The 72,089-nt window shown below is 32.7% G+C and overlaps 6 protein-coding genes across 8 annotated transcripts; all 6 read right to left on the reverse strand.

Annotated features, from left to right (window-relative positions):
- Nucleotides 1-2,523: 2,523 nt before the first annotated feature.
- On the reverse strand, nt 2,524-5,335 carry LOC127264838 (uncharacterized). The gene is made up of 2 exons (XM_051294382.1): nt 5,299-5,335; nt 2,524-2,804 (listed from the first exon to the last, which is right to left on the reverse strand). The coding sequence occupies exons 1-2, from the start codon at nt 5,333-5,335 to the stop codon at nt 2,524-2,526; spliced, it is 318 nt and encodes a 105-aa protein (XP_051150339.1).
- A 4,889-nt stretch (nt 5,336-10,224) lies between these two features.
- On the reverse strand, nt 10,225-12,073 carry LOC127265008 (uncharacterized). The gene is made up of 3 exons (XM_051294645.1): nt 11,195-12,073; nt 10,995-11,120; nt 10,225-10,915 (listed from the first exon to the last, which is right to left on the reverse strand). Exons 1-3 carry the CDS (start codon nt 11,480-11,482, stop codon nt 10,289-10,291), a joined length of 1,041 nt encoding a protein of 346 aa, XP_051150602.1. The 5' UTR covers nt 11,483-12,073; the 3' UTR covers nt 10,225-10,288.
- Nucleotides 12,074-17,939: 5,866 nt separating this feature from the next.
- LOC127265078 (uncharacterized) lies at nt 17,940-20,291 on the reverse strand. Its single transcript, XM_051294756.1, has 4 exons — nt 19,509-20,291; nt 19,304-19,418; nt 19,095-19,209; nt 17,940-18,998 (listed from the first exon to the last, which is right to left on the reverse strand). Exons 1-4 carry the CDS (start codon nt 19,607-19,609, stop codon nt 18,178-18,180), a joined length of 1,152 nt encoding a protein of 383 aa, XP_051150713.1. The 5' UTR covers nt 19,610-20,291; the 3' UTR covers nt 17,940-18,177.
- Nucleotides 20,292-27,506: 7,215 nt separating this feature from the next.
- Nucleotides 27,507-39,539, reverse strand: LOC127264881 (uncharacterized). Of its 2 annotated transcripts, none has more exons than XM_051294447.1 (15): nt 39,363-39,539; nt 38,965-39,138; nt 38,118-38,169; nt 37,915-38,022; nt 34,749-34,833; nt 33,879-33,933; nt 33,368-33,763; nt 32,208-32,267; nt 31,075-31,173; nt 30,857-30,967; nt 30,214-30,285; nt 30,012-30,128; nt 29,772-29,921; nt 28,428-28,528; nt 27,507-28,107 (listed from the first exon to the last, which is right to left on the reverse strand). In XM_051294447.1, exons 1-15 carry the CDS (start codon nt 39,423-39,425, stop codon nt 27,777-27,779), a joined length of 1,974 nt encoding a protein of 657 aa, XP_051150404.1. In that variant the 5' UTR covers nt 39,426-39,539; the 3' UTR covers nt 27,507-27,776. The 2 variants fall into 2 exon arrangements, with proteins under 2 accessions (XP_051150404.1, XP_051150405.1); XM_051294448.1 differs by lacking the exon at nt 39,363-39,539 and adding an exon at nt 39,223-39,351.
- Nucleotides 39,540-41,529: 1,990 nt separating this feature from the next.
- Nucleotides 41,530-46,664, reverse strand: LOC127265100 (uncharacterized). Of its 2 annotated transcripts, none has more exons than XM_051294786.1 (5): nt 46,507-46,664; nt 46,065-46,197; nt 43,795-43,888; nt 42,601-42,681; nt 41,530-41,864 (listed from the first exon to the last, which is right to left on the reverse strand). In XM_051294786.1, the coding sequence occupies exons 1-5, from the start codon at nt 46,538-46,540 to the stop codon at nt 41,730-41,732; spliced, it is 477 nt and encodes a 158-aa protein (XP_051150743.1). In that variant the 5' UTR covers nt 46,541-46,664; the 3' UTR covers nt 41,530-41,729. The 2 variants fall into 2 exon arrangements, with proteins under 2 accessions (XP_051150743.1, XP_051150742.1); XM_051294785.1 differs by having other exon boundaries at nt 41,530-41,867.
- A 2,402-nt stretch (nt 46,665-49,066) lies between these two features.
- LOC127264770 (alanine--tRNA ligase) lies at nt 49,067-59,740 on the reverse strand. The gene is made up of 23 exons (XM_051294290.1): nt 59,349-59,740; nt 58,666-58,904; nt 58,416-58,556; nt 57,873-58,019; nt 57,640-57,792; nt 56,924-57,053; nt 56,653-56,749; nt 56,314-56,434; nt 55,927-55,986; nt 55,332-55,382; nt 54,641-54,736; nt 54,344-54,445; nt 53,457-53,579; nt 52,001-52,144; nt 51,849-51,920; nt 51,694-51,769; nt 51,486-51,628; nt 51,270-51,378; nt 51,008-51,195; nt 50,578-50,667; nt 50,019-50,201; nt 49,750-49,929; nt 49,067-49,333 (listed from the first exon to the last, which is right to left on the reverse strand). Exons 1-23 carry the CDS (start codon nt 59,494-59,496, stop codon nt 49,262-49,264), a joined length of 2,865 nt encoding a protein of 954 aa, XP_051150247.1. The 5' UTR covers nt 59,497-59,740; the 3' UTR covers nt 49,067-49,261.
- Nucleotides 59,741-72,089: the final 12,349 nt, after the last annotated feature.

A 72,089-nucleotide genomic window follows, 5' to 3' on the forward strand; every position in this document is an offset into this window, starting at 1 on the left:
TGGCAGAAACTCAAACACTTTGTCCTATGTTACCAAACTGTCTGGCAACACCAAATACGAGTTACTTAGAAAAGAGTCCTCTGTCCAGACCCTGATCTGGTAACCTTATGCAATCTTCTAGTCTTAATGATGTGATTAGCTAGAGTATCTATTTCTATGTGGCACTGGCAGACAATTATAGAAGACGCTAGATCTTATATTTTTGTTCACCCAAACGTAACAAAACATACCATTAGAGAACAAAATCATAAGTTGCAGAACCATATATTTAAAAACCAAGCATAATAAACAACATCATGTGGTTTTCAAAGGTTTTCCATTGCTTGTTGTCCTGCATTCCCATCTATAAACTCCTAGTCATCTTCATTGTGCCCTCTTTTAGCTTATTAGGTAAATTAGGTTGCCATCTCTTATTGTTTTAATGGTTCATAAGTTATATACTAATTTGATGGTTGGAAGTTGCATATTCTTATAAGCCATTTCATCTTTTATGTATTGTTCATCTATTACATCTGTTATATATATATATATATGTACAGTGGTTCATTTAACTAACCCTATTTTTTAAACTAGATGTCTAGATATCCTTTCCTTAAGAATTCCATCTTTTATATTGGGATGAATGCCTTGCCTTATCTATAGATTTGATATTTCTTATTAAAACTTCCAAAAGTATGCTTTGGTGATTTCCTGTGTTTTATGTATTCAAGGCTCTTCCAAAAGTACTAGCTGAATTTTCCAACTTTTTGATGCACAATTGGTTTTGTTATGGTGCATCTTTGGACAACTAAATCTTCTTCTTCAGAAATTTCACCTTTTAAGATTCCCATTGCAACCTCATTCTCCTCCACCATCTGTTGTATCACCCGCTTTACGGGTCTGGCTCCAAAGTTAGGGTCGAAGCCCAATGTGGCCAGCAGTTCAATGGATTCCTCCGTGTAGTGAAAGTTTATGTTCTTCTGTTTCAGCCTGTCTTTTACTCAATGTAGCTGTATATATAATAAAATGATGGAAAAAAAATATCAGTGTAAAAGCATATTAACCAAATCACAAACAAACAATAAAGAAAAACAAAGGAGCATCAGAGTGTGACAGCTCTGGTTCCCCACATATAATGCCAAAACTCATACACATAACGACGTTCAAGTAGCTAGTCGTCACCTTGATTAATTACATTAAACGACTAACTAAGTAACGATCAAATGAGTTTTAATTAACCATGGCATATCCTAGTCCAAAAAATTCACATCTTCTGTAAAACTGAAAAACATACACGTAAAATAGTCATCCAAAAACCACCCACCCCAATTATACTATTGAATTAGCTTTTCCTAGGAAGTTTGTGAATACCTCTCCTTCTGTCCTTGACAAGAATGATATGCAACTTATCAAAAAAGTAATTGAATAGTAGGAATTAAGATTAAATGAAGTTTTATTTTTCTTACCTGAATTTCAACAATTTTCTTGATTTGTTTGGAGTCTAGAGGCTGGAAAACAATAGCAGTTTTCCTTCCCAATTATAACAGGGTTGTTCTTTGTCCTACGGGATAAAATTTGAATGCATCGCCTTATTTCAACATCACGTCCTATAACAGGGTCCAATTTTCCACGTCTGGCAAGTTCAGTTAAGTCACTCCTCATATTTTCCTTCAGGATCTATTCAGCCAATGCAAATCAATAACATAACATGCAAGCACCGCATAAACTAACCAAATTTATTAGCCATGTAACAGCACTGTATAACATCAATCACTTAATCTATCTAAGGTTGGAATGTTTTGTCTTGGTTGTGTTTTCAACAGAGACATACAAGTATATGTGAGTGACTATGGCAAAACTTCGAATAACAAACACAAGTAACTGGAACGACTCACTTTACTAATCAGTTCAGCATTTCAGCCTAACAACCCCAATGTGTAACACCCCGGAGTGTCACTGTCACGGCACACCGGAAGGCTCGTTCATCAATCAATGAGTCTTACGTTGTGGCGCTAAGGCTAAAATCAATTAATACAAACAACTAAATAGGAATTTAAAATTAAAGCGCACCAGCTTATCAATTAAATAAGTAAAGTTCGAGTAAAAAACATAAATTGAAAGTAGTTCAAAAGACATTAGTCTTTAAACAAGTCTAAAAAGTTTTTAAAACAAAAATCTACGTTTATTTACAATTCTTTGACACCGAAAGAGAAGCTAGTCGTTGTTGCTGGCGGGAGGAGTGACAGTAGGCAGGGAGGGGCCGGAAGAAGGCAGCAGATGCTGCACCAGCCTCTCCACCGTCTGCCTCATACTCTCCATCGTCTGCCTCATACTCTCCAACCCCCTCTCCATCGTCTGCCTCATACTCTCCATCGGCTGCCTCATCCTCTCCAACCCCCTCTCCATCGTCTGCACCATACTCTCCAACCCCCTCTCCATCACCAGCTCCATACTCTCCAACCCCCTCTCCATCACCAGCTCCAGACTCAGCGCATTGTTGTTGCCCGACAGCGGATCAGCGGGCGGCGGCGGAGCATTGCCCAGCTACTGATCACCGGGCGGCGGCGGAGCATTGCCCAGCTGCTGATCACCGGGCGGCGGCGGAGCATTGCCCAGCTGCGGATCACCGGGCGGCGGCGGAGCATTGCCCAGCTGCGGATCACCGGGCGGCGGCGGAGCATTGCCCAGCTGTGGATCACCGAGCGGCTGCAGATCATTGCGTGGCGGTGGCGGCGGCGGCAGCGCATGACAGTTGCTGTAGGTCCAGAGAATTCCCAGGACAGCCCAATAAAAAAGAATGTATATTGGCAAAAGCCATATACATCCTGCAATAACATATAGCAAAATCTGATACCAAGTGGATCTTAATATAGTTAAACTAAACAAGCAAATATAACTGCTCCAAATAGTACTTACACCTAAAAATTCTATCGTATCCGCCAAACTCTTTAATATTTCTATTTCTTGTCTTACTATTTCTCTAAGACAAAAAGTAATAAATAACAAAGTATTACCTAGAAACAAAGTAATCAACACAACGTCCTCTATCCAATCTAATTTCGTCGGTTGAGCCAATAAATATGAAAATATAGCTAGACTAAAAGAAATGGAAGAATTGAACGTTGATTGCCCAACGTTATATCTAACAAACACCGCAGCCACCTCGCGGGGCTTTGGCGGACAAGAAAGTCTATCGTCTTGGTTTTGATTCTCATTCATATTCATATTGCCGCCTGTGTAGAAAAGATACAAATAAAATTAAAAAAATCATAAAAATAATATAATGGAGCTGCCAAAGAAATATATATATATATATATTATTATTGAACTTACCTTTCAAAAATAAAAACAACTACCACTGGCCGAAGGATCGGGTTGAAGAAGAAGTAGATGGGGGAAGAATTTCGGCTGCTAGAATGTGGCTGCGAACCAACCTGGTGCCTTTTTTTTTCTTTTTCTTTAAACTCCGGCGGGCAGGGAGGGTGCGGTGGCGCGGTGGCGGTGGCGGGGAAGGTAGAAGAAGAAGACAGGGTGGCGCGGTAGCGGTGGCGGGGAAGGTAGAAGAAGAAGACAGGGTGCGGCGCGCGGCTGTGTGGGTGTAGTAGGGTAAACACCTAAAATATTCTATAATAGTAGTGTTACGTATGAAATTTAGAATTAGGTTAAAAAGCCCAAGCAGAAAGAAAAAAATGGGCCTGGCAATAGAGTTGATTGAACTGGCTGAAGGACACCGCGGGGAACTCAAGGAAAATAGGTTTATTTCTAAGGAAAACTCAGGTCGGGAGGTCTTCAAAACGGAAAGTCATCAGGACGGAAAGTCCGCAGGTCGGAAAGACCTCAGGTCGGGAGGTCCTCAGGTCGGGAAGTCCTCAGGTCGGGAGGTCCTCAGGTCGGGAGGTCCTCAAGACGGAAAGTCATCAGGACGGAAAGTCCGCAGGTCGGGAGGTCCTCAGGTTGGAAAGTCCGCAGGTCGGAAAGACCTCAGGTCGGCAGGTCCTCAGGTCGGGAAGTCCTCAGGTCGGGAGGTCCTCAGGTCGGGAGGTCCTCAAGACGGAAAGTCATCAGGACGGAAAGTCCGCAGGTCGGGAAGTCCGCAGGTCGGAAAGACCTCAGGTCGGGAGGTCCTCAGGTCGGGAGGTCCTCAAGACGGAAAGTCATCAGGACGGAAAGTCCGCAGGTCGGGAGGTCCTCAGGTTGGAAAGTCCGCAGGTCGAAAAGTCCTCAGGACGGAGAGTCCTCAGGTCGGACAGGTCGGGAGGTCCTCAGGTTGGGACAGGAAGGAAATTCAAAAAGCCATCAAGACAGGTCGGCTCAAGTACATCACTTTAGGTGTAGACCAGCAACCGTTTCCGAAAGTAACAACGGCAATGGTTGACATCCAACCAAGTTCGGAAACAGAAAAAAATTCGGCCAATAGTGGACAAACAGGGGAACGAACTCAGGCAAGCCCCGGAACAAAAAAAGGAAGTCAGCCAAACAGTGGCCGACCGGAAGAAAGACTCAAAGTTTGTGAAAAGCCAGTCGCTGAAAAATGGGACCATCCAGACGGTTCTTTTAATGTGGAGGTGAAAGAAAAGGTTTTAGTGCGTGACCACCCGACCAGAAAAACAGGGTCAGTCGGAAACAATTGGGCTCGAAATAAAAAGCCTTTACCAGTTGATATAGATCCTCGTTTCCCAGGTATGAATCGTACACAGATTCGTAATGCCAAACGCAGGTATGCTGCGAAGTATGGGAAACGAGTTCCTTCAGCAAAACAACTAACCGACGAACAAAAAGCAGCCGACCACTCGGCAGGAGATCAGTCCATTAGAGTCTTTTCAACAGAACAAACAACCAACGAGCAGGGAGCAGCCATTCAATCTCCAAAAAATCGGTCCATTCGGGTCTGTTCAAGAAAGCAACCGAACGACGGATTAGGCGTTTCGGAGTATACCAAAGGAAGTTCGTCGGGACAGGGGAAAGGTAAAGGAATATCAGATGAAATAATTAGAGGTTTTAGATGCCAACATTGTGAACGGATCAACATCAATCCATCTCCTGAAGAATTCCGTATAGAATCTTTGACGGTTCAATCTCGGAATAAGACAAAGGAAGAAGTTGTAACTACAGAGGAAAATTCGAGATCTGTTAAATCTCGTCTAGGGCCACGAATCCCTTGTCGAATGACAGAGATTAATCAGATAAGAGATGAACCGATGTGGGCAAGTCTGGTAGATGATCCTACGGACGAACCTTTATGGGCATTCTTGGCAGATGACGAATTGGAGGAAACAGAGTGGGCAAAGGCTTCAGATCCCGAGTCTCAGTCGGAGACACCTTCGATAGTGTTTCCTCCTATCCCAGAGGGTGCCATCTCCCATTTGAAACCTCTGTATGTTAATGCTCACGTTTGCGGGAAACCAATCACCTAAGGTTTTTGTGGATAATGGAGCAGTCTTTAATGTTATGCCATTGAAGACTCTCAAGAAGCTAGGGAAAGGAATTCATGATCTGTCTCCTGTGGAATTCGAAATGACAAGCTTTACAGGGCAGCCGACCAAGCCTGAAGGTATGATGGTTGCCACAATTGAAGTCGGACCAAAAAAGATCTCCACTGTTTTCTTTATTGTGGATGCAGATACTACATACTCTCTCTTGCTGGGAAGAGACTGGATTCATGCCTCTCAATGTGTGCCATCAACACTACATCAACAATTAATGTTCTGGGAAGGAAATCAGGTCTTCAAAATGGAAGCAAATGACAACCCATTCGATGTATCAGAACAAGTTGAAGAGTCAGTTTTTTATTCCAGTCATTTGGCTCCGATGTCTCAGTTATATATGGCCAGGGAATACCCAAACAAGGGTTATAAAGTCACTGGCCAGAACTCGATGTTCTATTAAAAGAACAACTTTATTGTATGGCTCATGATAAAGCCACACCTATTCTCGTATAATTTGTCTGTTATGGGTGATACAAGTTTAGAAGTATGTAGTTCTCTTATTAATAAGTTCTATTTAAAGCAGTTATTACATAAAGCAGAAAATAGTAAAGAGATTCTTGATGTTCACCTCCAAGAAGATGAACAATTTCGTTGGCCTGATTTATTAGAAAAAACAGAACCAACAGCTTCATCACAAGACCCATTATTGGAGTTTAATCTTGGAACCGAATTGGTTCCAAAAGTGATCAGGCTAAGTGGTTATTTGTCTAAAGAGCAACAGACAATGATGCTCGAAGTTATTAGAAACAACATTGATTGTTTAGCATGGGATTATTCAGAAATGCCTGGTTTGAAAAGAAGTCTGATAGAGCATCGATTGCCTATCAAGGAAGGTTGCAAACCTTATAAACAACCCCCAAGGCGAATGAGCCCGGATCTGATGCCTCAAATCAAGGAAGAAATCCAAAAACTTCTCAAAGTGGGTTTCATTCAGCCTTGCCGTTATGCGGAGTGGCTGGCTAACATTGTACCAGTGGTCAAGAAAAATGGTAAGATAAGGATATGCATCGATTTCAGGGATTTGAATCTAGCTACCCCTAAGGACGAATATGTGATGCCTATGGCCGACATGTTGATTGATGCAGCAGCAGGGCATAAAATCCTTAGTTTGATGGATGGTTATGCAGGTTATAACGAAATATTTCTGGCAGAAGAAGACATTCCTAAGACAGCATTCAGGTGCCCAGGGGCTTTAGGTATTTATGAATGGACAGTCATGCCATTCGGGTTAAAGAATGCAGGGGCAACTTACCAAAGAGCCATGAATTCAATCTTTCATGATTTAATTGGCAAATCTATGGAAGTTTATATTGATGATGTTATTGTTAAATCCTCCAGTTTTAACGAACATTTGAGAAATCTTGAAGAGGCATTCGGAAGAATGAAGAAGTACAAGTTGAAGATGAATCCAACCAAGTGTGCTTTTGGAATATCAGCTGGGAGCTTTTTAGGATTTTTAGTTCATGAGAGAGGAATTGAAATCGATGCTAATAAGGCTAAAGCCATTCTTGACAGTCGGCCACCCAAGACGGTTAAAGAAATCCAAAGTCTTTTGGGTAAGGTGAATTATTTGAGGCGTTTCATCTCTAATGCTGCTGGCAAGGTCAGACCAATTGCTAAATTGTTAAAAGCTGGAAAAAATGCTTTTGAATGGGGTCCAGATCAACAGACGGCTTTAGATGCTATCAAGCAGGCATTGGTTCACCCTCCAGTCTTAATGCCTCCTAAACAAGGTCGGCCGCTCAAACTTTATTTGGCAAATACACATGAAGTGGTTAGCTGTTTATTGGCACAGGATGGTGATGACGGGAAGGAAAGGGCAATTTACTATCTCAGTAAAACCCTTACAGGATCAGAACTGAATTACACTATGCCAGAAAAAATGTGTTATTCATTGGTCTTCGCTTGCACTAAACTCGAGCATTATTTGCTGCCCAGAAGAATTGAGGTCATATCAAAGGTGGATCTCATCAAATTGATTTTACAGAGACCTACTATGAAGGGCAGACTCATGAAGTGGGCCATCAAATTGGCTCCTTTTGATCTCCAACATTCCCCTTTGAAGGCAATCAAGGGACAAGCAGTAGCCGACTTCTTAGCAGAATTCTCACAAGTCGGATATTCCTTTTGTGATAGTGTCCGACCACTCAGTTGTCCATCATATCTGAATAATCTACAGGTCGGATGTGTGCCTTATATAAGTACCAGAACATGGTTGATGTTCTTTGATGGTTCCACCTCTGGAAACAAATCAGGAGCAGGGGTCTTTTTGCAAGGACCTGACGGTCAAAAGATCAACTTACAACTACGATTGGAAGCCATGACCCATAATTCGGCAGAATATGAAGCTTTAATTTTGGGTTTGGAGGCTTTAATAGCCAGGAAGGTCCAGTCTGTAATCATAAGAGGGGATTCTCAACTAGTAATCAACCAGGTAAACAATCAATATGTTTGCAATTACCCTCATCTTCGCAGATACAGGGACATTGTGGGTCGGTTACTGACAAAAATCTCAGAAGTAATAATTGAGTTCATTCCAAGGAAAGAAAACCAACGTGCTGATGAGTTGGCTCAAAGGGCCTGCAAAGGAATTCTGGAGGATATGTGTTCGGGGGTCAAGTCAGACATAGAAGGAAAGACAGACCAAATATGTGATCGAATGGTCGGACAAGAGACTGTCGGACAGGAGCCCGACGGCGTAGTTACAGTCGGACATAAAGATACCAGTGGAACAGCGACCGATTGGAGAACAGAACTTATCATGTATTTACAAAATCCAGGTGCGAATGTTTCAATTGCGATACGATTGAAGGCTTTACGTTTTCAATTGATAGATGGAATTTTGTATAAGAGATCATTTGAAGGTTTACTTTTAAAATGTTTGGGGTCTAAAGAAGCTCTAGAGGTAATGACAGAAGTACATAGTGGGATATGTGGAGCTCATCGGGCAGGTCTGAATATGAGATGGGCCATTCATCGTTTGGGTTTTTTCTGGCCAAAGATTTTTGAAGATTGCATACAATTTGCCAAAGGCTGCCAGGAATGTCAGAGACATGGAAATTTAAACCATTTGCCAGTAACCGAATTGCAATTTTTGGCAAAACCATGGTCTTTTAAATCATGGGCTATGGATATCATTGGTAAGATACATCCTGCTTCATCGAAACATCATTGTTTCATATTGGTCGCGACTGACTACTTTACCAAATGGGTAGAAGCAGTTGCTTTGAAAAATGTAGATCAGAAAGAAGTGATAGACTTCGTTTTGAACCAAATTATTTACAGATATGGTATTCCTCAGTCTATAACAACCGACCAGGGCCTGGTTTTCACAGGGGAAAAGTTCTCTAGTTTCTTGGCAGAATTTGGTGTCCGATTACACCATTCGTCACCTTATTATCCCCAAGCCAATGGACAAGCGGAAGCAGCAAATAAGATCATTATTGGGATTATAAAGAAGATGGTTGAAGGGAACCCAAGAAAGTGGCATTTGTTATTGTATCGGGCTTTATGGGCACACAGGAATACCAGAAATACGGCCACAGGGTTCTCACCGTACCAACTCACTTTTGGCCAAGATGCTGTTTTACCAGCCGAAATCCGAGTATCGTCTGGCCGAACAGAATTTACTGATGGTGATATTACAAAAGAATACCAACAGCTTATGTTGCAACAGTTGGAGGATTTGGATGTTAACCGACTCCATGCAATAGGTCAAAGTGTGAAACAGAGTGAAATCAGAGCAAGGAATTACGGAAAGAAAGTTTTTTGCAGGACATTCCAAAAGGGAGACCTAGTCTGGAAGACCATTCTTCCTACATATAAGAAAACTGACCAATTGGGAAAGTGGTCACCGAATTGGGAAGGACCATACATTATTCAGAAAAATATTGGAAATGGCGCTTTCATTATTGTAAATCATGAAGGTAAGAGAGTACATGATTGTATTAATGCTAAATATCTGAAGAGGTATTATCCTGCCTTTTCAGATAACAAAACTGCATGAAACAAAATGTTATTCAGAACCCATTTATGGGGTTCGAACCTATTTTAAGGTTCATTTCTGTTAGTCGTCATGTATTTGTGGGAGGTATTCTGCCTCTGGATCAGAATTTTCATCCCAATGATTGGATATTAGTTTTGGTTCTTCTTCGATAAGATCTTCCAAATCTGGTCGGTACCTCTCCCATTGGCTTTGCATTTCGTCTAAATCTTGATTGGTACGTGCTTGCATATCTGTTATGGCTTGATATTCACGGTCAACAATGGTACGCAATCTTGAAAAGACTTTTCGTTGATTGGAAAATATATTATCCCAACCAAGGTCTGGAAGTATGGTTGCTGCGTGATGTTCAATCAATTCCATGTAATGATGGAGGTCAGGGATGCGGCTAAGGATGTCACGAAGAGTGTCATACCCCTCAATGATTTTTTCCATTAGGCGGATGACGCGATGAATGGTTCTTCTACCTCGTTGGGAGAATCGGAATTTGAAGTCTAGTTGCTTGAGTATATGTAACAAGTCTTCTGCATGGCCTCCAACAGGGTGATTACCTACAAAGAAGGGTTGAAGAACACCTTCCCAGTTGCTTGATGGAACATGAGGTCGGTCGTTCGCCATGTTTGTTAACACTTCAAGTGTTTTGGTTTTCAAAATATGCCTTGGAATTTGGTGTGTTTCTTAATATGTGAGAAACATTGTTCTTTTAAGGGAGGAGTTTGTTTCGGTTCCTCAAAAGTTGGAAATTGGAAGGTGATCCTTATTTTGAGAGAAGAAGGAAAAATATATTACTAAGTCAAATTATGTTACAAAGGGGGAAGTATTACAAAAGTGCCCCTAGGGCAGTTTTTATATTTGTCCATTTGACCTCATCCCTGGATAGCCTTCTGGTATCAGCAGCCGTTTGATATTTTCTGATAAATTGAGATCGAGCTTGGGTTTTCAGCTCTTGATCCAATTCGGCCTCGTTCTTTGTATACCTCTCAAGCAGACGCTGCTCATTGGCAATTTGACTATCCAGGATGGACTGTTCTTTCCTTAGCTCCTGCAATTCTGCCTCCTTTTTCTGAATGGATTCATCAACTAGAGCCTTCGTGCTAAGGAGACCGCCCAACCTTCCAGTAGTTTGCTGAAGAGATTCTCGGGTCTTAGCCAAAGAATTCTCCAGTGTTGTTTGATCGAAGACAGGCTGGGGCGTTTCGGCTGACAGGAGTCCGATAACTAATACTTCAGTCTTGAGCTCAGTGAGTCTCTCCATCAGCCGATGCAGAATGGGGACGGCTGGCGATTCCGTCGGAGTGTAAAAAAGAAGGCCACCAACCGTCTGAATGAGTTTGTCCAAGAAGTCGGATCTTAATTCTGGAAGGGGACGGTTAATGGCTTCGGTGAATATAGTTTGGGCTTCCGCTGGAACCGGAACAGTCGATAGGATAGCTAAGTCCGAAGGCCCCTGCAAGTCTTACAGTTTCAATCAGTATTTCAAATGAGGTGTATATTATTTAGGAACGATTGAGTAAGATATATGTTACCTCTGGGCGAACTGCTGTAATTGAAGGAGGCAACAATGAGGTCGGTCGAGGGGGGCGGACAGCTGGTATAGCAGCAGCCGATTCGTCGGCTGCTGCGAATGGTTGTTGAGGTGCCGACCTGGGTCCCTATAGAAAGTCGTATATAAAACAGTTAGTGTTTTTAGAAAGAAATACTGTGGCACGAATTGGTTTAATCTTACCAAATTCACAGAAGTCTCCGAATCGGACGAAGAAAGTTCTTCTATTTCTGGAGGTTGAGCTGCCACAGGTGGTTCTTCTGCCTGCCACTCGATTGCTGGAAGTAGGGCCACTGCAGCCGGTACCTCAGGAGCAACTGGGACAGCCGCAGCTGAGGTATCTTCGGCTTCCAGCGCGGCCGCATCCGATTGGACTATTTCGGGATTAGCAGCAGTAGGGATGTTGTTTTGAGGGTCAGCTTCGGCAAGGGCAGCCGGTTCTTCTTTCGAAATGGATGAGTCTGATGCCATGTATGGCGGTCGGGTCCTCCGCCCGACTGCTCATTGGCAAAGCGAGAAGTGGAGTAGGGGTTTGGAGAGGAAGTGCCTGAGACTGAACCAAAGGGACAATTGATTGGTCGGCTGGGGCTGGCGTCGTTTGTGTGGTCGGCGCTACCAAGGTCGGTTCTGGTGAATGAAATGAGTGAAATCAAAGTTAAGATATAGTGAAATGGTTCACGGTTTTCAGAAAAATTACCTATTCGGGGTCGGGTCCTTGTTGACGTCCTAGTAGTTCCAGGGGCCGCCGGAGCTTGCTGGTCGGCCCCAGAGGTCGGAGGTGTTTGCAGCTGGGAAGCTTTCCTTTTCCGCATTGGGACGCTAGATCCGACTCCCGGGGCGGCTGTTTGTTGCTGAGTGCTGGTATGTCTAGCTGCCCCTAGAACCAATCCTTGGGGGGGAAGGAGTACGTTCAGCAACCGATCCTTATCAGGGGAAATCAGGGCCCATACAACCGACCACCATTCATTGAATGTATTTACAGTCTCAGGGTTGGAGCGGAAAGGAATATAAGAATTGGAAACTATATACGTGGTGAGCTGGGAGATATAAGAAGGGATTGAATTAGGCAGTACCCATCGGTCAGGACTTTGAAAAATTATATGAGGACAAGCGACGGGTCCAGGGATACCTTGGCGGCAGCCGAACTGGCGCGCCATGAATTGAGGTTCGTAATTAAAGGTGTAAAAAGTTTTTTGCCCTTTTTTATCAAGTTTTTTACTGCTAAAAAGAGACCTGGGTTTGAGGGCAACGTCCCAGGCAAAAGGATAAGTGGGATGAGGACAAGGCTCAGAAGTTGGAAGAGGATTTGGTGCCGGAAAGGGCCAAAAGTGGTCGGGAGCATAACCCGCATATTTTTTATACATATAAAATCGGGAGTTATTGCGGGTATCTGTCAAAATTGTGGTTATTATTGGGTCGGAGGATTGGAGTTTACTGCGTCCTAAGCAGAGTCGGTTGAGGGCTAATCCCAAATGTTTTTCGGATATTGGCATAGTGGGTGGAGATCCTAAGTTGAACGCGTCGGGGAAGTAAAGACGGAACCAAAGTTCTAAAAACCAAAAAGGACCCGACGCGGCGGTGTCTAATTTTCTATTATCATTATCTGTTAAACGAAGGCTAACTCTAGTGAGACCTTCAAAAAGATTGGCTAAAAACAGAGTGCCGAGGGAAAAGAACCGACCTGACGCGATATGAATGGCCAGGTCGAGGTGAGAAGAAAGGACGCATTTAGAGGGGGAAACAATGATGTACCTACAAAGCCAAAAGAGAATGAAGGCAGTATGCTCCCGGTCGGTTACGGGGGTCCCTGGAGCCCCTTGCTGGTCAGTCGCGAACTTTGTCCAGCCCCATTCCTTCACGCCTTGTAAAGACCACCCTAGATGGTCTTCTGGTGGCTCCTGCCCATCTAGGGCTCCCATCACAGGGTCTACACCCACGACTGGGAGATGAGCGATCATCGCCACATCCATGAGAGTCGGACCAAAGGGGCCCGACGGTAAGAGAAGAGTCCCATTTTCTGCATTCCAGAAGGCCGACATAGCTAGGAGCACCTTCTCGTGCAGATTGATCGGCATGGTGGACAATAGAATCGCTTGGTCGATTTTTTGAGATCGCCATTGGGTCTGGAAGTGTTCTGATACCCGTCGATACCAAGAGCGATAAGGATCTTTTGGGTCTGTGAGATGGGTTTTGATGCTGTCTCGAATGCGAACTGCTTGGTAAGTAGAGTTGTTGACGGCCAAGGAATTTCGGGATTCCAAAACTTCCCTCATCCGATTTGAGTCTTCGGGAGTAGTGCAGTATGGTTGGATGGTCGGAGTTAGTACTTTCGAGGCTGAAAACGGGCCCTCTGGGAGGGTTCCGTCGAAGGGAAGGGCAGGAATGTATCGATTCGCCATGTTTAGAGTGGTTGAGATTATGATTCACAAAGGCTCGTATTGAGGAAAGGAAGTTATTCAGGAGTGTTGCAGTAACTGGTGCAGTTGCTAAGGGAATTTTTCAAGAGGGTGGTGATTTATGAACTTCCAAACGTCGATTGATAAATGGCGTTTGAAAGTCCCTTGGCGGCGGGCAAGTTGTTACGTATGAAATTTAGAATTAGGTTAAAAAGCCTAAGGAGAAAGAAAAAATGGGCCTGGCAATAGAGTTGATTGAACTGGCTGAAGGACACCGTGGGGAACTCAAGGAAAATAGGTTTATTTCTATGGAAAATACAGGTCGGGAGGTCCTCAGGTCGGGAGGTCCTCAAGACGGAAAGTCATCAGGACGGAAAGTCCGCAGGTCGGAAAGACCTCAGGTCGGGAGGTCCTCAGGTCGGGAAGTCCTTAGGTCGGGAAGTCCTCAGGTCGGGAGGTCCTCAGGTCGAAAAGTCCTCAGGACGGAAAGTCCTCAGGTCGGGAGGTCCTCAGGTCGGGAGGTCCTCAAGACGGAAAGTCATCAGGACGGAAAGTCCGCAGGTCGGGAGGTCCTCAGGTCGGAAAGTCCGCAGGTCGAAAAGTCCTCAGGACGGAAAGTCCTCAGGTCGGACAGGTCGGGAGGTCCTCAGGTCGGGACTCTGCGGCTGGACCAATACGGTTGTAGATTGGCAGTCGGGCCAAAAGGGCGGAAGGTCTGTGGTCGGTTCAAAGAGTGAAATATAGCGATAATTTTGGTCTGCTGAGGACACGTGTCAGCAGGAGAAGGGTTGGAAGACGGTTGGAAAGGAGACGTTGTAACCGTTCGGGCGACGGTTTTCAGTACAGTTTCTTCAAAGAATATTTAAGGATTTGGATCATCATTTGGCAAGGCATCTTCAATCAACTTCAACAAAGCAAAGTCAGATTTGGGGATCACCACTTTAAATTTCAGTCTTTTATTTTCCAGTTTATTTTCTGTACCATACAGTGTTTAGAGATTCCTAATCTCAGGCACTAATTAATCAAGTTTAAGGATATTTTCTATATCTTTGAATTTTACTTTATTTTTGTTGAAAAATTACATCAACAAAAATACAAACAAATAAGTTGAAAGTATATAAAATTTGTTTACCCACTATTTTTTTTGACACGATTTATAATATATATAGTATTCTCTTTCAAAAGTTAACATTCAACATAATATATTATTTTTTATATTGTCGATACGATTCCCTATATTTTAAATAAAAAATAAAATCAAAATAATAAACCCATAGCTAACTTGTCCAAACTGTTTAAACTGCTTATTACGATTTGTCAAAATATAAACCGAAACCAACGTTCTCAATGACGATTTCGATTACGAGATTTCAATTACTATTTATAAACCGTCGGTCGGTTATGGTTTGAAACATCGGTTTATATATATTCATTTTTAGTATTTTTTCTTTTTTATTTTCTATTTTTTAAATTTGAATTTTATTTAATAATAATTAAATTCGATTTTAATTTTATTTAGATATATTTATTTTTTATTTATTATATAAAAATCATATATATAAATAATTAATTAGATTGTTACAATTAAAAATAATTAAATAATAAATTCAGTAAATAATTAAATTAAAAAATAAATAAAAATAATTATAAAATTATTGGTGTAATAGATAATAAAATAATTTAAATTAAACATAAGCATATAACAAAAAAAAATTACAAAATTTAAAATATAAAATAAAAATTAATACTACTATTATAGAATATTTTAGGTGTTTACCCTACTACACCCACACAGCCGCGCGCCGCACCCTGTCTTCTTCTTCTACCTTCCCCGCCACCGCCACCGCGCCACCGCACCCTCCCTGCCCGCCGGAGTTTAAAGAAAAAGAAAAAAAAAGGCACCAGGTTGGTTCGCAGCCACATTCTAGCAGCCGAAATTCTTCCCCCATCTACTTCTTCTTCAACCCGATCCTTCGGCCAGTGGTAGTTGTTTTTATTTTTGAAAGGTAAGTTCAATAATAATATATATATATATATTTCTTTGGCAGCTCCATTATATTATTTTTATGATTTTTTTAATTTTATTTGTATCTTTTCTACACAGGCGGCAATATGAATATGAATGAGAATCAAAACCAAGACGATAGACTTTCTTGTCCGCCAAAGCCCCGCGAGGTGGCTACGGTGTTTGTTAGATATAACGTTGGGCAATCAACGTTCAATTCTTCCATTTCTTTTAGTCTAGCTATATTTTCATATTTATTGGCTCAACCGACGAAATTAGATTGGATAGAGGACGTTGTGTTGATTAGTTTGTTTCTAGGTAATGCTTTGTTATTTATTACTTTTTGTCTTAGAGAAATAGTAAGACAAGAAATAGAAATATTAAAGAGTTTGGCGGATACGATAGAATTTTTAGGTGTAAGTACTATTTGGAGCAGTTATATTTGCTTGTTTAGTTTAACTATATTAAGATCCACTTGGTATCAGATTTTGCTATATGTTATTGCAGGATGTATATGGCTTTTGCCAATATACATTCTTTTTTATTGGGCTGTCCTGGGAATTCTCTGGACCTACAGCAAGTGTCATGCGCTGCCGCCGCCGCCACCGCCACGCAATGATCTGCAGCCGCTCGGTGATCCACAGCTGGGCAATGCTCCGCCGCCGCCCGGTGATCCGCAGCTGGGCAATGCTCCGCCGCCGCCCGGTGATCAGCAGCTGGGCAATGCTCCGCCGCCGCCCGCTGATCTGCTGTCGGGCAACAACAATGCGCTGAGTCTGGAGCTGGTGATGGAGAGGGGGTTGGAGAGTATGGAGCTGGTGATGGAGAGGGGGTTGGAGAGTATGGTGCAGACGATGGAGAGGGGGTTGGAGAGTATGAGGCAGACGGTGGAGAGTATGAGGCAGACGGTGGAATTAGGCGGATATCAACCTAAATAAAGGGAAAACAGAATAAATTTACATAAAATTTAGAAGAACATAACCAAGTATATAGCATAATTAATTGTTGATCCGGTCTAAGTCAGCATAGTGCTGATCCGATCATAATATGTTTGTTACGTATGAAAATTAGAATTAGGTTAAAAAGCCCAAGGTAAAAAGAAGAATGGGCCTGGCAATAGAGTTGATTGTACTGGCTGAAGGACACCGTGAGGAAATCAAGGAAAATAGGTTTATTTCTAAGGAAAATACAGGACGGAAAGACCTCAGGTCGGAAGGTCTTCAGGTCGGTAGGTCTTCAAGACGGAAAGTCCTCAGGACGGAAAGACCTCAGGTCGGAAGGTCTTCAGGTTAGAAGGTCTTCAGGTCGGGTGGAAGTCCTCAAGGCGGAAAGTCCTCAGGACGGAAAGACCTCAGGTCGGAAGGTTTTCAGGTCGGGAGGTCCCCAAGACGGAAAGTCATCAGGACGGGAAGTCCGCAGGTCGGGAGGCCCTCAGGACGGGAAGTCCGCAGGTCGGGAGGCCCTCAGGTCGGAAAGTCCACAGGTCGAAAAGTCTTCAGGGCGGTAAGTCCTCAAGTTGGATAGGTCGGGAAGTTCTCAGGTCGGAACTCTGCGGCGGGACCAATAAGTCGGATGGTTTGTTAGTCGGGATGTCTGTAGCTAATCCAAACAAGTCAGATGGTTTGCAAGTCTGGAGGATTGGCAGTCGGACCAATACGGTTGTAGATTGGCAGTCGGGCCAAAAGGGCGGAAGGTTTGTGGTCGGCTCAAAGAGTGAAATATAGGGATAATTTTGGTCTGCTGAGGACACGTGTCAGCAGGAGAAGGGTTGGAAGACGGTGGGGAAGGAGACGTTGTAACCGTTCGGGCGACGGTTTTCAGTACAGTTTCCCAGAGAACATTTAAGGGTTTGGATCATCGTTTGGCAGGGTATCTTCAATCAACTTCAACAAAGCAAAGTCAGATTTGGGGATCACCACTTTAAATTTCAGTCTTTTATTTTCCAGTTTATTTTCTGTACCGTGTTTAGAGATTCCTAATCTCAGGCACTAATTAATCAAGTTTAAGGATATTTTTTATATCTTTGAATTTTACTTTATTTTTGTTGAAAAATTACATCAACAATGTTACAAAGATTATTAGTAATATTTATACATATATACATCTTTATAATACTAACATATATTATATCATAAGTCAATATATGCTATCTTATAACACAATATATACTGTAAAATATGTATATAAACATACCTGAATCACTCCTATAATATATATTGATCTGGTCAAATCAACACCATGCTTACTTAGTCGGATCAGCACAAAACCTGCCGCCTATATAGCAACATACGCTCATGGAGTGTTATGTAAAAGTAATTTATCGTATTGTAATGTCTTATTTGATTCGCCAATTACCTTGTTGGCCTAGTCTGTAGGCTATTAAATTTGATCAAAAATTTACTGAGAGTGCACTTGAAAGATTCTCAGGTCATAAAGAAATAAAATATAAAGATAGAGCATAAGTCATTTAACAAAACAAGTTCATGTCGTTATGTATGAGCAATTTTCCTATCGAAACACAAGCAACTGGAAAAAATAAGAGTTGATCAATCGAACAAATTTCCCAGCAAATGTAACTTCAAGTAGCAAATAGCAAATATATATGCTCACACAAAACACAAGTGCAAATACCAATTTTCACAACCAATTTCGACCAAGAAGATCACGGGCATAGAAGTCACGACGCAAATACCAAAACACAAGAATTCATTGCCCATTTCGATATTTCTCAGCAAGATACATACATAAACAAAAAAAGAAAATTACTACAAACCTCGGCTTTTCCATTGCCCGGCAAAATGGAATGTCGAATCCCGCGACCAGAAAATCTGATCATTTTCTACATCGGCTTTAAAAGGCAGCTTACGTTTCCTAGAATCTAAATCCACACTCCCGTGCGCAGGTTCCATGGGGAAGAAAGGAAATCCCTCTTTCGACTGGTTCATCTCATGAGAAAATGCATCGTGAACTCCATAACTTCCACGGCTCAAACCCTTTTCCCTGTCCGTGTTCGACTCAGAAAACAATCCCAATCGTAAGGACAAGTCGAAATCCACGTGGGGTTCTTTCCCCTTGCCGTCTGCTGTATTTAATTTCCATTTTTCTTCTGCTAAACCACCTGGAAACAAATTCTGCAGGCACCCGTTTTCAGCCACTTCAGGCGACGAATATATCGGCACGCCAACAATTATCGGATCAGATTTCAGCAGTTCCTGCGCAACCAAAGGTCGCGCCATTGCGTCGCGCCTGAGATGAATTCCGTGGTACAAGGGATACACCGATGCCTTGTTGGAATTATCCTCCAGTTCCATATTGTTTCTATTTCCGACGGGGCAGAATTTTTCGGCGAGAGAATCCACGCGACGGTTGGCATTTGGCATAATTTGGGCGTTATTCTCCCAAACAACGCGTGGAGAACCGACATTCGGGGCTTTGCGCATCGAATCATTCGAAGTCTGCGAAGGCATCAGATTAGATTTATCTAAATGACCGAATTCTTGATACGCCGGCCGGAGGTAAGTCCGTGGATTATTCAGGCGTTGGCTTCGAGATGCTCTTACCGGAACACAACCTAAGTTAAGGGCAGCTGAAAATACGATACATTCGATCTAAATAACATCAAATCACGACAAAATTAAGCAATTTATCGAAAATTAACAAAAGACATTGACAAATTTTGCACCTTCAATACATGGAAGCAAGAGTTCCCCAATTTCAGTACTCTCATCTCTTCGAATAATCGTGTCCACGGCGTCATTTACGCGCTCCCACAACGTCTCGGCGTTCGAATATTCGGCCTAATCGAAGATCGAAAAGTTAGGACAGCTACATTTCCAACAACAAGAACATTAAACTAACTAAGCCCAAATCGAATCAGCAAATGAATTAAACCTCAGAATTAGCCTTCGAATACATAATTTCTTCGGCCTTAAAGACCACAACAGGAAGCTTTTCTTGCCATTCTCTGTTCTTTTTAGTAGCAGCAGAGTGATTTTCATGTACAAGCCTATTCAAAGAAATTTCGAACAAATTCAAGAAACTTCGAAACTAAAAATTAACCCTAAATCGAAAATAGGAAAATCCGAAACATCAGTACCTCAAAATCTGTTGGATAATCAAACCCCGCATTGGCTGATGGCGTTCGCTGTGCCAAGCTCTTCGAACGCACTCGTACGGCCTCGGACCTGGTCTAGGCATTCTTCGATTTCAGCTGTTGCGCCAAATATCGAACACCTGGTGGGCGTGGAGTCAAAACGAAACCCTCCGAAGAAAATTGGAGCAAATCTCGTCGGAAGAGAATCAATTCCAGCAGCTCGAACCGAATCAAACAAACACGAAAACTCCAAAAGAAATGGAAAACAAGTAGTAATAGTAACAACAACAACAACAACAACATCAAAGGGAAGCTCTCTCACTCCAATTGTTCCCCGGCGGAAAGGCTTCCAGTTCCGGCTTCGCCCCAAAGGCCTCCAGCTGTACTTTCCGTTTGGAGCGTAGGGAGAAAGCAGGGGTGGGGTGTGCTTTTTAGCATTTCTCTGGATTTTGGGTACAAGTAATTATTGTGGAGTGGATTTTAGCGAATGGGTGAAAAGTGGGCCTCGATTCGGTCTCCTCTCCTCCGCCTCTCTGCTGTAATTACGGCTCCTTCGCCAAGAGATCGAGATCGAAATGGCTTGTGCAGAAATTGGTGCGGTCTGCGGGGAATTGGAATTGGAAGGGGAAAGCAGCAGACATGAATGGATGGACGATTGAATTAATGGCGGGGGCTAGGGATTGGGAAATTGGGTGGGGGTCCGTCTCTCTCTCCTCTGTGAAACCCTAAACTGCTGTGCTACAGGTTCTGCTGCATGTGACACGACAGTGAAAAAAGTGTTGCCTCTGTCTGTCTGTTTCTCTCTTTGATTGTATTTTATTTATTTATTTAATTATTTATTTAAATGCTACTTTGCTCTTTGGTCTTTTTCTCTTCTTCCTTTCCGATGCATTTTCTTGCCAATGTCTCCAAAGTAATAAACACTACAGTATAATACACGCTTCGGGGTTTTAGACCGTGCCATTTTAATGCTACTCCCTCGCTCCCATGACAAATTTTTTATTTTTTTATTTTAATCTATTTTATAATAAAGTATTTATTTTATTTTATTTTAGTAAATGTATTATTTATTTAACATTACAAATATCCTTACAACTATAATATATTATACAAATGTCATTACTTTTATATCACAATACTAATAAGGTTATTTTAGTCATTTCTACTTCATCCCAATATAATACTAATATTTTTAAAATTCTGTACAAAAACCAAATGGATATGTAGTTATGTGACAGAGAGGAGAGAGTATTATTTTCCTTGTTGCACTTAAATTATCTATTTAGTTTAGACACAGTTTTAGTTATCATATAATTAGTAAATAAATGTATTATAAAAGTAATTATGATTAAATAAAATTAATTATATATTAAAATAAAGATGATTAAATAATTTATTTAAAATAAAAAATTTATAAATTATAAATTTTGAAATGTGATTAAAATCTATAATTATATATATATATATTTTTAAAAAAAGGACAAATTGTGTGAGATTGATCGAAATAAAAAAAAAATGAACAAATTAAATCGAATTGACGGAGATAGAAAAAATTGACAAATTAAGTGAGACTGAAGGAGTAATAAATAAATTTTTGGGATATTAAGGGTGTGTTTGTTTTGTATTTTGGTTTGAAGAGATATTTTTTACAAAAATTGTATAGATAGTGTAAAAATAATAAATATATATAATATATTAATTTTTTGAAAAAACATATTAAAAATTTTTCATAAAAAGAACACACCATTCATCTTAAAAGAAAAATAAAATAAAATTGTTTATGTTAAAATAAAAACTATCAATTTTAATTTTAATATACAAAATTCATTAATTTTGTTTTTATTATAGACAATTAAAATCAATTTTTATTTTTATATTGAAAAATTAACGAAAAATGCTAATATAAATATAGCTAGAGATCCAATGCAGCATTTGATCTGGATCAAACACGATCATATTTATATAGTCAGCAACAGACTGACCGAACACACATGGTCGTGTTCAAAATTTACATGGTCGTGTTTTACTGTAACATAGTTTAGGATTTTCTATCTCAACCGGCTATTAAGCTGCATTACTTTTAGTTAATAAAAGACTGCTGGTGTTATTAAAATCTAAATATAAATTATAGTAAATTTACTTCTAAATTAGTATCCTCACATATATAGATTGATTATAATCGAACTGAATGAATAAACTATTGTAACACCGAGTATTATTTTTTGTTACTTTGGTGCATCTACATTTATTTTGTTGTTGTTATTGTAAATTTACCATAGTTTAATTTTCTTATTTCTTCAAAGTGTAAAACATAAATATCAAAGTAAAAATTTAGTGCTTTTTTTTTTTTTTTTTTTTAATAAACAAATAAAAATTTTGATTTTAAATTTAAATAGTACTTCTAATATAACCAGGGTAGGCAAAAAGCTCCAAAATTTTGAGAGCTTCTTTTATCAATTTTTCTAAAATAAATATTTTGAATATATGTATAATCTTTGCGTGTATATATATATATATATTAAAGTTTGTTTGCTTTGTATTTAAATTTAAATTTCATATTTGAATTTTAGTTTAAAATTATTTTAATATGATATTTTTACGAGAGTAAATAGTTATTTAAAATTAAAATCAAATAGATGAATTTTTTTTAAAAAATAAATAATTAAATTTTTTATTAATTTTATATTATTTATATAAATATATATAATTTTAATAAAGAGTTCTTTTTTTTTTTTTTTTTTTTTGTTGGGAGCCCATAAAAACTCGAAACAGCTGTTGATGTAATTTTGATGAAATAAGAATATATATATCTATAAAAGAAAAATGAAAAAGCTAAATAAATACTTTATCTATTCCTTAACAATTTATACATTTTTTTATTTTTGTTCGCCCCATAACAAAGTGTCCATTTCTTTTTTTTAGTAACTGTATTATCTACTGAAATACCCTTTCAATTTACAATATATTACACATATGTCATTGACTTTATATCGTACAATACTAATAAGAGTAATTTAGTCTTTTTACCTTTATTTCTACTACATTCTAATATAATACTAATATTTCTAAAATTTCGTACAAAAAGTAAATTGATAGATAGATATGAGACGGAGGAAATATCAATAATGATTCCTATGATCAAATATATGCTTTTGAAAGTAGGAACATTTAAGCCTATAATTAATAGGTCACATAAATATATAGACATGTAAATAATTAATTTATTATTGAGGGACCTTTCTCTAAATGATAAGTAATGTGTGGAGAAGCATTTGAAACACGATTGCTCTTAGTTTACCATAGATATATTAAAATATATGTTTCATAAATATATATATATATATATATTATGGATCGTATAATACTCCCTTCATTCCCGATAAAATATCTGTATTATTATAGATACAGAAATCTTGGTAAAATACAATTGATAAGTAATTTAAAATTACATTTAAAAAATAACTGTGACATAAAAAATAATTATAAATTATTTAATTAAAATTAAATAAATTAAAAATTATAAAATTTAAAATGTGATTAAAATGCATAATCATATTTTTTAAAAAATAAAAAATAAAAAGATAAATTATGTGAAATATACCGAAATAAAAAAAATAATACTCCCTTGGTCCCTCAACAAGCGTGGCATTTGTTTTTTACACATAGATTTTTGAATATTAGTATTATATTGGATTTTAGTAAAAAGGACAAAAATACCCCTATTAGTATGGTGTAATATAAAAGTAATTACATTTGTGTAATAGTCACCCCGTCCCAAAAGAAGTGTCTTATTGAGAGTTGACACGGGAATTAAGGAATAATACTATTTAATTGAAAGTGGGTATAAAGTAGAATGTAAATAACTAAAATGCCCTTGCTTTTTGAAGAATTTTAAAGAGTATGTTAGAGTAATAATTGGGGGTAGTATGGAAAAGTATGAATAATTTTGTTATAAAGTGGGGACGGCGGCTACTAAATAAGGAAACAAGATAATTGTTTTGGAACGGACGAAAATGAAAAAACAAGACAAATCTTTTGGGACGGAGGAAGTATATTGTAAGTTAAAACGGTATTTATTATGTGAAGTAGGTAGTACAATTACTAAATTATGAAATAGTAACCTTGTTTTGGGACGGACAAAAATGAAAAATGGTAACCTTTCAATGGGACGGATGGAGTAATATTTTATGTGGGAAGGTGGAATATAAAATAAGATAAAAATAAGAATAAACATACTTTAAATTAAGGGCTTTTTGTTTGATTTTGATTTTAAATCAAAATTATTATTATTTAATTCTTACCATTTTTAATAAAAAATATTAATATCATCCTTTTACAAAATTCTATTTTCGTCTCACATAATTTGTCAATACTTTCTATTTTTGTCCGTCCCACATAATTTGTCATTTCAAATATAATTATACATTTTAATCACTATTTTATAATTTTTGTAATCTTAGTTAAATATTTAATTATTTTCATCTTAATCTATAATTATTTTTATTAATATATTTTTTAATTACTCATTGATTATATTTTACCTAAATTTTAGTATCTACTCATATTACATGGGACAGAGTAATATCATATTACATTATTATTTAACCCAAAACAAATAAATCAAAGAGTTGAATTTAAAATTTTGAATAATAAAATTTATAATTAAAATAATTATTTAATTTGATGTTATATAAATAATTATCGATTTGTTATTTAAATGTAAAATAATTTTTTACTATATAAACTAATGAAAAATAAACATTGAATCTGTTATTTCTTATATTTTCTTTATATAGATAATAAAAACCTAACCCAAATATATATAAAATGTATATATATTTATATGTAAGATCAATATATTAGTTATTTAATTATCATTTATATCTTTATAAGTATTTACTACTCAAAAATTATTAACGTAAGCTTTGTTCTTTATAAGTATTTTATTTCACCTCTTATATTATATTTTTAATAAAAATATATTATTTTTTATAAATTATTATATAAATACAAATAGTTAGTATAAAAATACAACAAAACACACCATTAGATATTCATTTAATTTTATTTTATCTTAGATAAATTTTATTAATTGACGTATAAAATAGATAATGTTAAGCAATAATAAAAAATAGGTGCTATGTGTTTTTTCATTGCCTCTCTTAAATCTCAACTATTAATTAATTAATTAATTAATTAATTAATTAATGATATTAAAGGTGATTTTTTTAATATATATATTAAAAAAAAAACATTTGTCTCACATAAAAAAGTACTATATCCTTATGACTAAAAAATGATAACATCTGTAACTTTGTTTAGTAGATAAATGCCCTCATGAAATAAATAAATAGAAATAATGAGGATATAATCTTTAGTATAAAATCAATTTTTGATCTTAATATATTGACTCACCATTTTAGTTTTCCTGTCATTTAAATTTATGTTTATTTTCCTTTTTAGTTTGTCGTCGAAAAATATTCTCATTTCTTTTTTAAGTAAAAAATTATTCTATTTTTGTACTTTTTTTTTACTATAAATTGAAAAATTAACAATTATTACTCATTTTTATTAAAATATGTCCGATCAAATGAGCACACATTTGAATGACGGAGACAGTAATAATTTGCAAATATATTACTCCATCCGTCCCGTTAGAAGGGTGACGTTTGCTTTTTGCACGTAGATTTTTGAATATTAATATTATATTGGATTGTAGTAAAAAAAGACAAAAATACCGCTATTAGTACGATGTAATATAAAAGTAATGATATTTGTGTAATATATTGTAAGTTGAAAGGGTATTTATTATATTATGTAGGTAGTATAATTACTAAATTAGGAAATGATAACCTTCTTTTGGGACGGACGAAAATAAAAAATGGTAACCTTTAAATGGGACGGAGGGAGTACGAAAATTTTTAATAATTTGTAACACATTCAAAGATAGTTGTTGAACCAATTATTCAATCCCTTTATTTTAAACTATCATTTCGCAAAGTTCATACGATACGAAACTTCAAAGCGCATCGAATCCATTAAATTTTGCTTTCATAAAAGCTTGACATTAAAAGTAAGATAATAGAAACTACTCAAGAATACTACTATAACTGCTTATTTGTCGTATTTTCTTTTGACTCAGATACAATTTAAAGTCTGAATTTTTATTTAAATAGTATTTTTATTAAGAATTATATGAAGTAATTTTACTTTTCTAATAATATATTTTATTTTTTGTGTCATTCAAATAAAATTTTGTCGAAATCTATCACGAGATTTTAGCCTAATTAAACTTTGGATTCTCATCAAGAGTAAAGATTCTTGCATAGAATCAAGAAATGTGTGTAGTACAAATCCTTGTTATTATTATTTACTCCCTCTGTTTCAAAACTATAGTTTGGGTTGCGTTTGACATAAGATTTAAGGAATATTGATATTATATTGATAATAGGTAAAAAATATGGGTAAAAGAATTTTTTTCCCTTGTGAAATATTAGTGTAAAAAGTAGTGGCAATTGTACAATAGTAATGAAAAAGTAAAGGTAATTTTATAGTGATACAATTATTTATAGAAATGAGACTATTATTTTAAAACAGATAAAAATGATAAACAAGAGTATTGTATTGAGACGGAGATAGTAGTTTCTATGATTAGATCAAAGAAGGGCTTTTTTAAGGCATGCAAAAAACTTGTCCAAATTTATCAAAACTTTTGGAGGGATGTTGTGAGACTTTTGTGTAGCGTTTTTTCATGAGAATATTCCTATGATATGACCAACCAATTAAATAATTTTTGTTATTAGTTAGGGTTTGTTCATTCAGTATATTTATCCTCTAATAATTAAATAATTTTGAGGTAAAATAATGCAATATTTACTTTATTAATGAGTGAATAATTATGCATAATGTAGCTATTATTGTATTTAACTTTAATTAATAACGAGTTTTATTTAATTTAAATAAAATAATACTCCGACTTTAAGAGTCTCATTTACTTTTTGCGTTTTGATATTTTAATATTAATTGTTATATAAAAATGTAATAGAAATTAAGAGAAAATTGCAAAATACTTCCATTAGTGTCTTATAATACTAATAGAATGACATTTGTAAATGAAAAATTATATAAATATAAAGATATTTTTAATATCAAGTACAATGACGCAAAAGGTAAATGTGGGAGTATCGGTCGCTGAATAAACACACACCACATATTGTTTGTTTGAAAATTTAGGTTTTATATTTAGTTTTAAATGATAAATTCTGAATTTAAATAATTATTTGATATGATATAAATAAATATTAATATTTCCTATGTTCCATAACAAAGTATCTAATTTTATATAAATGTCTGTTCACTCAACATTTTTTAATGAAACAATTCCTCATAAATATTATTAAAAAATACAAATATACACACATTAATATAATATACTCCCCTCGTCTGCCTCTAAAAATCACATTTACTTTTTACAATGACTATGTTTTGATATAATAATTAATATTCAAATATGAAGACGCGAGTAAAAATATATCTAAACATAATATTAAATAAATAAAATTTGAACTAGCCCCAATTTAGAGAAGCCAAATAGCTTATTATTACTATTTTTATTAGAGAAAAAAAATACTAATATGCTGCTCATATAATTAATATCCATTTTCAATATATGAAAATTGATATATATACACAAATATATCTTTATCTCAAATATAATACCATTAAAACAACCACCGATGAGAGGAAACATTTATTTTATTTTTTTCCATATAGGTTCAAATCAAAAGGCCAAAATAAGGAGTAAAATGTATTGAAACATCGTACTAATGGAATTGTCACGGGAAGTATTTGTCATATACACACATAACTAATAAATAATTAAAAATATATATTCTTAAAAATAATCATTTTACAACAATTAATTAGTTTAAATATAATTTATAATTTATAATGAAAAAAAAAAAAAAAAAAACATGATTAAAAAATTTTCACAAAAAGGAATGAAACAAGAAATATACGACGGGACTCAAAATAGCAAGCATGCCCGGAGGAACTAAACACTAAAAACATCAATTTCAATCTTCAATACTGAGAGGAAAAGATACGACAAGGTCATGATGATGCATAATACTTCACTTCAACCAAACTAGACAAAATTTATTTTGACAAATTCAAATTCATGGAATATGTATATCTATAATATTTGGAACTTTACTTACAGTAGCAAAAGGATCGTCGTCTTCAACAATTTCCATCTGAATTCCGATGGTCCTATAGAACATCATCTTCCAACTGAGGGTACGCGGAAGAATCATCCTCGATTGGGAGTGAAGGAGGCGTACCAGGAGGAATACAAGCTGCGCCATTCTCGCCAGCGCAAATACACAGGGCTTCGGCTTCTCTCAGAGTTGCGTTCAGGTCAATGTGACCGCTCAGCTCATTGATAAATTTTAGGAGCGTGTCGAAATCCATCTTTTCCTGAATAATCTTATTGCGGTGCTTCTTGAGGATTGCAACACAGACATAAAGGTGTAGATGCTCGCTCAAATAGTGAGTCCATAGAACTTCCCACAAGCGCATTGTCGCCTCATACTCAAATTCCCTATAAAACAGATGTAGTAACGAGTTCAGACGACTTGCAAGAAAACACAAGGCTTGTCATAAATGTTGTCCTAGCAGTTGATAGTTATCATATATAACAAGAATTGAGGTAATATTAAATGACTTAGAATTTGGAACATCCATCGATATATAGTTCTCATTACTAAGCAGCCCATAAGAACATAGTTTGGAGCATCATCGAGGAACTAACGGTTTTAGGTGTGGATGTCATATGTTTTGATTGATAATTAATGAAAGGTTTACGAACAGCATGGCGAATAGAGCACATAAAAACCAGACACAGTATTCACTCTTTCTTACCTCTTAAACTGTATCAGAATCCAGCGGAAGCAAAAGAAATAGTTCAAGCAATCATTCTGCATAAAGTAGTTGTGCAATGGATTGTCTAACAGCTCAACAAGCTGCACCCATAAAGCAAAAGATTGATCAGACAAGTGCAACAATGGATTTCGCTTACTTTAATCTCACTAGGAACATGAGTTTTACCTAAAAAGTCTAGAGTGAGACTAGCAAGACTGAAAGATACACATACAGCTACTAGATATCCAGAAAATAAGAAACACGGTGAAACCCCACATGTTTCCTTCTAAAAGATCATTTATGACTTCCCTATAATCTATAAGCTCAACTAAACAAATATAATAAGTTGTGTAACTTCTCAACATCTGACATGCATTATAGATTAAACTGCAAAATCTTGAAAAAGAAAAAACATCGACTATCTTGGTGAACCTTAGCGAGCTATATATCTGAAACTTCCAGGATAGGGCTTGACTGTGACCTCAGTATTTTTGTTTCAGGTACGTAAATTTAGATCTCCACTACGGGTGTGTTTGTTTGGGGGATTTAATTAGATTTCTACTATTCATCCAATTTTTTCCCCCCAAAAACATCAAATAAAACACCTATTTTTCATTTTTTATATTATACTAAAAATCAATTTTACATTCAAAACATCACATCAACACCTATTTATATCACATCATACAACTATTCAAATTCAAAATTTTTACTATTCAAATCCCAACTCAAAATCCAAATCCCCAAACAAACACACCCTACAAGGATGGGAATGATTTTTTTAAGGAAATAAGACAAGTCAAATTCTCAAAATCATCTTCCAAAACCTTTGTAAGGTTAAATTTTTTTTCCTTTATTTTACGTTATATGTTCTCTTTCCCAAGGGAAACAACGTTATGGAAGATGTTTGAGAATTTGGCTTAAGTCATTTATATCATTTTCATTTCTGTAATAAGACTATTCAAATTCTCAAAACCGCCTTCCAAACCTTCATAAAATCAAAACATACTTTAGCATAACAATCTTATCTCAGTAAAAAGAATTATATGAATATTTACAGAAATAATAATGATTAAAGAAAGAGTAAGCCGAATTCTCAAACATCTTCCATAACCTTATTTCCCTTAAATATATAGGATATATTGCAAATAAAGAAATCAACCTGGATAATTAAGGGCATAATTTCTTTATTGTGACACTAAGTAACTTCACAGCATGGGTATAAAAACACTTAAATATCTCACCATATAATAAAATAAAAATAAACAAAATGCGTAGAAGCCTAGTAGGCACGTACACAAGAGAGAGAGGGAGAGAGAGAGAGAGAGATAGAATGAGAGAGACCTTCGACAATGCAAAAAGTTGAGAGTGCATCCCACTCTGGTCACGGTTGAAATTAGGTCCAAGCCGGTCCATAAGATGAACAAAGCACCAAAAAGATTCTGATTCATCTCTCATTACATATAAAATAGGAGAAAGAAGATCACTCATGCCCTGAATGTCAAACATAAACAAAGTCATAAAAGTATGTGAAACAGTGCTGAAGTAAGGATTTTCACAAGTTGCAGAATTAGCATTGACTACCTGACAATACCCAAGATCGAAGTTGTAGAAAGAGTATGTCAACAGTATGTCGCGTAAAAGATATACATTAGGATTGTCATCCCCATCAAAGAATGACAGTGACCTGTCCGTCCTCACCTTGAAAAAGAACAAAGTGTCCTGATGAGAATCAAAGTCTAGCTAAACCATTGCTGTAGATGGAAAAAAAAAAATTGGAGCATACCACATCCTTATCTATAAGCCCTTTTCTCTCTCTGAATTTTGTAAATTTTCTTGCCTGCTCTGGTGAGATGCTCTGAATAGACAAGGAATGTAATATTATGTAAGAGAGGACAGAATCAATAGGATCAAATGACTGATGTCACCGCATTGAAGTTTATAATAGATGATTCCAAGACAAACTAGAGCACTCTGTTTTTTCAGATATGATCCATATTTGCTTCCTGTAAAATTTTATTATATTCTCAATAATGGAGGAATTTACACGACCCACCAGATAACTGTAACTATACACAGTTTAAATGGACCTAAACTGATCATAAGTGATGGACCTAATCTAAGCTCCCCCTCAAGCTAGAGTGTACAAATCATACAATTCAAGCTTGTTACATATGAACTCAGATCTAGAACCTCTTAACGGCTTTTGTGAATATTTGAGCAAGTTAATCATTTAAAGACACATTCGGTATCTTTACACTAGATAGAAATTCTCCCTGATGAAGTGACCACATATTTTAATAAGCTCCGTTCAATCATGAAACACTAGATCACATTCAGTATCTATACACTAGTAACATTTTCTCCCTGATGAAGTGACAACATATTTTAAAACTAATACCAGAAATCAACCAAGACTGATGACAAACCTGCCACTGCTTTTTTATAGTTTCATACTGTTCTCTCTTTACAGATATGAGGTATTCTCGCTCTGCATATGTGGAGTCATATGAGTGGTATCCTAGCAAGAATGTCCAAACCTGTAAATTGAAGGCAATGAGTCCCACAGGAATAAGTGAAAAATCAACAATCTCAAACTTCAAGTGTTCAACATATTGCATGAATCAAAATCTTCTCATATGCAAACCTCCTTCCGCAGAATATGCTCCACTCCTCCATAAAAGATTCTCTTTTTCAATTTTTCTGAGTCCATTATCCGGCCCTCAGCATCTAAGTAGTTATTCCACTGCCATTAAAAATTCAACTCAGGTAAACAAAATACAAAATATAATATTTAATTAAATATCTCCGAAGTCAAATGCAGCAGATGTTGGATTACATGTACATATAACTGCTTTGTAAATTGTATGTTTCCAATATGGCCTGGATAGGAAAACCAAGCACACATATTTCTTGGTTGTTTGAGTACAGAGTCATGAAACATATTTCTTTAGCATTAATTCCATGAGGACAATACATGGCGTTATTTCAGAAAAGAAAATGTCAGCCATTCAACCAAAACTGTGCCCCTAATTGAGAGAACCAGAATTGAGAAAAATAAGTGCATCAGCACACCAATTACACCTTTAAAAATGACGCCAGCAAAAGCGCATTCCCAAAATGTTGAAGCTACGTCACCTCTATCTAGATTTTATACTGTTCCAGGTACCACTTCATCCTCAGAATTTTCAACCAAAAAATACACTCTTTCCCTTTCCCGTTCAACGATCGTCTTTATAGATATATAAATATAGCATGTATATAGGCATAATTAACAATTGAAGGATCTTTACTGCAGGTTCAAGATAAAACGAAAATGGCAACGAACTGGTGCAAATTGGATCCCATTAAGAAACTAGAATGTTAATAAAATTAAATTTTAAAAATATCTGAAATTGTGTTTAATAAATAACAATTATCATAGTTAATCCATATCTAATACTAATATTATAAATATAAGAATATATTAGCACAGCCTATTAATATGAAATATTGATATGTTAAAAGAAGCATTATAGAACAAAGTTCAAACAATACTGAAACAAACATTAGGTAAAAGTTTCGGATCAAGAATATAATGTCCTTTTGAGCGACTAGAACTAAAACTTCCACGACATCCTATACCTTCAGGAATAAGGTATAAATTAGTTCAACCTTGATATATTAGAGCTAACTAAACTATAGGAGTGGCATCATCATGAAAGGACAGAGAGAGAGACAAAAAGGTATGTTCAATTCAGTATAGAATTTCAGCACACATCATTAGACATAAACACTTACCTCTTCTTGCCCTAATGGTGGCTGCCGTGGTTTCCCCCACACAAGTGACAATTTATCCGTCTGCCAATGATCAAAGAAATGGTTTTGCAATTTACACAAATCATCAGAGAGTCAAGGAAACGATAAGTAATAGACATAATTTATCACAACAGAAAATTGTTATAAATTACCAATCACTTGCATAAGTTAACACATGAATGATGGGAGAAGAAAGTTCAAATAAATGAAGCCAGGCATCCAAGATAAAGAAGTTATTCTATGAAGGCTTGCCATCTGAAAATCACTGATAAAGGTTTGGTAAGAAAGTTTACTAACTGAAAAGTGAAAAATGATAGATGCCTTCCATGATATATATATTGAACTTACATCAAAATTTTAAGCCAAGATTGATTATCTCTAACACCAGAGGTTAGAGACATTCAGTTTTATGTTTCGTGTAACAAACATTCCATAATCAACATCCAAAAGGTGTTATAAAATTTGATCTCTTTCAAAGGTGTGGTATGACAACCTTCCCTTGTATTTTGGAGATATAATCAGCCTATAGCTAAGATGCAACATTTACAAACTTTGAGGAGACACTCCTGCACTACAACTTTAATCATAGACAAAATTTAATATTTCAAAGACATACTTGAAACAGTTTTGTTGGTTGACTCCCGTATGTGATAAATAAATAAATGATTGTGTATCCCTAACTGCTTAAACTTTTAGGTGAGACGGTTATTTACATTATCTAATATGATATCATAGTCATAAGTCTCGTGTTTGAGTCCTACCCTGATGCGTATCTCTAACAGCTTAAATTTTTAGGTGAGATGGTCATTTACATCATCTAACAAGTTTGTCATCCAATCGCATATTTAACTATTTCCTCCCCTTAACCAATTATTATACACAAAAAATAATAAAAAACAAAAAACATTTCTCAAGGGGGTTTGACCTACTATATCTCTCCTTAAAACAAATATAATGAGACTTCGTTTCAAATCTTTATTGTTTCTAATTTGGAATATCCTAAAAATCTGCAAATGTCTTTATTTGCGGAATATTTCCTCTTTTATCCTTTATAAAATTTATAAAAATATTACAAACCAAAAAAAAAATGCAAAATAGTTCAAAACCTATCTAAATTGTAATGGAAGGAAAAAAGATAATACCTCTACTGGATCAGGTATTGCAGGAACCTCATCAGCGACTTTTTGAGAATCTGTTGATGGTTTGTCATGGTATGCCTCTGACCACTGACCATGCTTTCTCCCTTCAATAGGAGGAAACCCATCGATACTATTGTCCCGGAAGAGCTGGGAAGTTGTTTCACGAGCAAATCTAGTAACAAGTGAGAATTTCTCCAAAACTTGAATTGAAATATCCCGAGCAGGATCATGATGTTTTTGTCTTGGCTTCTGCTTGCCATTTTGCTGAAAACTGGTCACTCTTTTATCAGATTCACCCATTTCTTGTTCAGCAGTGGAAGATGATTCAGTAGTCGCAACAGGGGAAGGAACTTTCGAGACTGAAACAGCCCTAGGAAGCTCCAAGGAAGACAGTGTTCTCTGAATGAAATATGTCAGATATTAAAGGTAGATTAGCTATGCGTGGACAGTTACACACCAAATTCTGATGCTCCTAATACAACTTACAGCAAATTGAAACTAATCTACAACAGACCTGGAGAGGATCTTCAAAATCATTCACAAGAAAGACATTTGCATCTTCTGTCGATCTGGAAATATAGAAACAGTTGTCAATATATAAATATATAATATCAACTCACACTGATTTCACAAAGACTTAAGGTGAAAATAGCATCAAAACCCAGTTTTTCCATGCATCACACAGCTAAATCCTGAAAAACCTCGGAACTTCAACAAAAGAGAAGTGTACATTCAACAAATGTAGAATGAAAGAAAGATGTGGCTCAGTCAAATTGATTTCACCAAAAAAAACATGGGAAAGGCAGCATGTTATCACAAATTCACAATTTTAATATAAAGAGAAAGAGCAGGGCACCAAATCAACTATTACACTGCATTTAATACCCAGGTGTGGTAACTGCAGAAAATAAGATTTCTTTCTTCAATAACCTATGTTCTAGGAAAATTTTACAGAGCTAGTTTTCAGTTCCATAGATTGTAAAGGGAGAGCACATCTTACATTCATCTAAGACTCGTAAGTTCTTTATTAAACAAGGTCAAGAGCAAGAATTGAATCTGCAACCTAACACTTAATCACTCATTCTTCCAATATTTCAGGGTAACAGATATCATTTATTTTAAGCTGAAGATTACAAGGCAAGGGGGAAAGTGAAAATAAGTACTGGTATGGTCCCTAGGCAATTAAAAAAGTGCAAGAATTAGAGACCATCCAAACACTACTTCAAAAGTCCATAGAAAGTTGTGACACATGATTCCGAACAGCTCCAAGCTACAATGCATTGATAAACAGTTTGTAATTATGGGTAAACAACATGCTTTTTTAACTTGCAGCATAAGAATATAATTTGAGTAAAAAGAATCTACTAATATGGTAACCACATACCTCACAAGAAAAACATGCTGCTTGATGGTGGCAAGAAATTCTCTAACTCCTCCATTGTAGAAATAAAGAGGAGGGAATGCAAGTCCTAAAAGTTACCAAGGTGTAAGTTTATTTCAATAAAAATTCTCATCTAACAACAAAAAAGGAATTGTATGCACTGAATGCCACAAGAGAAAGAGCAAAGAATCCTGAAACTGAACCCTACTAAGCATAGCATGAAATGGTATACAAGCATACAAGTGCCTAATAAAATATTAGTTGTCAAAGTGAGAGTTAATAGATAAGACATTCAAACTTCTTATCCAGTCGGAGTAAGAACATTACATCGACCCTACATCACTCTTAATGAATGAAGCCTTGCCACAGGATAGGAATTAGGCTTAGAAAGAACAAAAAATGAAATGGAATTATTTCAAGTATATTTTACATTTTTACTTGAGTCAGAAAGTAGAAGAAAAGAGCATGAAGCATTGTATAGAGTAGAATTAATAAAATTTAATAAAAACAGATAAATTTACAGATCCAAGATATCCAATTATGCTAAACCCCAAAACATCAATTCAAATTTCAAAGCGCATTCAGAACATATAATAATCATGTGATTAAAGTTGAATGCCTCCAACCGTTGGCAACAGTACTAACTTTTTAATTTACTTGTTGTATCCTATCACAGAAAGCAACTTGGCAAGTATTCATAAAGTTTCCTCAAGTATGTCTCGTATTCAACATCCAGTAGTATACTATATATGTGTGTATATATATTGTAAAGTAAATGAGCCATTTAAAACCCAAACCAACCCACATAGAATATATTACATATGACCTCTCGGACCCATCAAACCCATGATTACCAACAGTTAAAAGAGTGACAAAACCGTACACAATTTGGTGCACACGATGTCAAACTTCAGTCAAAATTATATGAAAACATGTTCACAAAATAATACATGGACAAATTGACAATAATAAATAAATTTCAAATGATATATTTAACAAAATAACAAAAACAAGCAGTCATTCCATTACATAAAATTAGCTTATGATAAATCATTTTCACATCGCCATATCACACATTTTAAATACTAATAAATAACTAAATTAACATGATTAGATTCTGTTTTTATTTGGGGAAAAAAGAATAAAAAATAAAGAAAAGTAAAATAATATATTGATACTGCCTAGCACAAGAATTGGATATTAGAAACAAGAATTATAAAGGAAAATCAAATAAATTAACACTTCATAGAAGAGGCATAAATGAAATTGTTTGAAAATACACCCAACAGAACACTCATTTTGCATGTAAGAATTCAACAATAAACAAAGAAATAAAAAGAAATCTCTATCATAGTTAACTTACACCACATTTCCACCAAACTATTAAAATTCCCACGACATATAAACCAAAAATTAGGCAACAAATTATAATTCTGTATGGGAAATAGAACATTAGGAGGAACACATTTACTCAATTTGAACACCACACGTCCCAAGTTCAAGATAGAAGGTGATAATCATGATGACTAAAAACATCATCACACTATAAAGAGCAACACCAACAGTGATAGACAATTTGTTCTACTTCATAGCACAATCCATGACTTTCTGGCACAACTATCATCTTTGATGACTAAGAATTGCCTCAGACCATGAGGAAATACCAGAAAATGTGTTCAATTGAAACAACCAAACCCAATACTCCATCGAAAAACCTAAGTACTGTGTTTACTTGTGTTTTTGTTAACATATTCACACTATACAATCTACAATGTGTTCCAAATATCCATCCAAAAAACACCACATCTGTCATCCGATTCTCTGACAGTACTGTCTGTCACACAAACTATACTACTTCAAGTATAGTCCAAGTCGAATGCCTAGCCAGAGAAACAAAATTAATACACAATAATGGTAGGCAAAGGATCCATCTCATGCATATTAATCATCCTAATAGTACTTCACTTACTCACAAGTCAGAAGCTGACAATATTACTCCAATTTATAAGTTGTAACTAAAGGCAACTCACCAAAAATCAATGTTAAGTATTCGAGATGTTAGTGAGCCTAAATAAGTGGTGCTTTCCATTTTGATCTCATGTGTTTATTACTTGAACTCAGTTTGTGTTCATGCAATAAGAGAATCAACTGAGAATGTTACTTGAGCTCACTAAACAATTTTTTAGTTTGAGCTCTGGCTGTTACAACTTTGAAGTATTTGGTTCAGCTCAATTTCAAACGTGGTTCAGCTTGGTTTATTAACCAATATACAATTATTTACAAGTTATTAATTAAGGATTTTCATTTTTAACTAAGGAAAATCTTGAATCTACGGGTGTTTTGCTTTGTGTTTCTATTTACCTATGTTTTTATCATACAATCTTTTATGTTCCTCCAAATACATCATATTGAATGTTCATGAACAATGCTGAAACTTGTTCACAAGCGTAGTGAGCTAAAGCTCGTGTTTGAGCTTGTACTTGTAAATGGCACGGCTGTTGCACCATTTCTTCCAGTCAAGCATGCCTCATCAAGAGGTACTACGGTGCTATTAATTATATATATGTGTGTGTGTGTGTGTTTTTATGTATATATTGTGCAAATATATTAGAGACAGAACCCTAAAATATGCCTTAAAATGTTCTACTTCTCTTACTTCCTTACCACTACTTCTGCATAAAACCCTCTACTTCTACTGCTTCTACCTAAAGTCCTTCCATAAGCTCAGCCACTCTATCTTCAGTTTCACCAATCACTGCACTACTACTTATCACGGGCCTTCACACTGTCGCGAGGTGAAGCACTTTTTTATATATTTATCTATTTATCAACCTCAAATATTTATTTTCAGTAAATAGAAGATATTTTATCTTTGTCAGATGAGGTTGTGCTTGCATGATAATGTTTTTTTGATAAAAATGTGCTATACAGATTGTGCTTATATATGCATGTCAATTACATGGTCGAACATGGCTTACTTAACTTATCAAATGAGATTTTATCAAATTTTAATGAACCAAAACTAACCGAGTTCACATGGATTTCGTTTATCATACAGATCTAGAGATTTATGTAACTAACAATTGGTATAGAACAAAAAGAAACAAAAGATGCTATGTAGACAAAAGAACACTTCCAAATTCAAATCACTGGTCGATAATACGCGTACCTGATGACATAACTACAATGATATATTGCCAGCCTAGTGTTGGAGTGTGTCTGCGTATTGACCGGATTTCTGAAAATGGCACAGCCCGAATGGTATATAGATTTTTATCTGCACAAATAAAGGGGAAATAACCAAGTAATATGTATGATGCTGATGACATGTTTTTGTATACAATACATAAAAAAATACAATTTTGGCCTAACCTTTCTCCGACAACCTTGCACTTGAACTTTGTCCTTTGTATGGAATCCATGTCTAAATCGAAATACAAATGCAAAAGGTTAAAATTTCAAATATCCTAGCAATCCCTAAAAACATGTTACTTTATCTTCTTGTAACCCTCATGTGGCTTGGACGTAAAATTTAACAAGAAAATTCAAGAATAATAGTGGAACAATATGATACTCCATCCGTCATCTAAACGTGTGTTCATATTTTTGGATATAGGTTTTAATGTAAATGTATACTTTTTGTCTTTTATAGTAAAAAATACAAAAAATGATATTCCTTTCGCCATCTAAATCTATGTTCATTTTACTTTTTGAATTGTCATAAACAATATATATATAAACTCAATTCTTTTTTAGTAAAAAAATATTTTGTACTTTTTTACTATAAAAAACAAAAAGTAACAATTAATATCCATTTTTATTATAACTTGTGCTCAACCATTTGAGTACATATTTGAATGATGGAGGCAGTATGATTTTTTACTTAAAATCTAAACCAAACATTTTTTTATTGACAGCCTGAAAGAAAAAGAAAAAGTATAGAGGTAGTATAATAAAAGGTGATGTCTTCCATCAAAATCAACCAATACAGTTTTTTTTCGAATTCTCATGTCAAAACACTTCTTAAAAGTGAGACACATTTTGATTCTGACTACACTAATCCAGCAACTATTACATAAGATTCAGTAACATTAACCTAAAATCAAAAAGGCTCATACTATTCTACAATAGTCAAGACAGATGCTCTATAACATGAAATCAAAAACCACAACAGCATCACTAAGTCCCTCATAGATAAAGATAAACACAAAAGTAGTACCATTAGAAGAGCATTCCCTTGCTTAAACAACTTCAACCGACCACTAATTCTCTCAGATGCGTACTGCGTCGGATGTATTGCCACGTTATCCTTCAGGTAAACTATCTCCAACCCCTCCGAATCGCTCGATGTGCTCCGTTTGCCGCTGTCGCACCGCATCATGCTGGCAGAGCCCTAGCATAACCAAAAGTTCGGTTTCACCGACAGAAACACCATTCAATTAATCAATAAATAAACGATGAAAAAAGTCATTTGTACACCAAAATCGTCAATCGAAACGCGATAAACAGCCACAAATTCAACTCCCGCATTAGCCGTCAAGTCACATAACGATCGGATTAACCAAGCATCAATTAAACAAGGGGAGCAAGCAGCAGCAATACACAAATCTAGAATACCTGTTGCATCGAGGCCGCGTAGTCGGCATCATCTGACAGATCATTAAGCTCCGGTTCGTGCATCTCTACGATTCCGTGCACGTCAGAGAGAGAGACAGAGAACGTGAAAATGTTTCCTTGGAGGCGAAGCAGAAAAGAGAAGGGGTTTTATTTTTATTTTTTATTTTCTTTATTTTTATTATTCTTTTGCCGATACAAAAATGAAAATAAACTAAAAACGAAATGAAACGCGTCACATAAATCGGGTCGGGTCGGGTCGGGTCGCATGCAAGTAGATGTATATTTATTATGACAGAAAATTTAAAGAATAATTGCATAGTACTTTTATTTTATTATAAATAATAGTCAAATATTGTACTCCATTATATAAGACTATAAGTAATCATAAAATATGATTTAATTATATAATGTTATTCAAATATAATTATAAAATATTTTAAATATTTTTTGATAAAACATTTATTTTACAATTTTTAAAAACAATTTCAACCCACTGTATTAAATTGGCTAAAGATCCTATGCTGAATAAAAATTTTCAGTTTAGAAAATTAATATTTAATTAATATCATTAATTTATAATAATAATATAATTATTTTAATTAAATTTCAATGCAGATCAGGTGTTTCTTTTTTATAAATTTGGAAAAAATTTGCTTTGAATTTGATATAAAAATAATATTTGATAGAATATTTTAGTTTTCAGTTCATAGTTCATTGCTCTTCATTTCTTTCTCAACTATTTCTTAAACTAGAATCACGTATGTGTGATTGTGGGTTTGAACTTGAATTTTTAAATAGTAAAAATATTAAATAACTATTTAATATAATATAAATAAAATTTAATATGATATTTTAAATATAAAATAAATTTATAATATAATATAAAAAAATAATTATTTGATTTGATATTTAAAAAAAATTAATTAATAAAAAATAAACCTCAATAATAAAAATTTGTAGTAAAACTACAGAAAGAACACAACTATTTTTCATTTTTTCCTCTGTAATATATATTCTAAATTATATATTTTTACAAAATTAATCTACATTATTATGTATATAGATAGATTTTGAATATTTGTATTATATAAAACTTTATTTTACTAAAAAAAAAATAAAAAATCATATATATTATTGATATATAATTTTAAAAACACTTAAAACACATATTTAAATCTATTTTACATCATAAATTAAATAAGTCTTATCACACCCAATTTCTACACAACCATTGGCCACACTAAATTTGAGAATTGGGGCTACAATTTGTTTGGGTGTTTGTTTTCACACATATCATGTCTCGATTATTCATTCTATACTAACATAACCCCAACTAACTAAAGTCTCTTTCACATTTAAATTATCAAATCTAAAACCTTTAACATTAGGGGTGCGAACTGTTCAGGTATTTGCAAATATATAGATATTTAATATTTAAACTGAACCGAACAAATACCCAAAATCGCAAACCGTGTCCAAAAAAATAAATTTGATTAATCGAATTTTTGGTTAACAAAAATATTTGCAATATTTGCAAATAATTCGAATCGAACCGAAATTTAAAAAATATATATTAAATAATAATTAAAATTCTAATTAAATAAAAATATTTACAAATATTTCAAATATTTAAACGGAAACCGAATCGAATATAATTATTAGTATAAATTTTTTAAAAAATAATAATATAAAAATATTCGGTTCGGTTAAAAAAAAATATCAAAAACCAAAACCGAACTGAACGAACAAATATCAAATATGCAATATTTGTATTCAAACCAAATTTGGTCGGTTAACCGAAAGTTCAGTTTAGTTCAACAATTCGACGATTCGGCTTGATCTTTTTGTCCATCCCTACTTAACATCACATACACAGTTCATATACAGTGACTTGCCTTACTGGTCTAATTTGCAAGCCATTCGGTGCAATAGAGGCTAATCCAGCTGAGTATCCCATATCATATTAAAAATATAAAATTAAAAAAAAAAATGTGAACTCGGAATCATGAGTTATGAGTTCAAAACTCCTCTTGATCTTGCCGGTCACACAAGATTTGTCCAGTGTGACTCGGCTAGGAGTTTACTCAGTGCTTTTTCCGTATCGGTAAGCAGTCAAGGCACGGCAGAATCAGATATGCTAATTGAATCTATTGGAGCACACAAAGCCTAAATGAAAAGGCAAGTCTTTTAAAAGTAAACAGTAAGTAGTGTACCTGTTTGTTATTCAAAGATGGAATGTGTATTCGACATCTTTCACGAGACGGAACAAAACACAGAACATTCGACTTATCTCACGATGCCCACCAAACAAATTGTAAACATGTATATTATGATACGAACGAGCAAGTGTTGAGATGTAAGAAAAGCTTACAAGGGGGCAGCTTCTTCTGCGTCGTTCTCAACTGGGACCTGAGGAAGATTGTTGCCACCTCTCAGCCGGGACGAGACATTGTCGATGGCAGAGTTGAGTTGGCTTATTTTCTCGTTCAAGGTCTGCCTGGTCTTCTGAATTTCGAAAAATGAAAATTAATCAAATCAAAACAAGAGTCTCCCCTAAGAGAGATACACCAAAATGTGTCCACTCAAATGGGAGGAGGGACTAGGGATGGCAATGGATTGGATCCAACCGGACCCGAGACCCGAATTCGATTGTACCCGGGCCAGACCATACCCAGATCCGAGATCCAAATTAGATTGTACCCGGACCCGACAATACTTGAATCCGACCCCAACAATACAAGACAAGATTTGATGGATCCGTCAGACCCGAAAAATCTTTTACAATTATTAAAATTTTATTTAAAATTAAACCCAAACTGGAACCCGACATATATTAAAATTTATATATTTTATTCAAAAATATTATAATAAAATAATAAAAAATAACTAAATTAAACTAAAAATATATTTTTAATATAATTTATATTATTAAAAATATTTTTTTCATATGTTAATTAATATATTAATCGGATTCATGATGGATCCAAATCCGGGTAGGGTCCACTTTTGGACTCAAGACCCGACAAAGGTAGACAACACCAGACCCAGACCCGGACCCGGACCAAATTTCCGAATAATTGGACCCGATCCAAATAAATGGGTCGGGTCCGGACTGGATCTACCCAATCCCATTGTCATCCCTAGGGGGGACAATTGCAGGAAGCTATGAAAAAATCACACACACATAACAACTACCGTCCAATAAAAGTCAGGTAGATATGTGAAGTATAACAATTACCTCTAATCCTTCATCGTAGTAAATTGGTCGCTTAGCCTTTCTAAATCCATATTCGTCTTCATTCAACAACGATCTTCTTATCTAATAATCCATCAAAAGCAAAGCAAATAATTAATATTTTCATTTGTCAAGTTGCATTTAGGCTTTTTAAGCAACCCGTTCCATTTCATTAAATAAATCATTCACTCCCTGTAAATTTTAAACCCTCAAAAGATTTTTTTCAGAAGCTTCCATTACAAGGATATCAATAACAAATGTTTTTCCTTCCATAGTACAAAGTTCGAACTTAACAGCTCAGTTAAAGAATTTTTTTCCTACCTATGTATGATAGAACTCGGAAATGAACGGAAGACCATACTAAACATGAAAACATTGTGAATTTGGATGCAATGTTTGCAATTTCAAAAGTTGCAAAGTAAGTCTTCGTTATGATTAGGTGTTTCGGAACTATTTTCTCTAATTTTCTGAGAACATGCTGTGGCATCATACATCACAATCCATCACAAATAACATTATAGAAAACAAGTTTGGTCCACAAATTGGAATATTACCTTAATCTACATATGATAGTGGATTTCCATTATGACTGTAAATGTTAAAACGCACTCACATTTTCATTATGATTACAAATATTATACATATTGGCATTTTCATTTGATTACAGCTGAGTTGGTTAATTATGAGCTGGTTAAGAAAACTAATATTGGCACAGAAAAGCTCGGTAATTAACAAACCAAAAGCAAGAAATTAAGGAAATAAAAAATAATAAACAATAATGTTATATATGAACCAACCGTAACATGGTTTTCATGGTAAAAGAAAGGGGTGAAGTTATTAGTCAACTTCAATTACTGTGTCAAGCTCCGACAATATATCATTCCCTTTTCATCTTGGAGCATCATAGTGTAAGTCCAGTACAAATTGATGATGCATTCTCCAAAAATAAATAAATAAAATTCTTTTCAGCAATAAAACTACCCCCATGTTCAGTTGAAGCAAGGGAAAACCAACACATCGTCATAAAAATAAAAAAAAAAACAAAAAAAAAAAACAAACACATATGTTGAAGTTTCACTCATCTCAAAAAATAAGATATAACGCAAAGTGATAAAAACCTAATGGCACAAAGGAGTATTAGAAGCAACAATAACAGGGATCGGACATAGCAATTGAGATTAAATTAATTTATACTACCTGTGGAGCAAATATATATGACAATGTTCCAAACAGTGCACCTCCTAAAAGGAAACCAGCTACAAAATCAGCACCATTTCCACTGTTACGCCCACTGCATGTATAGAGAAAACCCATTAATCCAACAAAATTTTATAAGTTCTGTTGGTAAACAAATAAATATTATATCTAAGTCATAGAGAACAAACTAATTACTTATATCACTTTGACAATTAGGTCACTAATAAATGGAAGAGTTAAAAAAATGTGACTATGAAACAGAAACAAAAAAAATATTTTGAAAAAGATAATGTTCTGCAATGATTAGTCTTAACATCAAGAAAAATACTGAAAGGCAAATGGAATGAAAAAACAACCACCTAGCCTCATGCAATCTAAAAAGGGAAGAAAAGATAAAAAGAAAGAAAGAAAAGAGATGTAGAAAGAGCAATGTGTGATTTAGAGACTTCTATAGTACCAATATCCACATTACTCAGAAACCTCAATATCAAATTGATGAGGCATCAAATTGAATGCAGGAAGCATTAGAGTGCCCGTCATAACTCGATCTTGTACATACAGTGATCAATATGGTAACCATACTGTGAACTTTAATTGCAGGAAATCTATCTAGTTCTGCACATTGTGTGTATCTCTCTAAGAACTCATCCTCCTACTACATGGCCCAGATTTCTTTAATTAATTAAGAAATTGAATCAACATCAATGCTTGAATCTATTTCACATAGACAATCATGGTAATATTCCTGAAGCACTTGTATGTGCTAGTTCAATCAGAACCACTTCACTTTCTTGACACTCCCAGAAACATGTAATAAAATTGAAAATGAACCAGCAATCTATCAAAACTGATGAGTGATGGCTTACGTGTGCAATTTCAAACTAGACAACCGTAAAAAGATTCCCCTTTAGAGATGCAATGGAAAAACATAAATAACAAGATATTCATCAATATTTTATGAGTACAATTCATATGAAGTTGGCAAGCTATCCTGGTGGAGGAAAACATCTTCTTATATTTCTACTGGAAAGGATAAAATCTTCAAACTTCGAATAGCATCAAGTTCAATTCAAGCCAGCCTCAAATTAGTTGGAATTTGGAAAATAAAAAGTTTGGTGATAAGTCTTCAAAGAATGAGAAGAAAAACAAGATGGAGAAGTCAGCCTTGACTTACTGAACACAAGATGAACGGTTGTTATAGATTCATTCCACAATCAATAAAAAATGGAAGGGTTATAATTAGGAAGCTTCAGTAATCAAGTACCACATGTTTCACCAATCCATCTGCTGAAATTGATCGTTCGTCTCAACAAGTTACCCAATAAGAAATTCCAAAATGAATTGGAAGCGATAAGATCAACACCAATTACTTGTATGATTACACTACTCTCAATATAAAGGGATGGAATTACTTCACAATGGGTGTCAAATGGTTCCAGGCTGTAGTAAATATAATTAATTATAGCCCCCTCCAGACACATTTTCTATAGCATAACCAATACAACAAATGTATTAAGATAGCATTAATTGTAATTACACAATAGTGACCATAGCAAATGAAGATTTTCATGGAGATGATATTATGCATATTAATGAGTGAATATGAGAACTTCTAAGGAAGAACTAAGGTACCATTAAGAGTATATTTTCTTTTATTTAAGATATACTGAGGTAGATTCTAAAACAATGTTTAATATGTGTTCAAGTGTGGTCTAAAGCTTATGTATAGTGAAACATCAACTCAATAAACTACGAAATCTCATAATCCTTCACTTATACCATTATAAATATATATATATATATACAGTTATAATTTATAATGTATTTTTATTTATCTATGGAATATCCACACTAACAATTTTTTCATTGTAGGAGTATTACTTAACGATGAAAAATGAATGTCATTTCATGTTACTCCATGCCAAACAGAACTGTGAACTTTCCATTTCCATTCCCATACCCATACACTAAACTTTCACCAAATTTTTTGATCCGATTTCCCTAATAAATATTGGCGACTCCTGAATAAACTTATTCACTGAATTCATTACACTTATATATGAATGCAAACAATTGAAATAACCTTGGAGAGCAAAGCTATTAGAAAATAACATATAATTTCCCAGAGATCTTTAATTTAGTTATGGTAAGGCCATAAACCTGCGACCGCTGCTTATAAACCTATTCCTTGCAAATTAGTGAACATTAACGAATGGCCTCCAGCCAACATAATAACGAATTCTTGACATAATGGAGAGCTGAGTTCATACTTGTATTGAGCTCGAATGGACATTTGGCGGTTGGTACGAGAAGAAGCTTTCCTCCGAACAAACAAAGGCTGCGTCAAGACGCAAGCGCCTGAGTTTGTAGATAAAACACTACGCGGCTTAATATGATTTCCTCCTGCAACAAAATCGAGAGAATTCTGAGCGACGCCATCGCCACATAACTAAACAGAAATGAACAGAATTAGGGTAATATCATCCAAACAGCTATTCAGTACCAAAATTGCAATTCGAATAACCTACTGCGTGAACAGAGTGAGATTAAGTATATTGAGCACGGATGATGGTCGGCGCGTGTGTGTTTGTGTTAAACGAGCATCGCAATTCATGTGTACATAGATATATATATATATATATATTTCAACAAGACGATGTATATCCTGGATGTGAGTAATGAATGATGCGAGCGCCATGGAAGAACTGTTACCGGAACAAGGAAGAGGAACTACGGCGGTGGCCATCGGAATTGGGGAACGGATGAACAGTTGAACAGGCGGGGAGTATCCGAGAGGCGAAGGCGTGTTCTCCAATGTGGTGATGTTTGGCTGTTATTCTTTACATTGCCTCTTTCGTAATAAAAAAATACTCATACATCAATCATTTTTTATTTTTATTTTTTTAAGTTTACAATATGATATTTTTTATTCTATTTAATTTATTTTTTTTTAAGTTTATAATATGATATGTTTTATTCTATTTAATTTTTTATAACATGCGATCCAACCTCCTTGTAATCATAAAATAAATGACATTAGACAATGATGGATTGATTACACTTGAATATGGAGGCATATGTGGTTTGATTAGGGATGTCTAACGGGGCGAGTTCGGTACGGATTCTGCAGGCTCCGAAATTTGCCCCGCTAGAAAATATTAGGCCTCGAGATCCGTCGCGCTCCCTTTCCACCCGGCCCCAGGATCCGCACCAACCCGGCAAACCCGCTTTTTTTAAAAATATATAATAATAAATATTTTTTAACAATCAAATACGAAAATAAATAGCATTAAAAATACAAAAAAAAAATCTAAAAATAATTAAATATTGATCCATAAAAATAAGATAAAAGTATATAAACACAATGCAAATATAAGAATTTAAAACATCAAATAGTCAATTCTAACATTTTTCAACGTAAAAGTCTTCATCTTCATCTAGCATTGTAGGAGGACAACTTTTTGATCTATCGGTCGATCCACTAGTACCTAATTAAAAAAATATATATACGTATTATTATATTATATTATTCTCAAGTAAAAAAATTAAAATAAAAAAATATCCGGGTTTCGGGTCCGGGTTGGAACGGATAACCTGCCCCGAACTCGGCCAAATTTAAAATTTCAAATCCACAACTCGCCCCAAAACATATTATTTAGACCCGAACCCGCCTCATTAAGAACGGGTCCGGGGCGGATCCGGGACTAACGCGCCCCATTTGACATCCCTAGGTTTGAACCTATATATTCACAAGTTCAGCATTATTAAATAAAATATCTCACTAACAAATACTCTTCGGTGCCAAAAACAATAAAAATATTTAAAATTAATACGAAAATTAAAAAAATAATACTAATATTATATTGATAATACGGTAAAAATATTTCTAAAAACATAGTACTATACTAAATAAAAAAGTGGAATAATAAAATAAAAATAAAAAATTGTAAAATAAAAATAAAATAATTTAAAAAATCTGACAATGTAAAAACTAAATACTGATATTAAATATATGTAGTGTATATATATATATAAATTAGTGTATTTATTTCAAATTAGTGTGCTTAGTTTTGTTTTGAATTTATTTATTTATATATTATTTTAATAAAATATTTTGCTAAGCAAAAATTAAAAAAAAAAAAAAAAAAAAAAACTTTCAATTACCTCGGTTTCAAAAGAATAAGCTGATGTGAATATTAAAACTATTCTAAATATATTTATGTAGAATAATACTCTATCTTTGCCAATTTTTTTCTATTTTCGTCTATCTTCATTTGTCCTTTTCTTTTTTCTTTCTTACAAAAAAGTAGAATTATACAATATAATCACATTTTAAATTTCATTCTCTATAATTTTATTAATCTCTATAAATTTAAATTTAAAATGAAAAACAAACTCAAAAAACATAACATTACAAATCACCATTTTATCCCTTCAAAACTATTAAATACCTAATTATATATAATACTTATTTATATAAAATCATATTTAAAATAAAAAACAAAATAAAAAAATATAACATTAAAAATCACCATTTTATCCATTCAAAACTATTAAATACCTAATTAGATATAATACATACTTACATTACGATCATAATACTATTCCTAATTCAAAAATTTTCGAGTTTATAAAATATTTGACACAATATTCTACGAATGTAAATAAATAATTAACATAACATTTAGAAAAATAAAAAAATAAAAAATAAATAAAAACAACGTAAACAGTCATTCTTAGGGATAGCATACCGTACCGTACCGAAAATACAAATCGATACCAACCGAACTTTTCGGTACGACGAAAATACATACCGGTACCGTTATATACCGTTTGTACCAAAATTTTCAATTTCGATACGATACCGGTTAATTTTGATTTCGATAGATACAGGTATATACCAATTATACCGAAAATATAATTTTAAATTTCAAAATAATTTAAAAAATTAATAAATACCACCGTTCTCCACCACAAAAATATTTTGAAAAATCAATAAATTTTGAATAGTTTACATATTTTTTTGTTATGATTTTTTTTTAAAAAAAAATTATTAATTAAATTATTTAATAAAAATAATATCGGTACGATATCATACCAAACTTTCCGAAATTTTATACCGATACCGTACCAAAAACTTTGGTACGATATCCATACTGTACCAAAATTTTCGATATTTTCGACATAATACAATACGTTATTTCAGTATGTTTGGTAAATTTCTCCATCCCTAATCATTCTCGAAGCCAAACTCAATCCCAAACAAACAATAGAGCATGATTATAATTTTCATTCATTGCATAAAGGCGATCCCATCATTTTTGCCCAAGGGCGTATAGAAATCCCAACCCAAATTAAAATTGAAAGCATTACACAATCAAACAGATAAGAAACCAGTTAGTAACATCTAGCTGACCTCTGTTTCATGAATAATTTAAGAAATGTTTCCAACCCCTCTTCACTTCAATCAAGTTAGCTTCATCGCAGCGAATGATTCCGCCACATCAATCGCGGTTTCCACGTGGGACACATCGCTTCCCTGAAAATAATAAAAAAAGGAAAATGATGTTCGCGAACTAAAACTGTATAATCAAGAAACAGCTAAAACATGCCGGTGGATTCCAAAACATTAGAACATAAAAATATAAAGAATTTCGACATGGCTAGTGATCATTTTTACATTAAAAAAGCATATCATTCTTCCTAGTTGTAATATTTCTCCAACCTGATCACAAAAGATGCAGCTGAATAAATAGATACAGCTATAAAATATGCTCGATGAGAACGTAATAATGCAGTGAGATTATTTCTCGGGTGAAGATCATAAAATTAGGTCATTTAAGTTTGAAATACACCCAATAACCACAGTTTGTTCGGTTTGAAAATGCAGCGCAAGTATTTAAGTCAGGCATGTATTGATAGTATCGTTTTAGTTTCAGAGTATTAATTAATCACCTGGCCTTGGGCGAGACCTCCTTTTCCTCCGCCACCCTTTCCATTAATATTTTCCAAAACCTTGTTCAGCCATTCAGTAACCTTCAATTGCTTGTACTTGGCATCTTTCTCCGGTACCCCAGCACAAACAAAAGCTTTGTTCACTTTGTCGTCTCTGCTAAAGACCATAACTGCCACACCCTATTTGTTGACAAAGCAATCAAATTAAAAACAACAAAAAAATAGAAAAAGAAACTAATCTTTTAATAAAGAAAATTGCAAAAAAAAACCTTTTGTTCCATGACTTTAACAACTGCCTCCCTAATCGCAGAAGTATCAGCACCAACATCTACAAGTGACACACAGTATGTCTTTCCATTTGATACGGCAGTCTCAGCATTGCGAAGAGCAACCTCAATAGCTTTTCGCATATGTTCTTCGGCTATCTTCTTTTTGGCTTTTATCACTTGACCCTGACAAAAGGTTTTTCCATTTATTTTCCAAGCACCATATCATTAAAGTTCGTTAACAATGCATGCGGGAGAATAAGGTCTAAGGTTGGATCAAGGCGCCTCAGCTCTACGAAATTTTATTTTGATACAATGGGCTATGCCTATGGCACGCCATTTCCAGATGCCCTAGTCTCTTTTCCAATACACTCCCAGAAGTGCAAATAATCTCAGGCTACAGTATTTACATTTTATGGTGCTCCTATTATAGATCTTGCATAGAAAGAATCTGTCTCCCTATCGTTTTTATTCCTCGTTTTCATCATGATATAAATAAACAACTTCCTCTATAAGAGGGAAAAAAAAAATTAAAATATGCATGGCCATAACATAACAGTACCTGAAGCACAGAGAGCTTGGCCTTCAGCTCAGCTTTCTTAGCAGAAGGGATAGATGCTCCCTCAACACGACTATTCAGAGAAGTGACTTTCTGCAATAATGAAATAAAATCTAGGTTAGCACAACAGTATAGAATACAATTAAAACAAACACTTTCTTGATGAGTCCATAGTATGCTGCCAGCTCTTATGGATGGTTACTGTTGAGATAGAGGGAGAAATAAACTATCAACGATCAATGCATGAAAGTGGATAGAGGCAGTTCCAAAGCACTGGGCATCAGTGAGTTACGAGAGGTAAACAATTACGCAATTATCAGTTGGATGTCACAAAAATACAAAACCTTAAAATTCCACACCATCAAAAAGCCATTAAAGCAGAGGCAGTAAAGGACAACTTGGACCATAATTTCAAAACTAAAAGTACAAGAACCTGCTCCAAAAGGCTGCCTTCAGCACGGGATGCTTCATTCACTTCCACCTCTAGTGAAGAAGCAAGCTCCAAGGCTTTGAAAGCAGGATCAAGCGTCACTGCTGTAATCCTGCGGACTCCTTTGGCAATACCTTCCTCTGATAATAGGGCAAATGCTTTGGCTTCCCTTGTATTTGATATGTGGGTCCCTGAATAAATGCCGTAACTTACTAATCAATACAAACACTCAATACAGTAAGAAATTGAATTAGATGACACTTACCCCCACAGAGCTCAGCAGATATGGATAACCATTCTTCGTTCTTGGGATTTGCAAGTAAATCCTCCACTTTTCGACCAATTGAAACAACGCGAACAGGGTCAGGATACACCTAAATAAATTGAAACAATCAATAATGAAATAGATAAATTACAGGACACAACACCAAGTATTCAAAGATCTAAATATATCTAATGTAAAATAACTTGAAGAAGTTACCTCCCCAAAAACAGCTCTTAGACCATTGATGCTCTTGGCATCAGCCAGCTTCGCCTCCTTGGAGAACACATCCAGTTCAGCCTGAATTTGTTCAGCAACAATTGACTCGATTTTCTTCAGCTCCTCAGGCTTCACTGGCTTTCCTGTTTATGATTTCAATAATATTAGTATTCATGAGGATAATCCTCACAGAGAACCATAAGCTTACCATGAGAGAAATCATATCTCAATTTCTCAGGAAGAACAATGGATCCTTTCTGGTCAACATGATTACCCAGTACTTCCTACAAAGCAAGAGAGTTTTTTTTAATATGGAAAAGATGCTGCAGATTCATGGTTTTCAGAAATGTTTATAAACCTTACCCTCAATGCAAAATTTAACATGTGAGTACAGGTATGATTTGGAGCAATCAATGTTCGCCTATCATAGTCAACCTGCTCAGCCCCAACAAATAAACTCAATAAACATTGTAGGATTGTGCAAAAAATGTAGAGATAAAAACAAGGACTATCACCTTACAAATAACTTTATCATCAATATGCAACCTATCAGGTATCCCAGTCAAAGAACCAATATGAAGAACATATCCACCAAAAATCTGGACATTTCTCACTTCAAAGACTCCACCAGGACCTTTGATTAGTCCAGTGTCATATATCTAAAATTCAAAATAAATGTCAATTTAGCAATAAACAAATGTCACCACATATACAAATGCTAATGATTACAACGTACAAATCACTACAACTAAAATTTTGTCAACCAAGAATCAAACCACCAAACAAGATAGTTAATGAAACCCAGTACTACTGCAGTAACTTCAAAAAGCTATACTAGGAAGTAGGAGTCAAAGACCTGTAGAGCACGGTTATCATTCTCAACTGACCATTAGTTCACATTTTCACGTATATTGCTACCAAGAAATGAAGACACATGGTTCACATATTGTTTTGGAACTTCTAGGAATCATTATATTTACACAAGCAATGTCGCATCAAATGTTCCAGTGATTGATTTCAAAAAGTCTAATAATTCAACACCATTTACAATGTATAGCCATTGGTTTTAATTTCAGTCAGAACCCTGAAGTTATGACAGATATTTACAATTTTAACTAAAACAAAACTTATACAATAATTTATTGCATAATTTCAATCAAAATTTCCCCCACTCAATTTCTATATGAAAAACAGGCGTTTATATTTAATTTGATGTTTAAAATAAAATTAAAAAAAAAAAAAAAGAAAGAGTTGGATGTGACATTTATAACACAAGTAAAAACACCCTCAATGGTTTTTAAGTATTACACAATAAGTGTTAGATAGAAATGCGAACAATTGTGTTTAAAATAAATATATTAATTTCATTTTTTACTGTTATCATTTTTTTATAATGAATTTCAATAATTTTGTGAAATCAAAATTTTGGACATCTTCTAAATTTCCATAAAAACAAGCAATAATTGCAGAAATAACAAGCAACATGAATACATTAATGCATTTAGGATCAAAGTTAGAGTGCCTAAAGCCTAAAGCATAAGCAAACTAGAGAAACTAACATAAAAGCCATTGCAGATCACATCCAGGCAACTACTGAATACAAAAAAAAAAAGAGAGAAAAAAAAAGGCAAAACCAAGATCTTATGAATCCTAACTCTATTAATACAAAATCTTTAAAAAGAAGCTAAATACTACAGCAGAACCAAAAAACCTAAACAATTTAACGCAAATAGTGACTTTAGATGTTGTGGTAAAACCAATATGAGGATAATTATCAGTTCAGAAGTCACGGTGACTATGTGACCATTGTACACTCATGGATGGAGGCAAAGTCTTTGATATCAAAATCCAAAACCAATTTGCACTTGTGTTACTGTTATTATATACATTGAGCTCAACTCATTTGATTTAAAGTTATACATCATATTAAAACAAAATTTATTTCCAATAGCTATCAGAGAAATATGTTACCTGACCACCTTGCTCAGCATAAAAGCTCGTGGATTCAAGTATTATCCCAACTTCTTCACCAGAGGCAACACTTTCCTGGAACTCACTTCCGGTGTAGATAGCTTTAATTGTGCTTGCATGATCCTTAAATCATCAAAAGAAAGAGATTATCAAAATTTAAAAGTCAATAATTGGTAGAAAATGTTCTGGCAAACCACAAGTGCATGGCTAATTATCACACTAAGGCCTCAATGATAAAATCTAACCTATACACAGCATGCAACTGGATATAAAGGTAATAGAGATTATCAGCTCAGCTGATGAACTTACATATTGCAGCATTGACTATATATTGTCAGGGGTGACAAAGGATCTTAGGATACAAGTAGAAGTTCAAAAATCAACCAGCAGAAAAAAAAGGAAAAAGCAAAAGAAACTGTTCCTTCCTTGATGCAAACCCAAAGGACAAACAATGAGTGATGCATGACCCATGAGAAAATTTAAACAATGAAAAGTAGAGGGGAGAGAACCAGAATGAAATAATAAAGATTTTACATAATATCCCAAACCACAACAAGCATTTTCAATATAGTTTATGAACGTCTAGCTATATCTCCCATGGAACCAGTACCAAGAGAATGACCAAGGAAGATGATCATCACAGAAACCAGAAGTTGGAGTGTGTTCAAAGATGAAATCTTACATCTTAAAATTCAGCAACTATGATAGATTACCTTTTTTTATGCAACAAGTTTGAGAAAGAAAGAAAAGGAAGGAAGGCATTGTGATATATTGAAAAAACTGATATAGAGAACTACATAAATCATGCAAGACATACACCGGATAGCTCATTCAACATAAATAACCTCAACTTTTGAGGAAATAAAAAGACACCCATTAAGACATACCTGAAACCATGTAAACTTGAAAGAATCATTAGTGGAAGAAACGCCGTTCTTATGCAATGCTGCTGTTGCATCAGCATCCATGCCAATCACGCCACCAGCTTGCTGAGAAATTTAAAATAACAATATCTAAGAATTTGAGCATAATTGTATCAACTGTATATGGAATAGCATCTATCAACATTGCATTCCCCTTCCTAGAGAAATCTCAAGAGTGCTACATGCCAAGCACTGGCATTTATTAAGTTCTCATTATATTTATATATCTATTCATATCCCTGTAACCAGAAGTCTCATTACCTTATTCTGGGCACTTCTTGATCTTTCCCTTGCTTTGTCCATAGCCACGTTAAAGCCTTCAACATCAACAGATAAACCTCTTTCTTCTGCCATCAACTGACAGGCATATATAGTTAGTCAGCATTCAGAAAGGTAAAGACTGTGGTTTGATGTAATTTTACATCTCAAATAACAAGGGAAAGAAGGAATTGAAACGCAACCGATCAAATATAACTTTTACAATATATATAATCTCAACAATTACTTCACCATTACCGCAAATAAGATATAGATAAAAAAATATTCATGCTCACAAATCCCTATACTACACCCTAAAGCAATGTGTACTTTCCTTTATGTTAATAAGACCAAAATGATGACCATTTTACCCTACGTGTATGAATATATATATATATATATATTAATTGACTTTTTAGTTGATTTATACTGAACAATAATTCAATCAATTCTCTTATCTATAAACTAAACATAATCTAAAATTAATTTATCACTCTTATAATCAATCCCATTATCCACTAGTTATAATTACGCACACAAACACCAAAAAATATCAAATGGAAAATGTGTACCCATATCTTAAAATACACCTTAGTAATACACAAACATACATCCAAACAAAGCCAAAAGGTTGTTATTTATGCCCAAAGACCAATCCCCTCCCCAACAGCAAAAAAAACAGAGTTAAAGTTACCTGAGTTAGATCCAAAGGAAAGCCATAGGTGTCCCACAAATCAAATGCATCCTGCAATCAGATGATAAAAAAATTAAAATAAATAAATAACCATTAAATTATTTAGAATATCATTGCTTAGATGCAACTTTCACTCATCACACAAGAAGAGGAAAATTAAGATTTAAAGTTCGGTACTTTGTTTCTTAATCAGCCTATCTGAAAACTACCCTTTAAACAGGTGACAGTTTTTCCACAAACGAAAGCATTCATGATAGTACTGGGGCCACCGAGCAAGTCTGCGACAAATTCTCTACCAAATGATCTTTTTTTTTCCACCTTATATTCAATCATATAAACCACCAGCAAACTGTAATGTGTAACTTCCCTGGGATACTAGAAAATCAAAAGCCATGAGCTAGTTGAAATAAATACTCTGTTGTAACAACACAGTCATGCATAATGCACTTAATAGTCAACTTCTACAAATCATAATAACATCTATGTAACATAATAATGCTTGTGCTGGCATTACAACAAACAACAGCTCAAGGTCCCACATCCCTTACATGCAATATAATGTAAAGCGGCAGTAATATCTAATCAAACCCCTTACCTGCCCACTAAGTATACTCCCTTGAAGCTCTTGAGCAGATTTCTTGAATTTCTCAATTCCCTGGAAGAGCATGTCACATCTGTTAACTTCCAAGCCAGACAAATTTTCATTGAGAAGCAAATAAGATGACATAACAGTATAAAACAGTTATCAAACACCAGATTTGCATGACAAACTACTTCAATGTGAACATATTGATGCTTTTAAAAACAAACTGGCTAGCCCAAACATAATTTGATGCTTTAAATTTTCCGTTTCATTGCTATCCAATCTCCCTAATACACTATTCTCTCTCACAAAACATCAAATCAAACCACTATGCAAATACAACACACAAACCAAACATACCCAAAGAATTTTAAAAATAAATAAATAAAAATTACGAACTTTTGTCAATGTCCTTCCAAAGCTAGCCTCCTCATCTGCAATGATCTCCCTGATTTTTTTTGAGTGCTTTTTCAGCTCTGGGAAAACATCACCCATGAGCTCCACCACAACTTGTACCAGCCTGTTTTGAGAATAATATCATTTCTCAAGGATAAGGGATAGAATTAAGCATATCACTGAAGACAGATTCCTGAAAGTGGTTTAACTTGAATATGTAGTAGATAGGTGTTTGCACCAAAAAAATATTAAAATATCAGCATAGCTAGAACTTTAAACTACACCTAAATGGACAACAGAAAATTGGACAATATAAACAAAAAAATAAGTACAGTTTCATACTCATTGAAGAAGCCTTGCTTTGCTTTCAGGACTTCAGTACCATATCTCACAGCACGTCGAAGGATACGCCTTAACACATACTCACGTCCCTCGTTTCCTGCCAATGCCAGATTAGCATCAAACTAACCAGGTCCGGACTCATACATAAATCATTTGCCAAACACTATAGGAGAAAGTATACAGGGAAATCTGATTGTGTTCAACAGGTATAAATGTTTAATAATACTAGTAGGTCCAGTACACGAAAGAAAAACAATAATCAATGCTTCACCTGGGCAAGAACCATCAGCGATGGCAATTGAGATTGTTCTAATGTGATCAGCAACGACTCTGTAAGCCATGTCAACATTGTCTGCATCATCATTTCCCACTTTTCCAATGTATTTGCGAGCTCCAGTTGCCTATAAAAATGAAGAAACCATAAAATGTTTTAACAGCACAATTCCACATATAGTATCATAAAAAAAAATAACATAAAAACACTAAGAGGAAGCTGCTCATGAAAGTAGAAATCTTGTTAAATGAGCACCTCATCCAATCGTTTAAATTGCCAGTGTTTCACCTTGACATATCATGTTAACCCACAGCGCTAGCACGTGCAGACACTAAGCTATCACTAATTAACTGGAAGTGGTTTCATCCAACACACACTCAAAGCTTATTATAAATCATAAGTTAAATTTTAATTTATTCATTTATTACATTTTTATTACTTCGATCTTTTAGAGAAATGATGGTGTAGATATATATAGCATACAGTACAAATCTTCAATAGGACCTGATGCTATATACTAAAATATTAAGCGACTCTCACCTATTAGTTTAACTTGTCAGGGAAATGTATTATTTATATGTTCTCCAACAGAAAAATATAATATCCACCATTGACCATACAATAAGAGGTTCAAAAAGTCTTTTCTTTCCTAAATCAATTCTCATGGCTGAAAAAAATGAGCACTATTTGGATCCCTATGATACTAGACTTACTTGTTGTATCGCATCGAAGATAGGCAAGAATACATCAGTATCATAATTGCTCATCTTATCTTGAAGAATAGAAGTCAATCTTTCAAAACCCATTCCAGTGTCAACATGTTTAGCAGGTAGAGGTTTCAATGAGCCATCAGGTTCCCTGTTGAACTGCAACAGAACAATTCGGTAGTTTATTAGACCATAAGAGAATATATGCAAAACATAACACTAGAAAAATAATTACAGACCTGGATAAACACAAGATTCCATATCTCAATCACAGTGGGATCATCATTATTCACAAAGTGCGCAGCATCCCGACCACCAATTCTATCAAAATGAATTTCCGTGCAGGGTCCACAGGGGCCAGTATCTCCCATCTCCCAAAAGTTGTCCTTTTAAAAGCAGTATATCAGAGATATAGATTAAATTTCATTTACATTACTAGCGAAACCAAAAGCAGAAATGATAACACTTCTAACAAGGAACAATGTAGCATGGCCCCAGATACATATACATGCATGTTCACAAGCACTCATCCTAAAAGCAGGATTTCATCCGTATTTCATTTTTCAATGCCTTACATCTTTGGTCCATGCTCAACTTCCTATTATGCATTATATGTTAAATGGCTAGGCTCTCGGGGTTAAGCATCTAGTCTACACACCATTTCAACCTCATTTCCATGGCGACAGAATAGCAGCACTATAACCTCCTATTGACTACTTTGATGTTAAATAAGTTTGATGAAAATGTTGAGGCAGAGGGATGAAAATGAAACATTATCAAACCTTACAGCCAAAAGGCAAGACACGGGATGAAGGGAGAAATTTAAGCCAGAGATCCCTTGCTTCATTGTCAGCAGGAAGACCAAGTTTCGCATCTCCACCAAAATATGTAGCATAAATTCGATCCGCAGGCAATCTATAAACCTGTAAAAGTCAGGCATTTGAAATGTAAATCAAACCAAAGCATTATCCATCACAGATATACTGCAACCTATCAGAACAATCAAAAACAAAGAAATGGAAGGGAAATTGCCTTGGTAAGAAGCTCCCAAGCCCATTCAATAGCCTCATTCTTGAAATAATCACCGAATGACCAATTCCCAAGCATCTCAAAGAATGTGTGGTGGTAAGTGTCCTTGCCAACATCGTCAAGATCGTTGTGTTTGCCACCAGCACGAATACATTTCTGAGTGTTGCAAGCACGCTTAAGTTTGCTCAATTCAGTATTCGGATCAGCCGTCCCCAAAAAGATTGGTTTGAACTGATTCATACCTGCCAGAAAAGATTCAATTATATACAAAACATTCAGAACCAAATACCGAACTCAATAAACTATATATTAGAGCTAAAATAAACGTTGCGGATTCTTGGGAAGTGCTCACAACAAAATCTTGCAATATAGCATTATCATTAAAAAATCCAATATGACTAGCCAATTATGTTCAAATAAAAATTGTTAATTTCATCATTAATTTACATTTATTCCTTAAAAAAGTAAAATACATCAAATGAACTTTGCAACAACTTATTTTTCATTCAAAATATCTTCTGCAACACTTATTTTCAATTCAAAACATGCAAAACCTGGTTTTTCATCAAAAAAAGTAAAATAATATACATATATATATCAAACCCAAAGCATCCAAAACACAAATGAACTAAAAGGAAACTACTGAAATTCAATAGCAAAAACAAAGAAAGGGTAAAATGAATTACCAGCATTAGCAAACAGGAGGGTGGGATCGTTGTGGGGGACAACAGGACTCGATTTCCATATAATATGGGCTTTGCTCTCGAAGAAATTAAGAAAGGTATCTCTAACCCGTCGGGCAGGCCACTCGAAATCAATTGACTGAGACCCCATAAATACTGAAGAAGATGATTCTACGATCGAAACGGAGCCGCTACTATAGAAATGATTAGGGCGGATAAAGGCAAGACTCCTCCGCAGTGGCCGTACAGCAGCCAGCAAGTTGACGAAGAAGATGCCCCAAGACGACGTCGACGAAGCTGAAGGCGGGAGATAAGAGGAAGTAGGCTGAAAACAGAAGAATGAGAATAGGGTTTGGATTGGAGAATTGGGGCTAGGGCTCGCCTGTTAGTGATAATAGAATATAAACTAATCTAATTTAATCTAATATCTAATATATAATTATATATATATATATATATATATATATGGGTTTGATTTCATGTTGCTACGGTCGCGGTCAGAATTTATCCTTCTTTCCTTTTTTATTTTTTTATTTTTTTATTTTCTTTGTGTAGCTCATCACTTAAAACTAATTATAATAAAATAATAAAAAAAAGTGGAGCGGGTGGCGGCGGTGGGGAAGAATAATAAATATAATATTATATATTATTAGCAAGTTATAATTAATATATTAAAAAAATAATTATTAAATAATAAAAGTAAATAATTTAAAATAATTCAATAATTAAATTTTAAAAAATTATAAAATATAATATATAATTAAAAAAGAAGTGATAAATAATGTGTACAAATCTAAATAAAAAAATAAATATTTTATGTAGAATAAAAAATTTTATTTATATAATTCTTACCTAATAAATATATATCTAAATAAAATTAAAATAAAAAAATAGTATTAAAAATAAATATATATAAATCAATGGTTCAAAATATAATATAAATATTGTGAGTAGGATCATTTTCATAAGAAAACAATAAAGATTTGACAAATTGATAATTTATAATTAAATATATATAAGAAAAATTGAGATTTGATTTACTAAAAAAATAAACTTACTTAAAATATAACTAAATACCAAAATATAAAAATTTGTTCATTAACTATAAATATGACTTAATATAATTTAAAATGAGTATGATTGTTTAAATAAAAAATATATAAATATAATTAAATGAAATATAACACACGTATAAATGTATCAAGTTAAATATATTTAATATAAATTAATTTATTAAAAATTTTAAAATGTATCATCCACTTAAAAATTATTTATTTCTATGTTTTCTCAATAATTGAAAAAAAAAATTATTTACATTTAAAATTTCTCTCATAGTAACCATAAATAAATTATAAATGAATGTATGGAGTTTGAATAAATGAAAATGAAACAAAAAAATTGTTATGGTTTAAATCAATTGAGTGTGTATTTTATTTTAGATAGATTTACAGGCTTCTTTTTTTAGTATTTCAAATTTACAATATTATTAATTCGGCTCAATTTCAATAAATATATACTCTCTTTATCCCCTTTTAATGCACCTTTTTCGGGTTTTGAAGTAAATTAAAAAATAATATTAATAGTAATTAATATTAATTAATGAAAATGTGTAAGGGGTCTTGACATTTTTATAACTTTATGTATAAAATAATTATATATGTAATGAAATATTTATAATTTAAATAAAAATTAAAAATATTATGATATTAGTGTATGATTACTTTTATTAAAATAGAAATTGAGTACTTTTAATTGGGACATACGAAATGATAAAATTTGTACTTTGAATTGGGACATATAGAGTACTATTTTTTCTTACCTAACATTATGTCAAAATGCTAAATAAAGATTAAAATAAATGTCTTAAGTCAAATCAGTTTCAAACTACAGTCAAACAAACTGAATAGTAAATTACTAAAAAATGCAATTAAATGAACCATATATTTTTAGCACTTTTTAAGTTCATCAAATTAGTTGACTATTTTTTTCATCTCTCTGAATTTTTTTTATATAATAACATATAAAAAAATAAATAGTTATAATTTTGACGGTATTTTAGTATTAACGTAAAATCACTGTTATTAAAATATGAAATATACATATTAAGTAAAATAGACGAAAAAAATGCATATAATTGAAACGAATTGAGCACTTGAATATATTTATCAATTATTATTGTATATTTTATCATTTCAACAATATTCATATTTATTAATTTTCTAATAATAATAACTATTTAATAATTATACCAATTATTCTTCAAAATATTATATTAGCGTATATAACGTAAAATATCAACAAAAATAACTATATAATTTCTTTTGTTTTTAGTAATAACAATAATATTTGCGGTGTATTCATTTTGTATTTTTAGATAAATGTATTTTGTATGTTAGGTGAATCGTATTGATAATATAAAAAAATATTTTGTATTTAAATTATTAATTTTTTTCGAGATGAATAGAATATATAATATATATATTATGTTAACATATATATCTTATTTTCTATAATACTTACGAAAAATTAGGACATCCGAAAATAGATTGAGTGAAAAAAACCGTTTATAACTATATATGTATTTTTAATATATATATATTTAATAGGATATATAATATTGTGTAAAAGAAATAATATAAAAAAATCAATTTATTATTGCACATTTACAAATAATAATATACAAATAAAATAATACAAAAAATAATTTATCATTCATCTGTGCATAGCACGGATATGCACTAGTTAATTAATATTTTAAATTATAATCATGTAAAAGAATTATTTTTCAAACTTTTAGTCTCATCCTAAAATATATTATCTTTTTTTTTTTATCTCTCTCATTCATATTATATTTACATCAACATTCGCTTATTTTTTTTACTTTTCATTACAACATCATCATGTTCACGATTATTTTTACAATTTTATAAAATTCATAATAATTATTTATTTTTATATATTTTTAATATCTAATAATATATATAAATAATATCTATTAGTATATAATATTACATTTTAATTTTAAAATAGTAATTTATATAAATTGTAATATTATAGTAAATTATTTTTATATATGAAATATAAAATTAATTAAATTTATGAATTAGTGGCATTTAAGAATTTCAGTGATTAAAATAGATTTGGATTAATATATTACCCGGAACAATTTTTCGCCATAAATGAGCTATTATGCACTCTTTTAAGAGTGGCTTGCGAGTGGCTTGCTTATAAGCAAATCTCTTGATTGTTCTTGCACATCTCCTTTTTTACAATAGTTTTTTCTTTTAAAAGTTAGTTAAAAAATAATGAATATGAAAAAAAAAGAAGTTAAATGTTAAAATTAGATATATATATATATATAAATATATATAAAGGTGTGTTTCTTTTGATAAGGTTTAGAAAAATTGGGTTTGAATTTGAATTGGATTGAATTTGAATTTTAAAATAAAATTTTGTATTTTCGTAGGTTTGATTTGGTTTGGACTTGGAAAATTTTGATATGTATTTATTTTGATAGATAATAATTATGTTGGTTTAAATATGTAATTTAGTTTTTTTAATAAAATTAAATTTTGAGAAATAAAAATTGAGATGTATTTTATAAAAAAACTAATAATAATTAAAATGAAGAATTTCTGAAAAAAATAATAATTTTTCTAATTAAAAATAAATTTCTATTTTTAAAAAATTTGTATTGATTTTTTAATAATTTTTTTAATTAAAAACAAAAATAGAAATAAAAGGACATTGTTTTATTTGACCTTGCCACACTATCATCTTAATTTTTTTCCCTCTCTTCCATTTTCTTTCTTCTTATTTCATGTAAAGTATTATTATGTGGGGTGCGATCTACCGATAGACAATGTTCAACATCGTGCTAATTGATTTATCACAGCACTTGGATTACAAAAATAAATTTAAAAACTTGTATTAACTTAGGGATATAAGTGTATTTTACATTATACTAATTTTATCCAAGTGTATCTTGCCTCCAGTATCCTGCCTCATTCCTCTTTCATTCTCTCGTATCTTCAAAATCGTGTAGAAAAACACTATAATCCTCCACAAAATTTATGGAGAAGATCAAGAGACGAGCAAAATTTTTACTTTCTATTGTTTTAATCTCAATCAATCCCTCGAAAAGCAATGGAAGCATCGGAGAAATTGGAGTTTCAAATATTTCATATTCTTCACCAATATCGGATGATGCAGACAAAATCGTCCAACCACATAAGTAAAATTTGAACAATGAAGTTGAAACTTTCAATACCTCATTCGATTAATTGTATTTGATTTATTGAATTATTGTTTCTTTAGTAAAATTTAGATAATAATTTATAAAATTGTGTGACCTAATTGTTTTCATAGTTTTTCAAGATTTACAAAGTAGTGAAACTATTAGAATCTCGTTTGATGTGTTACGAATTTCGTCAATATGTATTAACAATCATATTTGAATTAAAATATTCAAATTATTGTTAGTTAAAATAATTTTTTATCTCATTTAATTGAGTTTAGCATTTACGTGTGCATGAAAATCCATTTCATACATGTTATAAAAGCACAACATTTGATGAATTTAAATACAAATCTCAATATTTTTCTATTTGTGTGAAAGCATTTTAAAAATTAAACAACAACATATTGTTTGACATTTTTAATCATCTTTAATATATGCAAGCTCCATAGCTTGACATGCAATGGAATTCGCAAAACAAGGAAATGAATGCAATTACTAGTGTGAGTATACACATAAGAAAGATTTTGCAATTAAGATTAAAATGTAGAAGAAATTAAAAAAGAACCTATGTCAAATACAATACATGAAATATTACGGCAATAAAGCGGGGTACGAAAAAGACAACAATCTGAAACTAGATCAAAATGATACTCATTTGGAAGAATGCAATAAGTTATGAAAGATCAAGACAATACATCATAATCGTGAGACAAAAACAGACAAGATAGAAAATCTTGTTAATACATATGATTTGTTCATGTATGGTCAACATGCATATATATTGAACAAAGCTTTTAATTGATTACATACAAATCTATTGTGGGTATCATTTTCACTTTTTACAATCAACATTACTAATTATTATCTCCAACAACATATTATTGTGTTAACATTAGAATATTGGTATATTAAGTATATTATCTTCTTATAATTAACAAGTACATATAATGAACAAAATATTTTATTAATTACTTACAATCATATTGTTATTTCGAGAATAACATATTCATCTTTTATAATCAGTATTTAAACAAGGTATCCAAATATAATTTTACACAATTCAATTCATCATTACATGTTCTAATATCAATCACAATTTATTCTACAAAAAAAATACACCATTTTAAATATATTTTACACAAACTTATCAAAACAAATAATAAAATATCTGAACTTCATATTCAATCCATCAATTTAATCCATCGTATGAAACAATTCATTCAATCAATCATATACATCACAATCAATTTCTTCTTTGTCTTCCAACACATTTTCTTCAAATTTTTTTTTTTGTTTAGCATCGATGTTTTTACTTTCTTTGAATGAGTTTTTTCAACCTGTAACAAACTTTGACTTCTATTTTACGTACGTAACCCTTTAATTATCTTTTTACAAAGATTTGGATACAAAATTTCTTTTCTATTGTATCCAAAATCTCACGTTTTCCAAGTTACTCATGTACATTTTCAAAATGAAATTTTTATTACTCACACAGGTATTAAAAGTTAGATTACTGTTTATATCATCCACACTAAGTTCAAATTCGAACATATATACATACATATACACATAAGACACTATAATCTAACTATTACTCACATCATCTACCGATTCTAGTCACTATATAATATTATAGATATAAAGATATATATGGAATTATGAAAACATATATATTAGATGCAAAGTTACTTTCAAATTCAATAATATAGTAATATTTCATACGCACACCAAAAGAAACATAAGAAAACTTCATATGTTACATATCAATCAAATAGAAAATAAAAAACCTGAAAGCTAGGCAAAGAAGGTTGATAATCATTGAAAATATCAATGCTTCACCTAAACAAGAACCATCATCGATGGCAATTGAGATTGTTCTAATGTGATTAGCAACGACTCTGTAAACCATGTCAACATTGTTTGCATCATCATTTTCCCACTTTTCCAGTGTATTTGCGAGCTCCAGTTGCCTATAAAAATGAAGAAACCATAAAATGTTTTATATACTACTCACAATCATACCATCGCAGTCGAAAGAATCTTTTGAACTGCACAGGCCATAGAGTATTTAGAAGGGTTTGCGGATTTAGCCCAATCGGTTTTGAAATTCGAACCCTCGATCCAGACAGATGGCAACCAGTTTTGAACCGGTGATTCCGGTTCGAACCGGAACCACTGTGAAACCGGAGCCGAAACTGATTTTATATTAACTTAAATATAAAATCAAAATCAAAATTTTCAAACAAAATCCAAAAAAAAATACTTCAGTGGAAAGACATACACCGGATAGCTCATTCAACATAAATAACCTCAAACTTTGGAGGAAATAAAAAGACACCAATTAAGACATACCTGAAACCATGTAAACTTGAAAGAATCATCAGTGGAAGAAGCGTCGCTATTATGCAATGTTGTTGTTGCATCAGCATTACTCATTATTATCTCCAACAACATATTATTGTATTATCATTAAGATATTAGTATACTGAGTATATTAACCTCTTAAAATCAACAAATGCATATCTTGAACAAAATATTCTATTAATTTCGTATAAGTATTGTTAGTCGAGAATAACATATTCATCTCTTATAATCATCATTTAAACAAAGTATTCAAATATAATTTTACACAATTCAATTCATCATTACATTTACTAACACAAATCACTGTATATTCTACAAAAAATTACATTCTAAATTATACTTCCTCCGTCCACTTTTGACATTTGTTTTTTTCATATTGATTTTTAATATTAATTATTATATTAAAATGTAGTACAAATCAAGATAAAATAACAAAAATACATCTATTATTGTCTTATAATACAAATATAATGAAATTTGTATAAAAAATTATACATATAAAAATATTTTTAATATTAACTATAATGATATAATGATGCAAAAGGTAAATGTAAATTTATTAAAGTGGACGGAGAAAATATTTTATACAAACTTATTAAAACGAAGAATAAAGTATATAAACTTCACATTTAATCCATCAATATATATCATATGCAACAATTCAATTCATCACATACATTACAATCAATTTTTTCTTCATACGTCAACACATTTTCTCGCACTAATCTTAATATATATATATATATTTTTTTAGCATCGATGCTTTCACCTTCTTCGAATAAATTTTTTCCACCTCTAGCAAACTTTGACTTCTCTCCTATGTAGTTAATTCTTTGATTCTCTTTCTACAACAATGTTTGGATACAAACACTTTGTTCTGCCAACACTATTCTTTACTAGCGATTTCCTAAAAATAATAATAAACAACGAGAAAAGTAAAAAAAACAAATATTCAACTTAAAATAATAATTTTATATTTTTGATACAATTTTTTGTACCACACACTAGAAATCAATCTATCTAAAAATATTGAATGAACATAATAAAAAAATTCTTCTCTATTCATGAAAAATTAATAATTCAATAAAAATATATTATTTATTTTATATTACTACCATATTTTATTATATGTTAGTATAAAAATACTTTAAATTAAAAATCATAAGGAAACACACCCGTAATAATCTCTTTATAATTATCTAGTTTACTTATAAGCTATACTTCAATTTGTTATTGTTAATATAGTCTATCACTTCCAGTTTAGAGTATCAATTTGAGTTTTATTATATCAAATAAAAAATAATAATATTTTATTAATTAATTAAAATATCTAAGTTAGATTTTGATATTTTTATCTTGTGTACTATAAATATAAATTAATTGTATTTTGAATAATATATTTGTAATTTATGTAAATATTGTAAATATTATAATATTAATGTATGATTATTTTATTAAAATAATAATATTATACTTTTAAATGGAATCAATAAAAATATTCAAAAGAATAATTTTAATTGGATAATGAGAGTGTGTTTCTTTAACACATATCTTTCAAACTTTATTATCCGAATATTTTATGTTCTTTTAAAAAAGTATAAATTTTTTTCTCACAATATATACTATCAAATAATTTCTCCGTCCAACGTACGTATAACATTTTCTATTTTGATATGTACCATTTCCACATATTTTTGCGATATTTTCAAAATATAAAATAATTAACTACATTTTATCTCATACATTATTTAAATAAAAAAATAAATGTACAATTTGCTCTCATTATATCATATAATTTCTACTTTATTCTATCCTCCTAAATTTATATGGAGTAATCAAAATATTGCACCTTATATAAAATGGAGAAAATACTATTATTTTATACTACTTCCGTGCAGTCACAAAGTACACAATGATTTTTTTGTGTTGTTTTTTCAATATTACTTATTATATTAAAACGTAACATAAATAAAGAGGAAAAAACATTAGTGTCTTATAATACAAATACAATCATATTTTTGAAGTAAACTATACAAATATAAAAATATTTTTAATGTTAAATGCAATAACGCAAAAATATGTGTTTACTTCCTAATTGGACGGATGTAGCATAAAATTTAAGTAATTTTTTTTTTTTTTTCAAATCAAACTAAAAAGACATATATTAGATCGAATGATAGATAGTATACCTATTCGAATCTATAGATTTGTAATGGGCTAATGCAAATCGAATGGGCCAAAAGTTTAGAAGTATATGTTGTGAATGAAATGGCCCAAATTAATGGAAAAAATATTTTATTGGGACAAAGTCTTGATATTTTATTTAATATGAGACAAAAATGAAAAAAAATAGTATTAAATAGTTTTATTATTATTATTATTATTTTGCTCCGTAAGTATATTACAATAGAAAAAATGAAATAAAATTATCAGGGAACAAACCTTAACATATAAAAATTAATTTGATACTTTTTACAAAAACATGTATCTCATTAATAATTTCTAAGAAAAAAAATCATAATCAAGTGAGAGAAAAAATATACTATCATTTTTTTGTTTCTCTCTAACAATCTTAGCATTATTTTGGATTTTTTATTATAAAATGCATTCAACTTAAAATATACTGTTAGCATAGTAATATAAATACTGCCTTGTCCCATTTTAAAGTATATATATTTTTTTTATTATTTTTGTCTGTTTTACTTAAAATATCTCTAAATTATTTTTTCAAAAAAATAATTATACAATAATACTAAAATTTCTTTAACTTTTATTGAAATTACAAACATACCATTAGACATAAAATTACTTTATACATAAAGTCAAATGACAAAAATGTCAAAATCTCTTACACACTCCCACTAACTAATAAAATACTAAGTATTATTTTTAATTTATTACAAAATCTCAAAAACCTCCCTTTAAAATGAACCGAAGAGAGTATTATGTAAAAAATAATGAATTTGTTCAATTAGTATTTTTTTGGGTGACATAACATTTAATAAATATTATTAAAAACATATTATTTAGATATACTTACACAATATATAATATACCATTTATTCAATTACAGAAAAATTAATATTTAACGTAAAATATTATTTTTTATATTATAATATAATTTCTCAAATCAAACAATAAAAAATATATATATATACATTCTAAATTTTAAAATGAACAAATCTAATACTCTATTTAAATTAAAAACCAAATTTAAATCCCTTCTTTAGCTAATATATTCAGCTTTAAACAACGAATTTAGGTAATTATATCCTAGTCCATTATAATTATGCCAATTTTTTTTTTTAAAATATCCGTTAAATTTATACAAATTTTATTAATAATAAATAATTTAATTCATCCATAATTCTATTACTTATATTTTAATAAATAATAACTAATTTGCTATTACTTATCTATTTATCACATTACGTTTTTATCAATTTTTTTTTAATAATTTCTCTAACCCTACTTTATTTTTTATCTATTACATTTATATTAGAATATTATTATTGTTTAGTCTCTATGTCCAAGTAAAATGATATAATTATTTCGAATGAAAAATATATATAATAATATTGATAATAAAATTAAGCTTTATGGTGTGTGATTTTTTTATTTTTTATTTTTTTCGAGAACAAAATAAGTATATTTTGATTTAATGTTTTATAATAAATATAATGTATTTTTAAAACTTGTGAGAGTTAAAAATAATGATAATAATAATTATAATATTAAAAAAAAATCTCATTCTTTCACCTTAAATATATAATAAGTGTTTTTCAATGAATGCATTTACTTTATATATTCTTATTACAATGAAAAATAATGATTTGAGTATAATCGTTTAAAAAAATAATTAAAATAGTAGTTAATAAAAATACTAATCAAACAAACATGCTTCTTTGAAGTGCTAAATAAAATTTCTTGGAGAAATTAAAATTGATTGATCCACATATTCTAACAAATACACACAAACTCGCACTTCAAAAAATAATAAATAAATACTCTTGAATAATAATAATAATAATAATAATGGAGTGTGTCTATGTTAGCAAGCTGTCCTTCAAAAGTCGCAGTTACCAATAATGGAGTGTGTTATCAATGTAGGGTTGGTTCAACCATTTTTCTAAATTGCACAAAATTTATTTGTGTTTCACGAAATTGCACTATATTAAAAAAATTGCATCAAACTTCTTTCGTAGTTTTATAAACTATGCGTCAAACTCCCTTGACGCTTCTTATTTAACGGTATTTGACCTAAATGCGCCCAAACTGCGAATAAATTTTAAAATCTCAATTTTTAAACCCTATTTAGCTTAAAAAACAGTAAAAATAAACTCTTAAAACCTGAAAAAAAAAGCTAATTTTGAGTATATTTACTATTTTTTTAGTCTAAATATAAAAAAAATAAATATATTTGTAATTTTAGGGGTTTAAAAAAATTGAGATTCTAAAATTTATTCGCAGTTTGAGCGAATTTAAGTCAAATACCGTTAAATAAAGAGCGTCGAGGGGGTTAGACGCAGGGTTTATGAAATCACAAGAAAATTTGACGCAATTTTAAAAATATAGAGAATTTGGCCACAATTTTATGAAACTACATGTAAATTATGTACAATTAAATTAAAATTATTATATTTATTAAATTAGATCAAAATTCAATATTTTTTAAAAATATCATATTAAAATTATTATTTATATTACATTAAATATATAGTCAACACAAATTTTTACTATTCTCCGATAAACTCAACTTCCCATACAACATCCAAATACACTTTTCATAACCAATATATTTATTTTATTATTAGTAGACTATTCACAATGAATATATATTCTAAATTAGTCGAAGTGTAATATCCGATCCATAATCGAGTTTATCTATTAGATGTTTTATTAATTTAATATCTTAAAATTGTTATTGTTAATATACCAACTTCAAATAGCTGTAGATTTTTTTAATTCATATATAATTTTCATGAAATTTATACAATTGACAGGTTTTTAATTTACCTGTTCCAACATCGCAAACGGTGAGTCAGTTCGAATTCAAACAAAAAAGTTATAGCCAAAATATTATTCAAATGTCTGCTATATATTCAAATACGTTTTTAAAAAAACACCAATACAATTTTAACTCCATTTTTATTCAACATTTATTTGATCCCTTATATTTAACATTTATTTGATCTCCAAACACTTCTAAGAAACCCTAACTGTGAACCCCTTCCCTCCCACTAAAATTTGAGGTTTGACATAATTTTAGAGTAAATTTTTATAACTTAATCTTTTTTACCTTTGAAATTCGAATTCATAACATCTGTGCATTATTTTAAATTATTTCGTTTATTTGATGGGCTTACTGTTTTTGAATTTATATTTATGGTGTGTTTGTTTGGGGATTGGATTTTAAATTCAGTATTAATCCCATTTTTTTCCTCAAAAAATATCAAATCAAAACTTATTTTTTATTTTTTATATTATACTAAAAATCAATTTTACATTCAAAACATCACATCAACACTTATTTATATCACGTCATACAACTATTCAAATTCAAAATTTTTACTATTCAAATCCCAACTCAAAATCCAAATCCCAAACAAACACACATATTCTTCATAATTTTATCTTCATTTTGACATATTTATGGGTGTGCTGTTTGGAGGTTTGAATTTTGAGTTGAAATTTGAATAATAAAAATTTATAATAGTATAATATGATATAAATATGTGTTGATGTGATATTTTAAATATAAAATTAATTTTTAGTATAATATAAAAATAAAAAATAAATATTTAATTTGATGTTTTTGAGAAAAATTTATTTCATAAATAATGTAAATCTCACAAATCCCCGAAACAATCATACACATATAAGTTATTTGAAAGACAAATAACACTTGAATTTGAAAGTTTGAGCTTTAATTTAAATAATTGTATTTGATATAGTACTTTGAAAGAGAATATATATACTTTTAAAATTGAAGTTTAAATACTCCCTTCCTTCCGTCACACAAAATTTTTTTTCTTTTTCAATACGTCTCACAAAAGATGACCAATTTTTATTTTTAGTAATTTTATCAATCTTAAAATACTTAATAAATATAAATCAATTTAATTAAACTTTTAATATTT

This window comes from Andrographis paniculata, unplaced genomic scaffold (assembly GCF_009805555.1).
Source record: "Andrographis paniculata isolate CXL003 unplaced genomic scaffold, ASM980555v1 Contig71END, whole genome shotgun sequence".
NCBI classification, from domain to species: Eukaryota; Viridiplantae; Streptophyta; class Magnoliopsida; order Lamiales; family Acanthaceae; genus Andrographis; species Andrographis paniculata.

Bases quoted from the DNA above. Each gene is read 5' to 3' on its own strand.
- LOC127264770 (XM_051294290.1), bottom strand. From the start codon at position 59,496: ATGGGGTCTCAGTCAATTGATTTCGAGTGGCCTGCCCGACGGGTTAGA. The intron at 51,921-52,000 runs GTGATAGTCCTT...GGGGCTGAGCAG, and splicing joins ATGATAAAGTTATTTGTAAG to GTTGACTATGATAGGCGAAC. The intron at 49,930-50,018 runs GTTTTTTTTTGC...GTCAACAAATAG, and splicing joins TTAAAGTCATGGAACAAAAG to GGTGTGGCAGTTATGGTCTT.
- LOC127265100 (XM_051294785.1), bottom strand. From the start codon at position 46,540: ATGGCCACCGCCGTAGTTCCTCTTCCTTGTTCCG. The intron at 46,198-46,506 runs GTAACAGTTCTT...ATTTTGTTGCAG, and splicing joins AGTTCCTCTTCCTTGTTCCG to GAGGAAATCATATTAAGCCG. The intron at 41,868-42,600 runs GTAATTGTTATA...TTCGAAATTCAG, and splicing joins ACTACGATGAAGGATTAGAG to AAGACCAGGCAGACCTTGAA.
- LOC127264881 (XM_051294447.1), bottom strand. From the start codon at position 39,425: ATGCACGAACCGGAGCTTAATGATCTGTCAGATGATGCCGACTACGCG. The intron at 32,268-33,367 runs GTATTATCTTTT...GATCATTGGCAG, and splicing joins CAATACCTGATCCAGTAGAG to ACGGATAAATTGTCACTTGT. The intron at 30,286-30,856 runs GTTTGTCATCAG...TTGTCTATTCAG, and splicing joins CTATAAAAAAGCAGTGGCAG to AGCATCTCACCAGAGCAGGC.
- LOC127265078 (XM_051294756.1), bottom strand. From the start codon at position 19,609: ATGCCTAGACCAGGTCCGAGGCCGTACGAGTGCGTTCGAAGAGCTTGG. The intron at 19,419-19,508 runs GTACTGATGTTT...TTCTTTGAATAG, and splicing joins ATTATCCAACAGATTTTGAG to GCTTGTACATGAAAATCACT. The intron at 19,210-19,303 runs GTTTAATTCATT...ATCTTCGATTAG, and splicing joins ATTCGAAGGCTAATTCTGAG to GCCGAATATTCGAACGCCGA.
- LOC127264838 (XM_051294382.1), bottom strand. From the start codon at position 5,335: ATGGCACCCTCTGGGATAGGAGGAAACACTATCGAAG. The intron at 2,805-5,298 runs GTGTCTCCGACT...ATGTTATTGCAG, and splicing joins AGGAGGAAACACTATCGAAG to GATGTATATGGCTTTTGCCA.
- LOC127265008 (XM_051294645.1), bottom strand. From the start codon at position 11,482: ATGGCATCAGACTCATCCATTTCGAAAGAAGAACCGGCTGCCCTTGCC. The intron at 11,121-11,194 runs GTAAGATTAAAC...GACTTTCTATAG, and splicing joins CGGAGACTTCTGTGAATTTG to GGACCCAGGTCGGCACCTCA. The intron at 10,916-10,994 runs GTAACATATATC...TAAGACTTGCAG, and splicing joins TTACAGCAGTTCGCCCAGAG to GGGCCTTCGGACTTAGCTAT.